General features: G+C 59.1%; 4 protein-coding genes across 6 annotated transcripts; 2 read left to right on the top strand and 2 right to left on the bottom strand.

Annotated features, from left to right (window-relative positions):
- Nucleotides 1-8,954: 8,954 nt before the first annotated feature.
- TMEM8B (transmembrane protein 8B) lies at nt 8,955-18,776 on the bottom strand. Of its 2 annotated transcripts, none has more exons than XM_071580421.1 (13): nt 18,609-18,776; nt 15,336-15,525; nt 13,927-14,134; nt 13,639-13,772; nt 13,247-13,506; nt 12,658-13,013; nt 12,241-12,337; nt 11,893-12,016; nt 10,446-10,588; nt 10,069-10,247; nt 9,835-9,981; nt 9,644-9,760; nt 8,955-9,452 (listed from the first exon to the last, which is right to left on the bottom strand). In XM_071580421.1, exons 1-13 carry the CDS (start codon nt 18,709-18,711, stop codon nt 9,117-9,119), a joined length of 2,394 nt encoding a protein of 797 aa, XP_071436522.1. In that variant the 5' UTR covers nt 18,712-18,776; the 3' UTR covers nt 8,955-9,116. The 2 variants fall into 2 exon arrangements, with proteins under 2 accessions (XP_071436522.1, XP_071436523.1); XM_071580422.1 differs by lacking the exon at nt 18,609-18,776 and adding an exon at nt 17,671-17,911.
- Nucleotides 18,777-20,929: 2,153 nt separating this feature from the next.
- TAF1C (TATA-box binding protein associated factor, RNA polymerase I subunit C) lies at nt 20,930-25,853 on the top strand. 2 transcript variants are annotated; one of them, XM_071581166.1, is made up of 14 exons: nt 20,930-21,151; nt 21,252-21,345; nt 21,475-21,581; nt 21,673-21,768; nt 21,849-21,919; nt 22,003-22,250; nt 22,328-22,438; nt 22,551-22,674; nt 23,217-23,288; nt 23,408-23,543; nt 23,639-23,767; nt 23,916-24,090; nt 24,250-24,387; nt 24,665-25,853. In XM_071581166.1, exons 1-14 carry the CDS (start codon nt 21,014-21,016, stop codon nt 25,834-25,836), a joined length of 2,811 nt encoding a protein of 936 aa, XP_071437267.1. In that variant the 5' UTR covers nt 20,930-21,013; the 3' UTR covers nt 25,837-25,853. The 2 variants fall into 2 exon arrangements, with proteins under 2 accessions (XP_071437267.1, XP_071437266.1); XM_071581165.1 differs by having other exon boundaries at nt 23,916-24,387.
- A 211-nt stretch (nt 25,854-26,064) lies between these two features.
- Nucleotides 26,065-27,672, top strand: HINT2 (histidine triad nucleotide binding protein 2). The gene is made up of 5 exons (XM_071581167.1): nt 26,065-26,155; nt 26,932-27,084; nt 27,171-27,275; nt 27,354-27,426; nt 27,532-27,672. Exons 1-5 carry the CDS (start codon nt 26,102-26,104, stop codon nt 27,621-27,623), a joined length of 477 nt encoding a protein of 158 aa, XP_071437268.1. The 5' UTR covers nt 26,065-26,101; the 3' UTR covers nt 27,624-27,672.
- A 6,376-nt stretch (nt 27,673-34,048) lies between these two features.
- NPR2 (natriuretic peptide receptor 2) lies at nt 34,049-45,687 on the bottom strand. The gene is made up of 22 exons (XM_071580087.1): nt 44,930-45,687; nt 39,741-39,940; nt 39,543-39,656; nt 39,136-39,271; nt 38,950-39,044; nt 38,731-38,863; nt 38,530-38,614; nt 38,299-38,419; nt 37,791-37,865; nt 37,550-37,627; nt 37,307-37,411; nt 36,982-37,053; nt 36,746-36,905; nt 36,517-36,672; nt 36,267-36,435; nt 36,007-36,153; nt 35,703-35,826; nt 35,504-35,572; nt 35,243-35,417; nt 35,061-35,159; nt 34,877-34,968; nt 34,049-34,722 (listed from the first exon to the last, which is right to left on the bottom strand). Exons 1-22 carry the CDS (start codon nt 45,657-45,659, stop codon nt 34,660-34,662), a joined length of 3,198 nt encoding a protein of 1,065 aa, XP_071436188.1. The 5' UTR covers nt 45,660-45,687; the 3' UTR covers nt 34,049-34,659.
- Nucleotides 45,688-52,545: the final 6,858 nt, after the last annotated feature.

Raw genomic sequence — 52,545 nt, forward strand, 5'->3', positions numbered from 1 at the left:
GGCAGGGGGCGGGACTAGGTCATGTCACGTTAACCAATCGCAGGGGTCTCGATGGATCAGACCCGTGCGCGGCCAATCAGGCACCAGCGCGAGGTGGGGCGCGAGGGACGAGGAGGTTGCCCCGTGACGTCAGGGGCGGGGGATCCCCCTGCGGGGCGGCCCCCAGGACCCCGGCAGGAGGGTTCGATGTCGGCCCCTGTCCATCCTGCTGGGGGTGGGGGAGCGCCACCCTCCGGACTGTGCCCCAGAACGGAGGAGTTGCGCCTTGGTGCCCAGCGGATGAACCCCTCCTCCGCACTCCCCTTTCGGGTCTGTCTCACTTTTCCCTCCTGGGGTGTCCTAACGCGGGCACGCTGTGGCACTCGCACTGCGCCCTCCGCTTAGTTCTGTGCCCATAAAACCCCCCATGTCCTATGGTTTGGGGTGTTCCCTGCTCCCTGCCTCAGCTTGGGCTCAGGGGTACACCAGAGAGAGTGTGGGACCGGGCTGGATCTCAGCCTCTTTCCAGCGACCCCCGATTCCTGGGATGCAGCGCAGGTTCGGTTTCAGCATGGATAACCAGGGCTGGCACAAGGGGATGCAGGTGTGAAAGAGTTTTAGGGAGACACAGCCTTTCCTGGGGGAGTCCGTCTGAAACAAGCCCTGTGCCTCGTGAGACCCTCCTGCTCCAGACATATGCAATGTGTCTTGCCACTTACAGGACTGGGATGAGAGCTAGGAGAATGGGGAAAGCCTGGAGAGAGGAAGGTGGACTGCCCTTAGGGCATGCAAGGTCTTCTCCAGACTGGAAACGGAGGTGAAAGCTGCAGCAGGTCTCAGCAGGATTTCCATGTTTCCATCTGGTGGCCTAGAAACCATGAAGGTTCTGCTTTGCGCAGCCTGGCATACAGCTCCTTTCCCATCCATCCCACGCATCAGTTTGCAACAGGACAGCTGCACCTCAATAGCCATGAGGCTCCCAGGACAGCTAGAGAAGAACCCTGGGATAATGGAGGCTTGGGGAGAGGATTTTTCCCCGGTTTTATGTCTCTCTGCAAGAAGACAAAGCTGCACCACTCGTGATCCTCTCCTTCCTGTATGGCCTGCCCCAGCTCTATGTATAATAGTTGGAAGAATTGAAATAATAAAGTTGTTACCTAATAGTGCCAGCAACCCCTTTATCCCTGTACCTTGCTCCCAGCCAATACCAGCACACCATGACCTGGAGGTGAAGCTGTATGCCCACTGGAGCACAGTCCTGTCCTGCAAACCTGGGGTACATAGGAGTGTGATCCAAATGATTGCCCTGAGAGCAGCTTTGGGCTGTGTCTGTAGAGAGTGTGTAGTGCGTCTGTAGCTGCCTGCTAGTAACTGAATACTCAGCCCTGCAGCTTTCTGACTGCATCGGTTCCATCTCTTGTTTTCCCTGCCCCAAAGAGTGCCTCAAGTCCTGGAGTGACCTGGTGACGGATACACAGACCCTCCAACCATGGCTCACCTTGCAGCTCAGCTCCAATGGCCATCCTGCTAAAGCCCCTGACCACAGCAAAAGCATGGGGTGTTGGCATTAGGAACACTCTGCACTGTTGTTACACGGCCAGCCCCCTGGCTCTTGAGCCTTGCAAAATCCTTCTCATGATCTGCAAATAATGAAGGAGAGGTTTACCATGAGGTGATTCCCACTGTCATCCTGTGCACACACCACTCCTGCCTCCTCAAACCTCTCCCTGTCGGTCAGTGTTTGCAACCCAGTGCTTTCTCCCAGGCTGCTGAATGCCCAACCTGATGCCAGAAATGGGTCTGCAGCCTCTGCTCACAGGGTGCCTGGAGGGATGGAGACCTCTGGGCACTCAGACAATTCAGTACATCCTTGGGCACTTCTCCATTGCACTTTCTTTTAAAACCATTATGTTTTTCAATAGAAACTGAATCATTTTCACCAGTAACTCTTAATTCTTTATCAAGGTGGAACAGAAGCTAATGATAGAGTATTCAGGCTCGTGGTCATGACCTGAACATCTCACATGCCACAAAGCAGCAACCAGCACCTCCCCTACCAAACGGCCATCCAGATGGAATAAAGCACAGGATGGGTTAGGCAGAAGTATAATTCCAAAATCCAGAACTTAACTGGAGCAGGAGAGGATGTCTAAGGACAAGGAGGGGAAGCTTCTTTGAAGTGTATCAGAATGTTTATCTTGATATCAAAAGCCCTAGTTCACATTTCTAATGAACTGGCTCCCTGCTTTGAAGTGGATCCTTCTGCGCAGCACATGATTGTGGCTCAGGAAGATCCTGCACAGATTTCACCCTCCTCAAACGTTAATTTTTCTCTTGTGATTTGCCTGGAAATGATGAGACCAAAGTGAAAACTCAGGGATAAGAGCAGACAAGCTGCCTGATACAGGATGAGGTCAGAGAGGGTTTTTTGAAAGCAGAGTGAAGGCAGGATGCAGGCAAATGCTCTGTGTCTGGAAGCACATGCCACCTCCCTGCATCAGGAACTGCACCCCAATCCTTGGGTGTACGAACACTTATGAGGTCCCTCGAGGGTATGGCTGAGTGTTGCTCCAGGTTCTCCCTCCCAAAAGAGAGGAAGCCTCCAGTTCAGATTATCCATCTTCCCAACAGGAGACGACTTCATTAGTTAATTAGAACAACAATCCTCATGGGCTCATCTGGGATTTGTAGCTGTGCTGGCAGGAGATTTGCTGACTGCAGGCAAGCTCTGGGGCAAAGCTTCTCGGGAGGACTTGGCACACGGAGCCCCTCAGGGACTTACCTCCCCTCCTGCTGAGCCTGGAGCCTCTGGATTGCACTTGCTCCAAGTCCATTTAATTTTAGCCAAAAATATTCCTCTTCAAAATGCAGTCTTGTGTTTTAGCTCTGGAGGTGGTGAAGCATCTTGGTATGAAGTAAGAATAAACTGTAATATTCTCCTCATTGTAGGCACAACACACACTCCAGTGAGAGGATTCAGTGTGATTTCTTTAATGCAGCTTCCCTTGAGAGCACTGTTCATATATAACGACATATTGCTTAGCACTTGGGACTCAAGGGAAATTTTAGTGGTAGTATTTGAGCAGGGGGAAATGTTTTTTAAGAGAAAACTTCAATCTGCAAGCCATAAAGGGAACAGTGGCTTTGCATCCAATGGACAATGTTCTCAGCCTCTGCTTACATGGTTTTATCCTCCTCTGCAGCCTTGCTTCTTAAGATAAATTTATCCAGGATTGCATTTGGTGTAACAGCTTGATTTCTGTTGGTGCAAGGCTGATTTCTCACGAGTAACTGCCTTAATTTCCTACCATTTGACAGCAAGTGCAGCTGCATTTTGTACTTGGAGACTTTGTTCTTGCAATCGCAGCCCATGGGAAATCCCAGCTCACCATCCAGGATGCATCTCTTTCAGCATCTCTCTGTGTGGATACATGACCCCTTAGATGTCTCCTCTAGGGAAAGAAACACTTGCCTTTCTTGTACTAACACTAAAGGCTTACAGGACTCACAAGTCCTACCTAAGATTCATCTGAATAGGTATGTCTCTGTTGCAACACTCTGATGCATCCCTGGACATCCCCGAAGCCTCATTGCTGTGGCAGCAACTCAAATTTAGCACTGCAAAATCATTTACAATTTTAGGCTGTTGCCAAGATCTTCCTCAGAGTATTTCTGGGCCTTATTTTGCTCTGGTTTTCTGTGTAACCTTCATCCCCTTCCACATGCTCTTCATTTTGGCACAGCTCCCCTTCTTGAGGAATGACCTTTCCCACTCATTTGCCCACTCTGCTCTTTGGCCATGCTGGCCTTGCAAATCTTGTTAAAGGACATGTTCATTTACTGGAAGTCTCCAGCATGCAGCTCTGAGCAGTTCTCCTGCTGCCTGCAGGCAGTCTGCTCCCCTGGCTGCCCTATTAATTTCTCTTAACAAGCTCCCTGATTTCTATGCAGTTTCCTTGATGAAGTTAAGCATGTCTCAAGTGTTTTTTCCACTTGACAGAGCAGCTCTTCAGCAGTCCTCTTATAAATTGCCAGGGATAAAGTCCTGAGTCCAGCCCCCCTGTGGGTTCCCCGACCAACCTTCCAAGAAGCTCAGTTAACAGCAGCTGAAAATCATGGTGCTTTGCATCACCACCACATTTTCTTGATTTCCCATGTGTCAGTGTCCCTGCTTCCTGTTTGCTGCTCTCCTCCAGCCATGCGACCATGGCAGCTGCTGCTTATCCTCAGACACAGTCCCTCTTTGGGCCCTGTGGGCAGAGGTAAGACACTTGTTTCTCATCTCCATGGCCCCTGAATCCACACCCTCATGCCTAAACAGGCCTGCCCTGCCACCCTGCTGTTTCTTCACACATCCAGTTGTGGCATGAGGTGCTACTGAGACAATGCTGGTTCCTGATGCACTGGGTCCATCTTGAAACCCCTTGTTCCTTCTCTGGGATAGCTTGGTCATGCTCAGCTATCTCTCAGTTCCATGAGGCAGATACCTACAACAAGATGTTTCTGGGAACAGGGACCTTGAGAGAAGCCTCACAGCAGGAGGAAAGCAGGAACATGCACTGGAGCTGGGCTCACTCCGCTTGTAGCTGTGTCTCCCATTTGAGGGTACCTGGCCCCCACCTGGCCCTCTCCCAGCACCCTACAGACTGGGGCTGAAGCTTTGAGGGGTCCCTGGCATGAGATGAAGGCTGGGGATGACAGCATGGAGGATGAGACATGGGACTAGGGAATGGGGTAGAAAGAGGGGTGGCAAGCAGTCTCTGTGTTGCTCCAGGGGAAACAGGGCCTGTTCCCATGCCTAGAGCTGCTTCCCCAGGCTGGCCACGGCACAGCCACTGTCTGCAAGGCTGAGGGACAGCCAGGGATAAGCAGGGCAGGCAGCTCCAGCAACTGTGAGCTGTGTGGTGGTGCCAGCCATGGGTGATGGATGGTTCCGCGTGGGGAAGGCGGTCAAGACCTGCTACTCTGATGAGAAAATCATCGAGTGGCTGCAGAGTGCACTGGGCAAATTGCAAAATAAAAGAGCAGCTGGGGCATTCTCTCAGCCCTTCATCATCCTCAGAGAGGCACAGTGACAGCCATGCTTGGCCAGGCAGCAAGCTCTGGCTGCACCCATCAGGGATTCACACTGACTGAGGTGAAAAGGCTTCATCTCTGTGGGATCTGGCAGCGCAGCAAGCAGGAGGGATGAAGACCTCCTGGGGTAAGGACCTCCAGAGCAGCCGTAGGGGATCTGTTGCCTCTGGACGTGGGGTTTCATGAGGATACAGGGAGAAAATGCTGATGCGGGTTGCACATCCTTCCCTACATGCCTGTTCCCGCACCCCACTGAGATAACACCATGCTTGGGGATGCATCAACTCCCAGGTGACCAAGCTGATGACACCAACAGTCACCCTGCCACTCACACCTCCCAGACCCAGTTGTTAGCAAGGGGGCACAGCATCTTCATGCACCCAGAGAGACCCCAAAAGCTGGGACCTCCTACCAGCCCCCGCTTGCTGCTGCCTGCTTGGGTGTGCATGGGCTGGGAGGAGAGGAGGGATGATGGGTCCTGCCTGCGTGCGTGCAGCCTGCTGCAGGTCTCAATAATTCAGGCCTGACACATTAAAGTTGCATGACATGCAATTGCCATCTGCAACGACAAACTGCGACAGGAATGCTGGATGGTGAGTTCGGTCGGCAGGCTCAGGCGGGCTGTGGTGGGAGAGCCCAGTAGCACCCCCAGGAGGGCCGGATGTGGGCAACAGGCAGAGCATCCCTGCAGTGGGGATCAAGGGGTGGGAGGAGGCTGTGGAAAGAAGCATAGTCCCAGCTTTTGGGATACACATTTCCAATGAACTTGCATTCAAACAAGGAATGCTGGCCCAATAGCACTGACAGCCGTGCAGGAAAGATGGGGCTGGGATGCAGGAGGCTGAGTCAGGATGATACTGTTCCCATGCATTGCCTGTGTCCCCTGCAGCCTCCTTGTCAGAACAGAGACCATGAAGTCCTGTGCTGCTCCAGGCTTTGGGTCAAAAGCTCTTCTCAGCCATGTCTGTCCCCAGGTCCCTGCCGCCATCTGCCCTGGTGTGATTTGAACCCCCACATCCCTGCCCAGCACTAAGGAAGCAATGCTCTTCGCCGGCTGTTCCGGGAGGCAGTTGCCATGGGGATGTCAGATGTACCTGGCTGTTAAAGGGATACTGTTGCTATGGTTATGCGGTTGCTGTGCCTGGCCAAGAAAGGGATGGAGCATCAAGGGTAGCTGTATACACTGTGGGGATGGGAGCCACAGACACCCCAACTGTCTCAGCGGGAGGATAAGACAGAGTCCAGCCTTCACTCCCAGTACATCCCTGTGGGGCAAGTGCTGGAGGCCATTTGTAGCACATGAGCAAAGCTCACCCTGACTGGTAGGGATGGACAGTTTGGTGCTCCTGATCCTGCAGTGAAGGGGAGCTGACTGAGAGGATGTGGAATCTCCTGTGGTGTGTCCCATTATTTTCCCAGTTGGGCTTGTGGGAGAAACACTTACACACACCCTGTGCTGGGTGTCTCACAGGAGATGGCAGCTTCTTCATGCTTGGTGCCAGAAGCACTGAACAAAAACCTTTCTGACCTGCAGGATTGCATGTTCTGTACTTGCAACACACCTCCATACCTCCCGAGCTGTGCCAGCCTCCTGAGCAGAAATAATGGGTTTCTGCCCCACTGAGACTCGGAAGTGAAGTGGGGATGAGGATTCCCAGCTCTCAGTGGGCCATCTATGGCCCCTGGGGATGAGCTGGGTTGGCAGAGAGTGCCTGGATCCACTCCAGTGCTGCTTGGCTAAGCTCCCCCCCAGGCAGCGCGGTCAGATGCTTGGCCTGTCCTTGAGACAAAAAATGCAGTAGCAGGTTTAATTAAAATGAGAGGGAGCTCTGAGCCACACCGACAGCCTGGAAAAGCAGAGTCCAGCAAAGCTGCTGTGTGGCTCCTAGGGCTTCCCTGGGCATATCTGCCAGCTAAAAACTTCCACGAAAACTACTGAAAAGCCCTGCTAAAAACTGTGCCAGGACCCCTCAGGGGTCCAGACCTGAATGTGTCACTTCACAGTGTCTGTTGTGGGGCAAGCCAGGAGCTGCACAGCTACTTGCAAGAGGAAAGCTCATCCCACCACAGGTTCTGGTATTGTAGGGTCTACATTAACTTGAAAGCAGTGGGTTTGACTTCAATCCTACAGCAGTGAGCCAAGGGATGAGGGACAGGTAAGGATGGTGCATGGAGCACTAACATCTCCATGAAACTGGGGTGCATCAGGGCAGGACCACCCTGTGCACAGTGTGGAAGGTACTCCAGCATGGTACTAGTGTGAAGCTAGGGGGCTGCTACTGATGGGGTGGGAAGGGGAAAATCAGACTTGGTGAAGTGACTAATGTTTTTAATTAAAAAAATTAATCCTTAATCAGCTGCCTGGCCAGACCAGACAGGGTATTTTTTGTGGCAGCGATATGGCTGGAGAATGAGGTCCTGGAGGAAGGAGAGTGGCAGATGAAGGTGTCCCAGTCTTTGCAAAGTGATTGGGGCTTCTGCTTAGACTGCCCAGCACACCTCCATGCCAGGCTGGCTCCCCATGGCCATATTCCCCATCAAAGCCCAGAGACAGAGGCCACAAAGTCCTGAATCCACCAGCAGTGCCATGGCCCTTGCCAGCTAGCCCCTCCTCCTGCTCTGTCCACCCCAACCCCACCATTCTCTCCAGGCCGCCCCTCCCCCCCCCACCCCGGACTTCCCAAGCCCACCTTGCTCTGGCCAGCTGGGGCCCAGCTCCCAAGTAGCAGTTTTAATTAGATTGCAATCCTATTACATAGCTGCCTGCCTGCCTGTAGTTGCTAATCCTGTTAAGCATCCAGTAAATCTCTCTCTGCCGGGCTCTGTCCCCGGGGTACAGGGAGGGAGACTCCTGATGGGTAGGCTCTGCTGAGCCAGAATGTGACTGCTAGGATGCAGAGCTCTGCCTTGTAATTCACTCCTGAAGATCCTTGCAGGACTGAGAGGAGCTCAGGGGATTAGGGCAGTCCCCAGAGTGATGAGAATGATCAGTGGGGCTTCCCCTCTCTTCCTTGGTCCACCTTGACCTCTCTGAGCTGCGGAAGCAGAGTGGAAACATTCTGTCCTTGAGACACACACACAGCCTGTGTGTCTCACCATACCACAGCCACCACTGGCTGTAGTGGGTGCTGAGCCCACAGTTCTGACCATGAGGCTGGACAAGGAGATGAGGCTGAGTGTCATGCCTATCATGTTAGGGGTGGTAAAGTCCACACAGTGCGTCCTCCCACTGGCACTTAGTGCCCTGGAGAAGACAGGGCTGATGGCAACAACAGAGCCACAGGGTCCTCTGTGCACTGCTCCTGCGCAGATGTAGTCACATGTGGGGCACTGAGGCAGGCTGCCCCAGGCAGTGGGGTGTCACCAACAGGCTATAGGCTCCTGGGGATGTGGTCCTTGCAGGCAGTGCATTCTCAGACCCTTGCATCACCAGGCAGACAGCACCAGCATCACTCCCAAGTGGCAACTGCCCCCAGGGCTGCAGGCTCCTTATAGTCCTGCTGGCTTGGAGGGGACCCCAGCTGCCCTAGCACAGCACAGCTGCCCACAGGTCAGGCATTACAGCCATCCTGTGAGAGCACAGTGCTCCAACAAAGTCATCCCAACTCTGCAGCCTGTCCTGTCAGGAGCCAGAAGACTGCACTCCCTGGTCCCCATCTCTTGCCAGCCACTTTGCTTTTTGTCAGAGCTATGTCAGCCTCAGTGCATTCACTGCAGAGCAGCAGCTCATGCTACAGACCACTGAGCAAGAGCCAGAGACTGTTACCACCCCCATCTTCCACACCCAACCGCATCCCCTCAGCACCTCCATGACCTGGCAAAGAGGTGCTGAGTGTGGCCCAGCTCAGCCTTGGCCCCCAACACCTCTGCCCCAGACTGAGCCACAGCAAGACCTGGAAACAAGTTCAATCAGGCTGTAATTGGAAGAACAGGGTGGCACAGGTAGCTGTGTGCCCGCCCAGAGGAGTCCTGACGCTCCCGGGGATGGGTGGCAATGAGTGTACGTGCCAGGCCCCGTGGAGCTGCTGTCCATGTTGGAGGAATCTGAGCTGCCATCCCCATCAGCTGGTACAAATACTGTTGATGGAGGCCACAGCAGGGTCAACAAGCCCCAGCTCCTCCTGTTCATTGACACAAAGCTGATACCCACATCCCTTGCGCCGGGGCAGTGGCCCCAGATGCCTGCTGGTCTTGGCACGAGGGGGCAGCAGGAAGCCAACGCTGCCAGCGATGAGCAGGTGCCAGATGCTGTGGATGTAAAAGTAGTTCTCCTCTGTCTCCACAAAGGTGTAGAGCAGCACGGCGGCCGCCGCAATCAGCGCTCCCGGGCACAGGTAGAATGCCCAGCGCTTCCATGTCGGCGGGTAGCAGTGGCGGCGCCGAATGGTGCGAGCCGTCTGTGATGGGGAAAGGGCAGGCTAGGAGAGGGAGTCACAGGAGGGACAGGTACATCCCCCAGGAGCCTGAGAGAGGGGTTCATGGGGAAGGGTGAAGGCAGCAGAGGGATGATGCTGGAGGAAGAGTGAGGCTGGATGGCTGGGCAGGATGCTGTACAGCCAGGAAGGGCACAAAAGGGACAATATCTTACCCAGGCGACGGCCATTATCCCCAAAGCAAAAAGGCTGGGCCCCAGAAGATTCCAGAGCCCATGACGGTCCATTTGCAGAGCCATGGAGAGCAGCATGGCCCCCAGCAGGTACAGCACCTGCGGGGCAGTTGGGCACATGTCAGGACAAAGCCCTTCCATGCCTGCCCTGCATGCCCCCTCCCCGCACTTGCCTGCTTGACCACAGGCTGGAGCCGGGCCATGGCAATGACAGTGACCCAGACGGACATGAGGGAGCCCAGGAAGTCACAGAACTGCAGCACATCATAGTCCATGATGCAAAACACCACAATGCCCGGCTGGTCACAAGCATGGTAAAACTAAGGTAGTAGGGAAAGAGTGTGAGAGCTGCCCTGCACAGCCCCAGCCCCTTGCCTGAGTCTCAGCTGCTCCCACCCAACACTCACAGTGGAGAAGAACATGGTGAAGATGTAGACAGCAGCTTCCATGAGGTAGTGGCTGCGGACAGCAATGGCCACAGGAGGCACAAACATGACATTGCTGAGGCACAGCAGCAGTGTGGAGAGGAGCTGGAAGCCATAGGAGAAAGCCTCAGCGTTGTCTGTGCAGCCCCAGCCGTTCCAGCCTGTAACCAGGGAGAGCCACCATCACCCCTGCAGCACTGCCAGGAGCTGGCAAGGGAGAAGGGAGCTGCCTTTCCAGCACTCTTCAAAGACCTGGCATGAAGGGACTTAATGGGATGCACAACCCGCAGGGAGAAGGGGAGGATGTTGAGTGGTCCTTGGGTGCAGTGGGCACCATGGGTGCCTGGGGCAGCTCTCACCAGCTTTGCACTCGCAGGCAGCGTACAGGTAGTTGTTGGTGCGCAGCAGCTTGCACTGGCCGTAGATGCCACAGTCATTGATGCAGGGTGAGAGGTAGGCACGCAGGTACACCTCGGCCGTCACGTTGGTGCAGGGCTCAAACCTGTGGGGCAGGAGAAGGGAGGTCAGCCCTTGCTTTTGCCCCATACCCTTGAGCAGCTCCTGCCTCTACCACAGCCACAGGTTGCACCCAGACTTGGCAGGTGATGGGAGACCCAGTGACTGGGTGATTGTCAAAATCAGCTGCTTTGGTGCTAAATATGGCAGCTGAGAGCTGGTCCCCAAGGCTACTGTATACTGCAATTGTCTATGCCAGCCTGGATGAGCAGGAGGAATGTGGCCACACTTAGACCCACTCTGTCTGTAGCAACACACTCAGATGACTCCTATTCCATTTGGATTTTGCTATGCAAACACAGCGCCCTGCAATGCCTGTGTGTGACCCTGCCAGAAAGAACTGACTGCAACTGGCAACTCAGCATGAACTACAAACGCAGTGGAGGAGTCAGAGCAGGCACAGCATCCCCCCTGCCCCACACCGCCCATGCACAGGGCTCTGGGCACAGCCACACCTCCTTAACTCCAGCACACCAGTAGCAAAGACAGCCCCACAAGCCAACAACATGCACCAACTGCTGCCTGTGCATATGCAGGCACCCTCACATGCACAAACACACACGCAGTGCTGGCTACATGTGTGTCCATGTGTGTGCTCACACAGCCAAATCTGCACGCCCAGGCACACAGAACCCACACAGCCTTGACTGACTAAACAAATCCAAACAAGCACACAGAGCTGCCTGCATGTGTGCACTCAAATACACATGCAGTGCCATGCATGTATGTGCACTAAACGTGCATGCACCACCATTTGCACTCATGCATCCTTGCATGTACAGACATACACATGCACACACCAGCCACTCTTCTCACGGCCCCAGGCACACACAGATACCAGAAGCAGAGCTTCAGGCACAGGACCAGTCCCTGGAGATGCTGAGCAGAGCCACAGCCTGATCGGAGCTGCCCCCTCACACTCATAGCCCTGTCCTCTCAGAGACAGCCCAGTCCCCACCCTGGCGCGGGTACAGATGGGAGCTGCCGGGGAGACAGGCAGGCACTGACAGATGCCCGGCATTCGCGAGCTGACAGGCACTTCCTAACCGCGAGACAGAGGGAAGAGCCGCGGGGACCCACAGATGGTCAGGCAGACGCAAGGTGGAGCCATCCGTGCCCACGCAGCACTCACACAGTGACACACAGCCCGCAAAGCCATGTGCACACATATGAGCAAGACACACAGCACAGGGGACAGGTACATCCATGGACACAGTGCACACAGACAGAGGCTATGGCGGGCGACAACCCCTCGGGGGGCACACAAAGGTGACATGCCGAGGCTCTTACCCATGCTCTGTGGCACAGAGTGAGCGCAGGCTCAGGTACCAGCTGCCTGTCTGTGGGTAAGGGATCCGCAGGCGGCTGACGCTGGCTGTGGCATTGACGGAGAGCAGGAACCCTGCCAGGGATTCTGTGGGCCAGGAGAGCTCTGGGTGAGCAGGGCAGGGTGCAGTCTCCTGCCCCAGGCAAAGCTGGGAGAGGGACAGAGACAGAGTACTCTGTGCCAGGATCCAGAGCCACATGCCCCCACATGCCCCCACGGTCTCTTCAGCCTCCCACCCAGCCTTTTCCCAGACTCGAGGAACATGCAACCCCGACAGCCGTGGCAGGATTGACATGCACAGCCCAGCCTACCCGTCTCACAGGTGACTGAGGTGTTGTCACTGGACATCAGAGGGACTTCATGGTTCAGACATCCAAACACTGTCACATTCTCACCACACAAAGAGCTCTGACAGCAGAGGAGATGGCCTTAAATCAGTGTCAGGGATGCCTCCTGCTCCAACAGCACTTTTAACAGGGCACACCAACTAGCAGTGCCCTAACCCACTGTATATCACCCAAGAACACCCCAAATCCAGGCCATCATCATGCTCTTGGAGCACCCTAGTCTACCCTCCATAACCCAAGAGCTCCCCAACTATGGCCCATGATCAAAAGCGGCCCAAATCCTGTTCCTTGCCCTGCTGCAATCTTGGCATCACTCATTTCTCAGCCTGCCCCCCACTCCAGGCTGCCCAGCTCCATCCAGGGCACACATGGCCACCTCACCACGTTGAGCCGCAGCTCCAGGTTGAGCACTCCTCCACTGTCCAGCACTGGCAGGAGGTTGATGACGAAGACAGCAGGGCGGTCAGGTGGCACTGACACATTGGGCCCGAAGAAGATGTAGAAGTGGACAGAGAAGGTGTCCAGCTCATTGCGCAGTGTGGGACGGACAGGCCAGCACCGCTCTCCAATGGGTGAGGCGACAGGGATGGGGACTGGATGCTTCGTGCCATTGGGACCAGTGGGTGGAGGACTGTCTCCCAGTGCCAGCCCACCCGCAGAGCCGAAGGAGTGGGGCATGTTCATGGAGGCGCTGGAGGGCAGGAAGGGTGGCCGGGCCAGGCTCGGTCGGGAACAGTCTGGAGGGGCAGAGCCATCAGCCTGGGCATCACACAGCTCCAAACCCATTCTTAGCTCCCACCTCCCCTTCTTGCCCACCACTCATGTCCACCTGCACCCCAGCCCCAGCAGCTTTTAGTGTCCCCATCCCAGCAGAGATGGCACCAAATCCTGTGGCCACCCTTTGCCCCCACACCAGTCACCAAAGCAGTCAAGACCATGTCCCCACCCACACCTCCATGCACACCCTCACCTGTGAGCTGCACGGTGACCTGGAAGGAGACAGTCCCTGGCACACCAGGGTGTTTCTCCACCAGCACATAGTACCAGTGCTGCCAAAAGGGCAGGTCCTGTGCCAGTTGGCAGGGAGTGTGTTCCCGGCAGTCCAGCACTGTGGAGTTGTGCAGAGGAGGAGCCTTGGCTCGCACACGCAGCCAGAGTGGGCAGCCCTCTGCCCCATGGCACCGCAGCACCTCCACCAGCACTCGTGATGTGTAGCTGGGCACAAACACCCTGTGGGACAGCAGTGTCAGGTCATGCCCATTGCTATGGACCAGCTGGGCTGGGCAAGGAAACCAGAGGGATGGGAAACTCAGCTCCTCACCCTGAGGATGCCCCCTCCTTAGGAGACCCTCTCGCACTCACTTGTAGAGGCAGGAGCGATTGTGGGGGGCCATGGTCTGCTCGGTGACATGGCCAGGGTACAGCACAGCAATGTTGACCAGGCGCTGCACAATGAGCTGTGGCTGGAAGAGATACTGGCACTCCTCATAGAGCCCCTGCACCAGCAGGACAGTCAGCATGAGGCAAAGAGCATGGGGCATTGTCCCTGCTTGGGACACCTGCCCCAGGCACTGAGAGCCCAAAGCAGTCAGAGCCCAGCAGAGCCCTGCAGTGAGCCCTGTTACCCCACAGTCCCTCCAAGCCCTTCACCTTGACAGAGATCTTGCCGTCATCTTTGGGTAGGTGGGCAGCCAGGAACCAGTCTCCAGGCAGCGGGCTGGTGACATTGAACACTCCTGTGGTGCGGTTGGGCAAGGTCCAGGTGAGGGTCAGTGCGAAGGAGCCAGGGACAGCCGTGTCCCTGGGAAAGTGTGTGTGCAGTGGGTTAATGACAGAGGGAGCCCCTGAGCGGAAATACCTGCAGGAGAGACAGCAGTTCAGCAGGGTGCAGGCTAGGCATCATGGTAGGGCCAGCATGTCCTATGCGTGGGTGTCTTTCCTCTGTGCTATTAGAAAACTTAAAGACATCATGGAAGCCATCTGTAAGCTGGGACCTTGCTGGAGACTGTGAGCTTCCCTGAGTGGGTGTTCAAGCAAAACAGTTCATGTATGAGATGCGCAAAAGAGTGGAGCCTGCAATGGTCCTAGGAAGATGACTCACGGAGAGTGAGCGTGTATGTTGTCTGGGTTTTGGCTGGAATAGGGTTCATTTTCTTCCTAGTAGCTGGTACAGCACTGTGTTTTGGATTTAGTATGAAAATAATGTTGGTAACACACTGATGTTTTAGTTGTTGCTCGGCAAGATGCATCCTAAGGACTTTTAAGTGTTCCATATTCTCCAGTGAGCAGATGTACCAAAAACTGGGAGGAAGCATGGTCAGGAGAGCTGACCCAAACTGGCCAAAGAGATATTCCATGCCATAGAACATCATGCCCAGCATATAAATTGGGTAGAGTTGGTAGGGAGTCACTAACAACTGCTGGGGGACAGGTTGGGCTCCAGTCAGCATATGGTGAGCAATTTCATTGTGAATCATTTGTCTTTCTTGGGTTTTATTTCTCCCTCTCATTTTTGTTACTATTATTATTATTGCTGTTGTTGTTTTATCATTAGTGTTACTGGCATTTTTTAAATTAGTAATTTTTTAAATCAGTAATTTTTATCTCAACTCTTGCATTTGGGTTTTTTTTCACAATTCTCCTCCCCACCGGGGGAACCGGGGAGTGAGTGAGCATCTTCATGGTACTCAGCTAGCAGTGAGTAAACCAGAACGTGTGTGTATGTGTGTGCATATATGTGCATATATGCACTTGTGTGCATGCAGCTGTGTACACATGTATATCTGCACATGCATGTGTGTGCATGAAGGCCAGGTTGGATGCAGCTCTGAGCTACCTGGTCTAGTGGAAGGTGTCCCTGCCCATGGCAGAGTGTTGGACTGAGATGATCTTTAATGCCTCTTTCAACTCAAAACCATTCTATGATACTAGGTGATATGACTCTACCTGCACATGTGCTTGTGCAAGTTAGAAGCTGGTAAAAGTAGACAGGGTCTGGGGAAAGCCCAGGCAGGTGCAGCAGAAGCAGGAAGAGCAGACACGGCAGACAGCTTACTCACACGGTGATGCTACGGTCTGGGCATTGATCCCCAAAGGTGCCACCTTGCTCCTTGAAAGTGATGAGGTTCCAGACAGCAATGACTGTGTCCTCAGGGATATGGAAGTGGAAGAGCTCTATGCTGGCAAAGGAGCGGAAGGGGCTGAGCTTGCGTGGTGTGCGGGTGAAGTAGTCGGTCACAAAGAGCCCATCTGCAAAGGAGACCCGAGATACTCTCAGTACAGTGAAGGATTGGGGAGGGGATTGAGCTGCACCCTTCCCAGACCAGGCCCACTCACCCAGGCTCTGAATATGTCCCAGTTCCAGCAGCCTGTAGGCAGGAGGAGCTGGGACTTCACCATTTCAGTGAGTCCCCAGGGCTGATGTCAGATGTGCCCAGATGTGTCTCCCAGCTCTGGCACAATCTGCATCATGCCTGGTTCAGCATTGCCGCGAGCCCTGTTCACTCAGCTGCAGGCACTGATTCTCTGGAGCCTAAGCAGCCCTTGGCCCCAGCTGCTCATGCTCTTGGCCCTCCATTTTACCTCTAATAAAGGAATATTACTCATGGCTTCAGCCATGCCCTAACAGGTCATTTACCACAAAAACATAGATTCCCCCTTCTCTACATGCCAGGGAGGCTCAGCACAGAGCACATCAAAAAGTGCAGAGTCCCACCTCAGAGCCATGAGAAGGAATGAGCAGAGTGTCTCCTACACAGCCTCACAGTTCTCCCATGTTTTGCAGAGGAGGAATGGCGCACATAAGTCTGCACATATGCACACGTGGGTGCTGTCGGCATGCACAGTGAAGTGGAGATGTGCACACCCACATCCACAGGTGTGCGTGGCTGTGCACAGCCCCATATCTGAAAGACACTTCCTGTAAGCCCACACCACACACTGGGGCCACCTCCCCCTGCCCAACTGCCTGACAGTTTGATTTCCAAAGACTTCCAGGAGCCCCAGCAGCAGAGGGGCAGCCACTTCCTTAGCACAGTAGAGACAAGGGAGAGCAGGTCTCTGGACAGCAGCTGTAACTTCACCGTACCATTACCACACTGCCTCAGTGCCAACGTGGGAGACCCATCTATTATTCCCCAGAAATGCAGCAAGAATGAGATGCACCTCCTCACAAGCTGCTGCAAAGGGGGAGGTCAGCAGAGGATGGGTTGCGAGCAGGGCTATGCCCTGGGGGACTCGTGCAGTGGGGAGTGAAATAGAAGAGACCAGAGTCTGCTTTTGCACCGCATGTTCCTGGCTAGGAGTGTGCGCATGTGCTTGCGTGCACATGTGTTTGTGCTGCATGTGTGCAGCCCCAGCCGGCTGTACACTGACACGCATCTGCTCTCTTGCCTGGAACAAAGGCAGCTCCCCCTCCCCTTCACTCCCAAACGACACAAGCCAGGCACAACACACCTGTCTCGACAATGCAAGAGCACCCGATCCCAATTTCCCTATCGTGAACCACCAAGTCATTCCACAGCCCCGTGTGGGGAGAGTGACCTGGGAGGGGACCACAGAGAAGGTGTTGAACACAACTCCAGGAGCGGGAATGGAGCTCTCGGAGCTATCCAGTCCCAGCGCAGTCCCGCCATGCTCAGTCTCCCGGGACTTGGTGGGGGGAGCAGGCTGCCGGCAGAGGGTCAGTCTGGAGCGCTGTGGCGGTGCGGCCAGAGCACGGGTGGGTTGCTCAGGGATGGGGCGGGATTCCTATCTATGGAAGCGGAGTGAGGTGAAGGAGGAAAGCAAAAGCCCCTCTGATTCATGTCAACGGACGGAGCAGCGGGACCCTCACCCGAGGACCACAGCCTGAGGTCGCGGCCGGTGGTCAGCACCGCGGACAGCTCCGCGGGCTGTGGTCAGCACCGCGCACAGCTCCCGTAGCCGCCCCACCGCTCCCCCCCGGCACCGGCAGCGCCCGGCCAGCTGCCTCCTTCCCCAGGGGATGCCCCCTCCAAGCCCCCGGGTACCCTTCCATATCCCGGTCACCAAACCAGCTCCCGGTGCCCCATAGCCCACTCCTCGTCTCACATACTCCCGTCGATGTTTCCCCCCGCACATCCTGACGCTTGACTGGGCGTACACGCCCCTCTCTGTACGTTGTCCAGCCCCGCTGCCCGCTGCACGCACACAGACCTCTGCCCTGTATCTGCAGCCCCCCCGGGCGCACTCACTGCCCATGCACATGCCTCCCTCCGTGCTGTTCCTCTGTCTGTGCACTGCACGCGTTCCCCTGGCACGCACACCCCCTTCTGTGCCCCACTGCACATCTGTCCCCATGCCTCGCCGTATGGGTACCCTGTGCCCCACGGTATGCTTATCGTCGCGTCCCATGGCACGCACATCCACTCACACCATTCCATCGGCATCCGGCACCCCCTGCACAGGCGTCTCTATATCCCGTTATGCAAATACCCCGATGCATGCACATCTCTGTGCCCATCACACCCACTTCGTGCCCTACTGCACCTGCACCCTCTGCCCCCACACCCGTCTGGGCACACCTCTGTCCCTTGTTGCATATGTGCCCCAAAGCCCGCTGCGCTCTCGCCCCACTTACTGTGTCCCACCGAACATGCACCCCGCATCCCGGGATGTCATCGCCCCATAGTTGCATCCCCGTGATTCATTCCCACCTGCCCCCTGCCCCACTACACGCACACCGCACACCCCACTGCTCGTGTTGCTCACATCCATCCCAAGCTCATCCCTTGTGCTCCGCCGCATGGAATCCCGCGTCCCGCATCTCCAGCCCTCCCTTCCACCACATCTCACCGCCCCCCGCCCCACTTTGTGCACACCCCACACCCCGTTGCTCGCACCCGCCCCAAGCCCATCCCCCTGCCCCACGGCACCGCACAGACCCCCGCTCCCCACACCTTCCGCCCACGGCACACTCCCCCACGCTCCGTTCCTGTCTGCCCCCCGCCCCACCGCGCACACACTCCTAATCCCGCCGCTCGCTACCTCACGCCCACCGCACACACCCGCCCCGTCCCGCGGCGCCCTGTCCCGCGCTCCGCCGCACGGACTCCCGCGCCCCACGCCCGCAGCGCCTCTGCCTCCGCACACGCCCCCGCACTCCGTTTTCACCCCCGCTCACCCCGCCGACACCCCACATCCACTGCCCGCGTACCCCATACCCACCCCAAGATCTCCCCCTGTGACCCCAGCACCTGCAGCCCCCCGGAACACCGCACGCGCACCCGCTCGGCATTCTCTCCCGCGTCCCGTCCTCTGCCCCTACCCCCTCCCTCCCCCCGCCCCATCCCGGGAATCGCTGCGGCGCTCACCGGCGGCGGGCGGCGGCAGAAGCAGGAGCGGCAGGAGCAGCAGCAGCAGCGGGAGCGGCAGCGGGGGGCGCTGCCCGCCGCCCCCGCCGCCCGGCGGGGCCATCGCCGCCGCCGCCGCCGCCGCCGCCGCCGCGGCTGCCGAGGGGCTCGCGCCACCGGCCGCCCCGCCGCGCACCGGCGGCCGTGACGTCATCCGCACCGCCCCCCCACGCCACCATTGGCCCCCACGCACGTCAATCACCGCCGGCGGCGGCCACACGCCCCGCGCACCCCGACGACCCCCACTCCCCCCACCCCGGTTCGTCCCCAAGCCCGCCATGGACCCGGCGGTGACCGGGGCACCGGAGGGCAGCGGCACGGGCGGGGATGGAGATGGGAGGCTGCGAGAGGGCAGGGACAGGGACTTGGGAACAGCGACGTGAGGCTGCAAGGGAGATATGGGTCTGGAATGGGGGCGCAGGACACGGGATGGGAACGGGGACACGGGGCTAGGAACAAGTGTGGGGGGCAGAGGACGGGGACAAGGACTCGGGTAAGAGCATTCGGGCTGCAGGCTGGGATAGGCTGGGGGAGAGGAACGCGGGGCGGGAACTGAGAAATGGGCCAGGAACGAGCTCATAAGTCTGGGGACGGGGACACAGGCTGGGGACAGGGACATAGCCCTGGAACTGAGATACGGGCCTGGAACAGCTGAACAGGGCTGGCGACTGGCACATGGGGCTGGAGACAAGGATATAAGTTGGGAACGGATACATGGGGCTGAGTGAGAGGGACTTGGGTTTAGTGGACAGAGATAATACAAGCTGAGAACTGCAGACAGGGATACAGGCTGAGGACAGGGACAATGACTGGTGTCAGGGATGTGGGGCTGCAGGCAGGGACATAGGCTGGGGGAGAGGGGCATGGGGCTGGAACCAAGAAATAGGCCAGGAACAGGGACCCAGACTGGCAACAGGAACGTGGGGCTGGAGACAAAGATATAGTCTGGGAACAGAGATACAGGGATGAGGGACAGGGATGTGGGGTTGCAGACAGGAATATAGGCTGGTGGAGAGGGACATGGGGCTAGGGACAAGGACAATGACTTGGAACAGTCATATGGCTCTGGAGGCCAGGGACACAGGCTGGGGACAGGTGACTGGGTCTGGGGAAAGGAATATGTCCTGGGGACAGAGATATAGAACTGGTGGAAAGGGATGTGGGGCTGAGGGCATGAACTGGGGCTGGGGGTGACAGGGCTGCCTATGGGGGCTGTTTAAGGGGTCCAGTGTTTTTCTGACAGTGGTTACCATCTTCTTATAGCAAATTTTAATATTTATCTTACAGAGAAGGTGTCCCAGAGGTAGAGTCTGGGCACCACGTGCAGGGATGAGGGCATCCTGACTGGAAACGGTCTCATCACACTTCCCCAAACTCCCCTGACATCATCCTCAGCCTCCTCTGACATCACCACCCTCCCTGGCCTTGATGTAGGCAGCAGGTTCCTCATGGGAATGCTCCTTTCCCATCCCATACTGCCCACGGAACATGCTCCAGGAGCTGCCCTTTAACTCCACATCCCTCAAGTATTCGGAGCTGTCCCGTGGCCCCACATCCCAGTGGTACGTGGGGACCCCCATGGGCACGCAGCAGCACGGTCGGGGCGGTCACGGAGAGCTGGGTGTGCCCACGGCAGGACTTGCTGCTGTCCTTGGCGGCACAACGCCCTGTCCGTCTCCTGCCCGTCTCCTGGCAGTTCCGCTTCCAATGGCTCCTCAGTGCTCGTCCTAGTCCAGCCCTGATCCACTGTTTCCCCCGCCAGCTCCCATTTACCGTCCCGTCCCATTTCCATCCCGGTCCCACTGTTTCCCGCGTCCCGTTCCAGTCCCGGTCCCGACCCATTCCCATCTCGGTCCCACCACTCCGCCCGTCCCGTTCCAGTCCCGGTCCCGACCCATTCCCATCTCGGTCCCACCGCTTCCCCCGTCCCGTTCCAGTCCCGGTCCCGATCCATTCCCGTCCCGGTCCCACCGCTCCCCCCGTCCTGTTTCAGTCCCGGTCCCACCGCTCCCCCCGTCCTGTTTCAGTCCCGGTCCCACCGCTCTCCACGCCCATTCCCTCCCCGGTCCTGTCCCATTCCCGCCCCTCTCCCTCCGCCCCGTCCCGATCCCACCGCTCCCCCTCGTTTCATTCTCATCCCGGTTCTGTCTCATTCCCTTCCCGGTCTCATCCCATTCCCATCGTGCTCCCGTTTCCTTCCTCCGGCCGCCAGGGGGCGGTGCAGCGGGCGGCGCTCTGGCCGCGCTCCATTCCCGCGCGCTGATTGGTGCGCGCAGGCGGCGCGAGGGTGGCGCAATTCCCGGTGGCCGCGCCATCTCCGCTGGAGCGCTGAGGCCGCTCCGCACATTGTGCCCGGTTCCGTGGTCATGGAGTTCCCGACCACCCTCTTCTCCTCCTACTTTGGCGTCGGCCCGCCGCGGGAGGAGTACGGCTCTGGGCCGGCCGCTGGCTGGGGCGAGCACGGGCAGGTGCTGGAGGACGACCGCGGCCCCGGCCGCCGCCAGGTGAGGCGCTGCCCGAACCGCGGGGCTCCGGGACGCCCGAGAGAGCCCGAGAGGGACACACAGAGGCCGTTCTGTTTCCCCCCTTTCTCCACTTCCGCAGAAGCAGCCGGTGTTCGTGCCCCGCCGCGGCGGGACGGACGAGATCTGGGACCCCGCCGAGGCCGCGGCTGTGCCGTTGCTACCGCCCAGTGCTGGTGAGGGCCGCGGGAGGAGCGGGGGATGCTGCACGTGGGGGATGCTGGTACATCCCGTTCCGCGTCCACCCCTGCACTGCCCCGGTGCTCGTGTCTGGGTGCCAAGCAGCCTCTGCCTTTTCCCCACAGGCTGCTGGATCCCTTCACCCGCGCCTCAGGACATCCTGAACCGCAACAATCTGTACGGGAAGTTCCGGGCGGGAAGGTCTGAAGCCACCCTGGACTTTGCTAAGCAGGTGGGAGTCGGGGCACTATGTCCTACCAAGGACCTGGGGGACAGCACGGGATCTCTGCATGTCCCAACCCTTCCCTGTCCTTCCCACACAGCTGGGCCATTTCTTTGTGGATCATCCGGAAGATGCATTTGGCTCCATGGGGCAGCTGCTGCATAAGAACTTCTACCTGGGCAACTCCAAGCTGAAAGTTAGTGCCAGTCGGGGGGTAACAGACCGGCCCCCAGATCCCCCCTGCAGACCCAACCTCTGCCCCCCTCCTCCCCACAGAGTTCTGCCCGAAGCAGCACCATCCGGATGACAACCCTGATGGAGGACATTGACCGCCTGGAGGCCCGGCGGTGAGTGTCCCCATGTCCCCTGCCCTGCAGAGGTCTGGGGGAACTCCTCTTTCCTCTGGTCTGACGCTGCCTGTGCCCTGCAGTGGCTGCCACCGGCAGCACTTGGCCTCCCGCCTGCGCTGGTTCTCCCACCTGTGCCGTGACTGGCTCTTCGAGGTGCCACTGGGGCTGCTGGCAGACTGCCTGCACGAGGAGCTGATGCTGGAGTGGTCCAACCTGCTCTTCGATGACAGCCTCACAGGAGGAGCGCTGGCCTGGCTGCCCCCCGAGGACACACAGTCATGCACAGGCTGCCTTGTGCACCCCGGAGGGCAGGCCATGAACCACCTTTGTATCCTTTCCCACAAGGTGTCCCTGGGGAGGGGAGGAGGAGAATTGATGTTGCACTGCCCTTAGCTGGCATCTCAGTTTTCCAGGACGTGGTGCTGGAGGAGCTGCCTCGTGCCCAAGGCTCCCCGGCACAATTTGAGCTCAGTGGGCGCATCCGGCAAGTGTCTGCAGCCCGTGTGGATGGAAAAGGTGAGCCAGCCCTGGGATCCACAACTTGATACAGGCAGGACTTGGGGTGCAGGGCTGGCAGGGAGCCCACAGGATGCTGCCAGCTGACGTGCCATCTCCTTCCCCCTGACAGATTTTGTTGGGGTCCGCTCAGACTATCACTGCGGTGTTTGGAGGGTGCCAGGCAGAACACAGACAGCTCCCACCCCGCTGCAGGTCATCCGCACTGACGTGCCTGCGTCCTGCCTCACTGTCAGGTAGGTGCTGGAGGTGGAGGGCTCTGCTGGTGCAGCCCTGCTCCCTGTGGTCAATGCCCCTGTGGTGGTGCCATGCCAAGCCATTAGAGAGTGCCCAAAGCAGTGCAACAAAGATGGTGAAGGGCCTTGAGGGAAAGCCATATGAGGAGCAGACGAGGGCACTTCAGCCTGGAGAAGAGGAGACCGAGGGGAGATTTCATTGCAGTCTACAATTTCTTGTGAGGGGGAGAGGAGGAGCAAATGCTGATCTGATCTCGGTGGTGACCAGTGACATGACCTGATGGAATGGCCTGAAGTTGAGTCAAAGAAGGGTTAGGTTAGATACTAAAAGGAGGTTCTTCACCCAGAGGGTAATTGGGCATGGAACAGGCTCCCCAGAGCAGTGGTCGCAGCACCAAACCTGACAGAGTTGGAGAATTGTTTGGACAACACTCTTAGGCATATGGTGTTATTCCTGGGGATGCTTCTGTGCAGAGCCAGAAGTTGGACTCAGATGATCCCTGTGGGTCCTTTCTAACTCGGTGTATTCTGTGATCCTGCAGCCCTCACCTCCCTGGGGAGCTGGCAGTCTGCACTCACAGCGGGACCATCTACCTCTGGAGCATTGAGACAGGGTGAGATGAGGCACGTGGGGCAGGGTGGGGTCTTATGCAGGCAACAGAGTCTCGGAGGGCGGGGGGCCCAAGTGAGAGGCGCAGCCCTTCCTTTTGTTGACACTGGCATGTCCCTGCAGGCTGCAGCAGCTCCGCAGTGACCCCCAGACAATGTTTTTTCGGGACCATTCACCCTGGCGCTGGAGCGACTTCACTGCTCACCCACGAGTGCTCAGCTGCGCCGACCGTACTGGTCTGCAGTGCCTGGATGCCCGGGTGAGCTTGGGAGAGTGGGCATGAGGCTGAGGGGCATGCAAGGGAGACGGTTCCCTAGCTCAGAGTGCTGACTGTGCCCCACTCTGCTGCTGCAGGCCCCCAGGAAATGCCACTTTGACTTGTTCAAGGTGGGTGAGGAAGCTGGCTGCCAGCAGGGTGAGCGTGTGGTGCTGCCCATGTACCTGGGCAGGGCTCACCCGTCACAGTACCTTGTCACTACACAGGTGAGTCCCACAACAGCTGGCAGCTGGGAGAGGCACCCAGCACAGCTGGCTTTCCCAGTGCCTGTGGGGCATGGGGATTACCCAGCTGAGGTGGGGCTGCCACTCCATGTTCGGGTGTGACCCTGCTGAGCCATGCCCTGTGTCCCAGTTCTCCGTGTACGTGCTGGATGAGCGGTTGCCACTGGTGCCCATGCTGAAGTGGTCACACATGATGAAGGCCCCCCCAGTCTTTGCCCACCTGATGCCAGGGGATCCTGGGAGGAGCCATAAGGTGGTGCTCGGTGCATCCCACACCCAGGAACTGTTGTTAATGCAATATTGGGGTAAGAGATGGAGCCTGGAGGGTGCTGCAGGGCTGGGGCTCCTCTGTACCCATGTCCCAGGCTCCTCTGTGCCCATATCCCAGCCTTCTTACTGCTGGGACCAGCTGCTGCACTGGCATTGGGTGCTCACTGGCCAGTTTTTGGGGTGTGTTTCCTCAGGGGGCAGCCAATCGGCCTGCCAGCTGGCAGGGACTCCGCAGAAGCTTCACAGCATCGCTGGGTGCCTGCAACACTTGCCCACCCAGCTCCCGCACCGCCACCACCTGCTCCAGCAGCGCCTTGGAGCCCCAGCAGCAGGTGGGTGTCCTGCATCACCCTGAGGTGTGAGTCCTGGCAGGGGAGAAGTTGGAATGGAGGGGAGAGTAGCCCCTGTCATGGCCTGGGCAAAGGGTGGCTGAAAAATCAAAAGGAAATCCCCAAACAATCCTGTGCAAGTGATTAATGACCTAGAAAATTATGTGGGGGGCAAATGGATTGCCCACTGAGTAGTGGAGGCAGTCCCCACTGCTGGCCAGGCCCCTGGAAGGTCCCCAAGACTGGAACCCTGGTGAAAGTGTTGCTCCTGTCTCTGCAGGGCTGGCTGCCACACTGCAGACGGATGGGACACGCAACTCCATGCTGGTTTTCCAGCTCTCCGAGGCTGGGGATGTCTTCTGCCAAAGGCTGATCCATGAGGCAGTGTGTCCCCCTGCACCCACCTCAAAGGATGAGGCCATAACAGCCCCTGGGTCTTCTCCTCTCTTCGAGGCTCCAGCCAGCAGCCCACTGGGCTTGGCCAGTGAGGAAGAAGAGGAGGGGGAAGAGCAAACATTCTACTTGCCCAACCTGGAAGTGATTATCAATGATGATGAGGAGAAGTATGCGAGCACACCAGCACCCCTAGAGGAAGCTGAACTCCCTCAGGAGTCCTGTGCAGGCTCCCAGCCCACCCCAGCGGTGCCCAGCCCAGCTGCAGCCCTGCGCTACCGCCGCTGGCTGAGGGCTCTTTCTAGAGGCTGCAGGGAGCTCCCCCAGCACACCTGGACGCCCAGCCTTAGCCAGAGACGCCTCTTCACCCGCAAAGAGCTGGAGGAGCCGACGGGTCCCAGTGCCCTACAGAGGCAGGTGCGCCAGTGGCTGCGCCAGGTCATGCAGGAAGGGGGCCGCATCCAGCACTGGAAGCCCCTGGCCTTCCAGCCCCCTGCCCTGCCACAGCCTCTGGAGCCATCAGGGGGTCAGGACCCCCTGAGCACCCGTCTGACAGCAGCCTGGTCCGGGGACTGGGAGCAATGGTGGGAGGACAGAACGAGCTTCGGCATGGCGCAGAGGCAGCGGGCTCTGCGGGAGCGGCGGCGGCGGCAGAAGCGAGCCCGAGGCCGGCGCAGCCTCTCAGCCAGCTTCACCTCCTCCCTTACCTACCAGTCGGAGTTGTCCGAGCTGAGCGATTCCGGCCCCTCGTTGCTGTCCCCCGGCGGCCCACCCCTTCCCTCCCAGAAGGGCTCCTCACCAGCGCGCAGCCCCCCAGGTGGCAGCCGTGCGGCCTCACCGGCAACAGACGAAGCCCTGCTGTCCTCGCAGAGCCTGCGGAACCGCGGCATCCCCAAGGAGCGGCGGAAGACGCTGCGGGACTACCTGTCGGTGTGGGCCGAGGGGCCCCCTGATACCCCAGACCTCCCTGCCAGCCAGGCCAGCTGCATCCCCTCCTCCCAGAGTCAGCTCTCTTCTGCCTCGCAGACCCGCCGCAAGCGCCCACGCATGGGCTTCTGAGCACCAATAAACCCGCCTGGCACAGCCTCTCGCCCGGGCTCCTCCATTGCACGCACCCGTAGGGCGGGGAGAGATCGTCCGGGACCGCGGAGTCGGGATTCGCCCCGGGGAGGGAGGGACCCTGTCCCCGGTCGGAGATTCCCCGCCGGGAGTCTCCGGCGCGGGGGCCGCCTGCGTGTCACGCGTGGGCGCGGCGGATGCGGGCGCTTTAAGGGAGGCGTGGGGCGGGACCGGCGTGTGAGTGACGGGGGCAGGACCGGCGGCCATGGCGGCGGTGCTGGCGCGGGGTTTGGTGCGGGGCGCGCTCCGAGCGGGGCAGGTGGGCGCGGGGATGGAGGGGCACACCGGGGTGGGAGAGACAGACCGAGGACGTGGGGGTGAGGGGGGAACAGGGGCGCCGGGCCGGGCGCACCCGCTGCGCCACGTTTGATGCTGCTGCTGCTCCCACCCTCGGGCAAGGTCCGCGCGGGCGTGAGCGCCGACCTGCGCACCCCCAGACCACCGCACAGGGCCCTGGATCACCCCTGTGCGTCCACCCCCGCTCTCGGCCTGTACACGCGTGGGCACAACCCCCCCATCACCCCGTGGACAAAGCACCCCCCTCATCCCCATGTGCGTTACCCCCGTGTGCTCCCCGCTATTAAGACAGGGGCATCCCACTGTCGTGCCCAAGCAGCACCCCCTGTGCAGTCCCCCATCACCCCTGTGTGCATCCCCCGACCCCTGTATGTATCCATCACTCCCCACGTTCACCTCCCGTCATCCCCCGCCATTGCTCCCCACGTGCACCCCTCATCACACCGCCCGTCACCCGCCATGCATCACTCCAGTCACCCCCACCTGCACCCCTCAGCACTCACCCCACCACCCCCACATGCTTCCCCCCTATATCCCAGCATACCCTCCATGTCACCCCCAAGTACACCCCCCGTGTGTTCTTCTGTCACCGCCAGCCGTGCCCCTGTCACCCCACGTGGACCCCTTCATCCCTCTTGCACACATGTAGTTCCCTCCCCGTGCCCCCGCTGCCCCTGACCGCAGTGTCCCGGTCCCTGTGGGGGCAGGCCCTAAGCCCTGTGTGCCCTCTCGGCCCAGCGGTGCATGTCGGCGCCCGGCAGGCGGGACGGGGAGGTGAGCAAGGCACAGCGGGCAGCGGCCGCCAGCGAGGAGGTGAGTGGGCAACCTACCATCTTCAGCAAGATCATAGACCGCACCATCCCTGCCACCATCCTCTATGAAGATGACAAGGTAGCTGGTAGGGCAGGGGGTATGGCCCCATGGGGGCAGGGGAGCAGCACCAACAGGTGTGGGGCTCACCCTGCTCCCCCCAACAGTGCCTGGTTTTCCGTGATGTGGCCCCCCAAGCCCCTGTCCATTTCCTGGTGATCCCCAAGCTCCCTATCCCCCGCATCAGCCGTGTGGGTCCCCAAGACACTGAGGTGAGTCCAGAGGGGACCCCCGGGACATTGACAGTGGGTGTCATGCAGTGCTGACGCTCCCACTCCTGTCTCCTGCAGCTCTTGGGGCACCTGTTGGTGGTGGCAGCACGCACAGCACAGGCAGAGGGGCTAGCTGATGGCTACCGCCTTGGTGAGTTGGTATCCCCTACTGTGTGGTGGGGCAGGACCTTTCCTGGTGGTTCTGAGGGGCTGCCTGTGCAAGGGGGTGGCCTGACCCCTGTCCCTCTCCTTGCAGTGATCAACGACGGGAAACATGGTGCCCAGTCTGTCTACCACCTGCATCTCCATGTGCTGGGGGGGCGGCAGATGAGCTGGCCCCCTGGCTGACTCCCCAGTCTCCACCACCCCCCAATAAAGCATCTCCTTGGTGGTGGCTTCAGTGGATCCGTGTGTGGGTGGCTTTCCTGGGGGTAGAGGTGGCTAGCCTGGACAGTGCTGGCCTCTGGTGTCACAACAGTGGGGAGTTGGTACCCTGTTTTTTGCATAGGGTCTGGGCTCCCCACATCCTAACATGTCCATGCTAGAGATGCTCTGCAGCCCCATGGTTGAAGCAAAAGGGATTTCAGGCAATGCCCACACGCCACCAGCAAAAGGTGGCTGAGGAGAACAGGCTACATGCCACAAGAGTGGCCCCAAACTGGGGAACATCCAAAAAATGTCAGCAGCGTACCTTGCCTGGGGCTGCCCACCCAGCCCTACTGCCACCGCACTGCCCCAGCACCCTTGAATGCTCCTGCCCTGTCTCAGTCTGACCCCAAGCACCACCCTGTTACTGGGCACTGATGCTTCCCTGCTTTGCAAAAGCAGCCAAGTGCACTAAATTGATCTAAAAGTGGTGACTGCACATGTAATCCTCTCTATCTTGCTGGGAGCTCCCAGGGGGTTCATAGCCCTGAGCAGAGCACAGTGAGGAACAAGGCTGCGTGGTGGCTCCATGTACAAATACCCCTGTACACCCATGACACCACTGACGTGTGCACTGCAGTGCAAAATTCACTGCAAAACTGCACACCCCAAACTCCCCTGCATGAAAAAACACCATCACTACTGTAAATGCACATGTGTTTTACATGCCTTGGCCACAGTCTTGTGCCTGCACGTGTCCACACCAGCCCACCGAGGGGAGCACACACAGGGGCTCTGCGCATGCGGCCAGCCACTCCCTGCCGCGTGCCTCCTGCTCCTGCTGGTCTGTGGCCGGGAGCCGTGGCTATATTTAGTGGTGGAGGCCAGTGCTGGCGCGGTGCACGGCCCACCTGGCACCACCGTCAGGGCTGCCTGGGCCCTGGCCAGCCACCGCACAGGGGACCGCAGCCCGCCGGGGAGAATGGCAGCTCTGTTCATCCCCCGGCTCGGTGGCGCTGGCAGCAGGGGCCCCCTGGGAGCTGGGTGGGGCTGTGGCAGGGCCTAGTCGCTTCCCACACATACACAACCCAGAATAGTACAGGGAATGTTTTCGGGGTGTAAATGAGCCCTAAAAATGTTGATGTTGATGCTTCCTGCCTCTGAGGCTCCCAGCACGGGCTGGGGCTGCTCTTGAACACAGGTTAACCCTTGCCTTAAAGATGGGTACCCCAAAGAGGGGCTGGGTATCCCCGGGGAGATGGAGACTCCAAAGAGAGGCCAGCGATCCCCTGTGCATCATCTCCCAGGGCTCACCTGGAACAGCCCCCCAGGGAATGCTGTGCTGTGCTGAGGGCATGTGCTGGCACGTGAGGTCAGGGGCTGGACGCCTGTCATCGTGTTTCTTCCTGTGCCAGGTTTATTTAGTCAGTCCCTGAGCAGCCGTGGGGCAGGACAGTGGTCACAGCCCCGTGGGACTGAGGGGGGAGAAGGGGACGAGGGCCAACGGCTGTTTTGGTTCCTCATTTGAGGAGGATCACAAATGACGCAAGTTCCCGAAAGAGCTGGTCAGGGGGGCTGCGGGGGACGTGTCAGCTGGCAAGAGGCAGCCAGATGTGCTCCAGCAGCTTCAGGGCTGCACCCCTACGGTGATGCTGCCAGGGCGGAGGCCCACCGTGATGTTCGGTAGGCCACCCCAAGGTGGTTCACCCTATGGTGAGTGCAGCCCCTGGGTCTGGCATCACCAGACTTCCTGTCCTACACAGTACTGTAGTGCTGTTAGGATCCCTTCAGTGTCCCCCAGGCACCCTCACTGCCTGGCCAGGCTTTCAGCAAGCCCCCGTATGCCTGGTGGGGAATCCAGGGATGATCCTGGAAATAGCATCTTGGGTGCAAGCTGGCACAGGGTGCCCAAGCTGCCACCCTTTCAGCATGAGCTGGGGTAGGGGTGCACCTCACGGGTATGGCCGACTGTGGGGACAGGGCCAGCAGCAGGGTTAGGGTCAGGGTTAGGGCACCCAGCACCCCCACAGTGAGCCCCTGTCTCGCGGAGCACCCTGTCACCCCCTTCCAGGGGCAGCAGGGCTGATGGTGGCCCCAGCATGGGGGAGCCACGAGAGGAGGTCTGGGCATGCCTCGCGTCTCCCTCACCACTGCAGCTGCACAGCAGATGGTCTCGGAGGAGCCCCTGCTTGGCGCAGGGTCGAGAGCCCGCAGGGAGGAGCGGTCCCCAGTGGGGCCCTCCCCCCGGCCGGCCGAGACTAGAGGGCCAGGCACATTCCCAGCCAGGAAAAACAGCGGCCCCAGCGTTGAGCTCGCGCTGCCCCGTCGGCGCGCACCGCAGAGCGCTGGAATAACAGCCCTCGCGCCCGAGCCCGCCGCCTGCTATCAAAGGGCCCTTCTTCTGCTCGGTCCCCGCAGGGATGGGGCCGGGGCCCAGCGAGGGCTGGCGGCGAGAGGAGGCAGCTGCTCCAAGCCGGCGGGGTACCGGCTGCACCCCACCAGGCGCCGGGCACGTCTGGCCCCGTCACCCTGGGCCAGCCGGGGGTCCCTGGGCTGGGCGGGCGTGTGTGGGTGGTGTGGGTTACTTGGGTCAAGCCGTGGGGAGCGGCGTGTCCCCAGGAGCCCTGGGCACGTCCGCCACAGTGGGCTGAACCGGCCCCTGCCCCGGCACGGCGAAACCCCCGCCGAGAGCCCGCAGGACACGCCCAGCCCCTGTCCAGGGAAGGGAAAGGTTGGAACGGGGGACGTGGACCCCAGGGATGGGGACTGACTCAGCCCTGCAGCGCGGGCACAGCCGTGATCCTGCGCCCCCACTCCCTTGCACCTCCGTGCCCCATGCGCTTCCTGTACCCTCCCCCATCCCCGCCCCGCCATCCCCCTGCACCCGCAAAACCCCGCGCCCTTGCACCCCTGTGCCCCCGCAGCCGCGCCCACCTACCCCGCTGCATCGCATCCCCCCTCACTCCTGCGCCCCTGCGCCCCCGCGACCCTACACTCCCGTCTGCCAGCACCCCTGCACCCCCAAACCCTTGCACCCCCATGCCCCTATACCCCCATCCCCCTGCACCATCATCCCTCTGCATCGCCACTGCCCTCGCACTCTCCCGATTCCCCGCACTCCCACTCCCAGCCAGGCCACGCCCACATTCCAGTAATCACGCCCATATTCCCCAATAACCACGCCCATATTCTCCATAACTGCGCCCCTCCCATCCGACCCGTCCTCTTGGCCGCGCCCACAGGGTGGTCGGGGCCACGCCCCCTCTGTGCTCTCCACCAATGGGAGGCGCGCACGCGGCCGCCGCGCACCGTCTCCATGGAGAGGCGCGCGCTACAGCCCCGCGCACGCGCCATGGAGCCGGGAGTGGGCCGCCCTCAGGGGTGCGGCCGGGATCGGGGGGCACAGAGAGCCTTGAGGGTGACCCCTGAGGGGGCGAGCGAGGGGGCAGGGCCTGTGGAGCGCCAGAGGACGGGAGGGTGGATAAGAAAATGGGGGGGGTTACAGCTTGGAGCGGGGAGGGGAGAGCCCAGGCAGGTAGTGTGTGCGCGTGCAGAGCCCCGGGCGGAGAGGGTGGTGGATATGGGGGGCAGAGCCCGGGCTGGAGACAGTGGGAGGGATGTTACTGCAGGAGGTCAAGGGGGTAGAAGGGAGTTGGGAGGGGAAGACCCTTCCCGAACGCAGTCCCAGCAGCAGGCAGTGCTGGCCCCCAACCGGCGAGAAGTCCCTTGTCCCTTCCCCCTGTGGGTGGGGGAGACTCTGCAGGGGACCTGGGGTCCCTTGCCTCAGAGCCTTGCTGGTGGGGGCTGGGGATGTGGCAGGCAATGGGGACCTGAAAGATGTGCCCCGTTGCCTTTCCTCAGGCTCTGTTCCCACCTGCAGGGTAGCTCTGGAGGGCCACGTGGTTCCTACATGCTCTGGGGAGAGGCCACCATGCATGGGCAAGGTCCAGGGTGATGTACTCCTGCCTAAGGTGCCCATGGAGAAGCTCCCATGTCACAGGGAGCCACTGACAGCCACTGCCAAGATGCTCCAGGAGATGTCAGACATAGCCGAAATGCCGCAAGAGATGACCACTGAGCTGTCCGCCGAGGCCCTTCCACCCGTGCCCAGCCCTGTTCCAGCTCCAGAGATGAGGCAGGATCCCAGTGAGATCAAGCTGCCTCCCTGGCTTGGGAAGTGGGGGACTTGCCCTGACAAGGTGCTGGTGGAGCCCCCCTCCATGCCGATGCCAGCAGAGCAGCCCAGCCAGCCAGTGCCCCGACAGAGCCGCAGGATCCGCAGCTGGCTGGGGGAGGTAACTGTGAGGGAAAATACCCCTGAAAACTGTCCCCGCCATGTCACACATGCTGATTCCATGAAGCTCCCTGCTCCTGGGTAGACCCTTCTTTTTAAATAGCCACCCTTGGCTGAGCCAGGACTTCCCAGCTGGGATCTTGCCACTGGGGAGCAGGAGCTGTATGTCACAGTCCATCGTAGGGATGTGGGGTGAGCCAGGCTGATGGGCCAAGCTGTGCCACAGCATGGGGACCCCATGGTTTGTTCAAGTGCCATAAGAGCCCTTGCCCAGCATAGGGGCAATCTGGGCACCCAGGGGCTTGGGGCAGCCAGACCTCCATCAGGCAGGAGAGGTCAGCCCTGCCCAAGCTGCAGGTGTCCCTGCTCCAGCATTCCCAGGGAGTTTACTGGAAGGACTGTAGCCCCTTTTTGGCAACTCATGCCTCTGAGGCTCTCAAAGGCCTAAAAGCCAGGAGCAGGCAAGAGGCACTGCAGGGTGGGCTCCTGCCACCTTTCACAGCCCCTACTGTCCATCTCCAGAAAGTCGTGGACCCCCTGAACTCTGGGCTGGGGCAGGAGCTAAGCAGTGAGGACTCCACCCATCATCATGGCTACCGTGGATTGCCACTCCACCAGTTCCTCTCCTCGATCACCGACAGCCCCACCACAGACACCTGCCGCCTGTCACACAGGGCCCTGCTGCTGGGGCAAGGTGAGGCTGAACTCCCCTGAGCCGTATGCCCCCAAAAAGACTGCAGGGGAATCCTAGCTGAGGGGCTGATGGCACCTTCCCCTCTGCAGGGCAGCGGAAGAACGCACTGGCATCCATGCTCTATGAGAAATACAGGCAAGCATGCAGCCCTGCATAACACCCACCCTTGGGGCTATGCCCCGTTAAAGGGGACTCATGGTGGGGGTACCTCACAGCTGAGGGGTGTGGTATCTGCTCTGACTGCAGTAAAGAGACAGAGGAGGAAATCCGTCCCCGCACAATGCCCAGGGAGTCTGTCTCCACCACGCACCAGGACTACTCTGCCAGTGGGTTCCAGCCCACACCCCTGCCCATCACCCAGGTACAGGCAGGAGACAGCCCCCCCAGCTTGTGGCAGCTCCCAGGCAAGCTGCAAGTCTCCTGAGTCCCCCTGAGCATCCTGTCCCCCCTGCTGTCACTTTGCTTCTACCTGCAGCCCCACAACTACTTGACGGAGCAGCCAACCAGCTTCTGGCTGGAACAAGCCCGTGGACTACCAGTAAGTCCATCAGCACCCTGCCCTGCCAGCACCCCACCCTGCCAGCACCCCAGGGGTCTCGGCTGCTGACAGGGATCCCTCCACTTCTCTCATCTCCAGGGTGTCACGGCCATCTTCAGCAGACACATTCCCTTCAAGAGGAATGCAGCCTTCTCTACTCCCATCACCATGTACCTAGGGCAGCCCCAGCCCCTCGATACCCTCAGCAATGAGCTCCATCCCTACAAGCAATAAAAAGCAAGGGAACACAGGTGGTCCTGGCATCCTGAAGGACAGCCCAAGCCTGTCCTCATGTGGGATCTTTGGAGGGGGAGCACTGTATCCCTGGTATCTCAAATCCTGCAGGGCCATGCAGCAAAGTGGGAAATGCTCCAGCCTCACTGCAAGTCACTGTTGACCCAAAATATGCTATGGACCCAAGCCTCCCTCCTTGGGCATGAAGGGAGAGCCCCTGGCACAGCCTCGTCCCCTGGGACGTCCCCTGTCGACACACACAGAGGGCGACACGAAGCCGTCGTTCCGGTCCCCAGGCACAGGTGTGTTCCAGTAAGAGGCGGCAGCGGGGCGGCCAGAGCATGAGCTCAGAGGAACGCACTGCAGCCCTCACGCCAAAGCAAACCCCGCCGCGACAGCCCTGCCTCCCCAGCACCGCCCGAGCCCTCAACAGCCGCCGCTGAGGCTGCCCGGGCCCGGCTCCCCATGCCCAGACCCCTGCCCTATGCTGCAGACAGAGCTGTGGGATACAATTCTCTGGGATGCTCAAAGGAAGCTGATCCCAGCCCAGGCTGTGTTCGATATTGGGGTTTCCCCCAGCCCCTCTCCCTGCTCGGCACTCCAGGGCAGAGAGAAGCAGAGGTTAGGGAACACATAGATTTGGGGAAGTTTGTATTTCCACAAAATAATTGCAGCAAGTCCTATATTTACACCTGGGGCGGGGCGGGGGATATATTTACATGACCCGGTGGGGGTATATACAGGGGAAGAGGCGACTGGGGAGGGGGGGAGCTGCGGCATTGAAGCCTGACCTGGCCAAGGAGTCAGTCTTGGCAGGAATCCCCATTTCCCCCCACCCCAGGGACATGGGCACATGGGCACAAGTTCTGCTGGGGGTCAGGTACTGAAAAGAGATGGCAAAGTGCCCTACGGGGCATCCAGGCCCCGGAGCAGCTCAGAGCCAGCTGAGCCACAGGGGAAAGGGCAGGGGTGGCAGGACCCAAGGGGTTGGGGGGTGGATAAGAGGGCTGGATTGGGGCCAGTTCCCCCCCTCCAGCAGGGGCTGTGGGGGAAGGTGGGCTTTGCTGGTGCTGATGGAGGGGGGCAGACAGTGACATGGCTGCTGCCCCACCTTGCCCCAGGCCCTGCTAAAGCAGGGGGGCTGTAGAGGTGGTGGTGGATGCAGTGAGGGATGAGTGCCGGTACATTCTGGAGGTCCAGGCACCGGGAGGCATTGGTGGCCCAATTAAGGCTGGGGGCTTTGCCACTGCCGCTGGGATCAGATGACTTTGGGGTCTTTTCTCTCACCCAGCAGCCAGTACGTCCGCATCTTTCCCTTGCCCTACGAGGCAGAGGGCAGTGAGAATCTCTCCACCCCTGGCATTGCTCCTTGGGTGTCATCCCCAGCATTGAGGGGAACAAGGGGGCCTAGTCCCAACCCACATGCCCCTGTGGCAAGAAGGGCTGGCCCCCCACTGGCAACCCTGTGCCCTCACCTTCATCTCCACATCCCCACGCAGCTCCAGCTCAAAGCAGCCAAACTCATCCAGGACTTCCTTGGTGGTGGATGAGACATGGATCTTCAAGGCTAAAGAAAAAGCAGGGAAAAGAGACTTGGCTGGGTGCAGGAGCTGGACACAACCCTTAGTGTGGACGCCAGCTGCCAGCCCCATGGCTCACCCTGGCCATTGGATTCCATGCGGGATGCAGTGTTCACCGTGTCCCCAAAGAGGCAGTACCGTGGCATCTTCAGACCCACCACTCCGGCGCACACAGGACCTGCCAGCACAGGGACACTCAAGGATGCTGCAGGGCAGGTGGGTGGGCCAGCACCCCGAGCTGTGGTGCCAGCAGGTGCTCACCGGTGTGAATGCCAATGCGCAGGTGGAGCTGGTCGTTGGGACGGTGCCGGATCTTGAAGGTTTTGACTGCCTCAAGCAGGGCCAGGGCCATGCGAACAATCTCACGGGCGTGCAGCTTCCCGTTGCGCACTGGCAGCCCTGAGACCACCATGTAGGCATCCCCAATGGTCTCCACCTGTGGAGTTGGAGGGAGCAGGTACAGCCTGGGCTCCTTGCTGCCTGTATCACTCTGGGGGACTGCTTGCTCACGCACACCCTCACCTTGTAGACATCAAAGTTATCAATGATGGCATCAAAGCAAGTGTAGAGATCATTCAGCAGCATCACAACCTGCATGGAGCAAGGGGGTGTGTGGGGCTGGGAGTGGGCATGTCCCTCCAAGCCCAGTGATAGAGCAATGCCAGGGTGCAAGACCTCCACCAGCTCCCCAGAGGGTCCTCCCCCCAAGCCCTGCTCTCACCTGCATGGGAGTACTCTCTGCTGAGAGAGCAGTAAAGCCCACAATGTCACTGAAGTAGATGGTGACACTGTCAAATGCCTCAGCCCGTACTGTCTCCCCACGTTTCAGCTGCTCTGCCACAGAGCTGGCGGAAACAGAGGGGATAGTGGTCAGCTCCCACTTCAAACCCTCTGTGCCCCCCACATTCCTTGCTCTACACCAGCATGGAGAGCTGGCAAGGGACCACATGCTCACACAGCAGTGGGAATATGCTGATCCCATGCCAAACCTCAGACCCATAAACTCCCTTCTCTCCCTTTCTCACTGGGGTAGAATCTGGTAGAGGAGGTTCTCCGCCTTGCGCTTTTCCTCCAGGTAGGCCTGGGTCCGTTCTTCCACGAGCTTTTCTAGGTTGTTGGCGTACTGTTCCATGCGTGAAAGCAAGTTGTCCAGGATGCTGGTGCTTCCTTCCCTGTTGGGATGCAGGCATCTGGCACTGTGGGAAGAGGTACCCCCCAACCACCACCCCCATGGCTGTCCCCACTCCCACCCCAGGGCCACCTTTCCCACTTGCCAATCACCCACTTGTTGAATCTACGGATGAATATCTTGATTTGGCTGAAGTCAGGGCGCTCGGCCGGCTCCTGTGCCCAGCAGCGCTCCATCAGCACGGCCAGCTCCTCGCTGTGCACCCCGATGTCAATTGAGGGGCGGAAGAAGGGCTTCTGGCTGTTACACACCTTCTGCACAATCTCTGCCAGGGGGTGGACAATGGTGAGCACCAGATCCTCCACAGCTGAGACAGAACCTCCCCACACCCACTCCCCACACTCACCTTTGGGGCTCAAGTCCATGCCCTCAATGTAGAAGGGGCCATTCCTCAGAGCAACCTCCTGCACGATGATCCCAAAACTGTAGACATCAGCTTTCTGCATGCCCGGTGTGGGCAGGTGCCCCTTCTGCAGCAGCTCTGGGGCTGTCCACAGCTTCTCTGGTGGGACACAGCCATGGAGCAGTGAGGCAGAGCCACCCCATCCCTCTGGTCCCCAGAAGCAGGCACTCACTAGCATAGAGCGCGTGCGTGTCCTCATTGTCACTGGGTGAGCGGAAGCTGGCCAATCCATAGTCAGTGATCTTCAGCACAAATCGGCTGTCCACTACACAGTTGGATGACTTGAGGCTGCCATGGTGGCCAATGATGCTGTTGTGCAGGAAGGCCATTCCCTGGGACAGATGGACACAGTGAAGCTGTTATCCCTCAGACACCTCCTCCATCCCCTTGTGACCCTCCCTTGGGTACCTTGACAATGTCATTGATGAGGGAGTAGCGAAACATCCAGTCCAGGTTGATGCTCTCATTCTCCAGGACGTCCTGGGGTAACACATTGAGTAGATCCCACCAAGCACTCAGGGCATGGTGGCACCAGCCTCACCAAGCACCCAGCTGGGGGGTCTGCAGAACCCACCCCCTCCCCTCCACCAGCCTCTGATGCCTGCTTGGGCAGCTCAGCTGCAAGCCTTGTAGGGCTTGGATGGCCACCAGTATCCACAGCCCTGTCCTCAGTGCCCAGGCAGGTCACTAGGAGTGTCCAAGTGTCACCCCTGGTGTTCCTAAGTCCCACTACCTGCAGACTGCCCCGTGGGCAGTATTCGGTGATAATGCAGATGTTGGGAGGGTCAATGCACGCCCCAATGAAGCGGGTCAGGTGGTTGAACTGGATGTCACGCATCTGCAGGTGGAAGTGGAGACAAGTCGGTTGTGTGGTTAGAGGGCATTGGCTTTAGCTTGCACCAGCCTCCCCCACTCCCAGGATCAGTCTCTGCACCCATGAGCAGGCTGCCCACCCCAGCCAAGATCCCAAACTTACATGTTTCAGCTCGAAGAGCACTTGCCGTGTCAGCTCAATGCGCTTCTTATTGATGTGTTTAATGGCCACCACATTGCCCTAGGGTGATTGGGAAGGGAAAGAGGTCAGTGCCTGCTAGGGATTTGCAGAGATGAGGAAGGTGCCAGCACCCTGCAGAGTGGGCATGCAACCAAGGGAAAGCACACAAGCAGAGCTGGGCCATTTTAGGTGGAGAGCTCAGCTCCCCACCTGCTACACTCACCTTGAAGTGGCCCGTGTTGGCGAAGATCTGGTACTTGCCATGGGTGGTCATCAAGGAGCCATAGCTGGAGCCACGCTGTGGAAAGGAAGGGATTAAGGAGAGGAACCCTGGGGTAGTGGAGTGACAGACACTGATGGAGCAGGGCAGGAACATCCTAGGGTGTGCAGGGCTTGGTGCAGAACAGACCCTAAAGGGTCAGGGCAAGCTCTGTGTGCTCTGTAGGGAGGGTGAGGTATGGTGCACTGAAGGGATTCAGGGCTGTGTAAGGGATGGATCTACTGTGACTCTGCAGGGGATGGAGGGTCATGCCACAGATGGATGGATTGCATTGGTGCAGGAGATAGAGAGCTATGTAATGATTGTAAGGGCTGTGCAGAGGACAGATGCAGTGAGGCTTTGGCTCTGTAGGGAACAGAAGACCATGTAGGGGATCAACAGGGAGAGAGGTTATGCAGGGAGGAAGGGCAGTGCAGGGGCAAGGTTGTGCCCCAAAGCTGGCACCTCTCACCAGGGACAGGGTGAGCCGGCTGCCCGCTGCCTTGTGGTACCGCTCGGGACTTCCAAACTGCAGCTCATCCCAGCGGATCCTCCAGAGCATGCTGGCAAGCTCCTTCTCCAGCATCAGCTTCCTGGGGGACACATGGGTGTGAGATCCTCATACCCACCTGCCCTTCCCGCCTTCTCAGCAGGCTGAGAAGTGCCTGGTGCCCAGGAAGAGGCTTTTCCAGCCCCAACTGACCTGAAGATGAGGAAGCTGGAGATGCCAAACATAACAAAGGTGAGGCCAGTGCCCAAAGCCACGATGGCCAGCATTGAGAGGGGGGCTGCAAACAGGAGGGGATGTCAGGGTGGCCTGGCTAGCCATGATGGCCAGACTGACATGCAGCCCATAAGGAAGGGCGCTTGGGGTCCAAGGGATATGGGGACAGAGCAAACCCACTTTTGTCACAGGAGGGGTCATCCACATCAAAGACGCAGGGAGGGTTGTCCAAGGGGGGAGCCCCCTTCACCCAGGGGATTGGTCGTCCCAACCAGTGAATTTGCTTCTCCACACCCGAGTAGTGTCCCACCACCTAAGGCAGAGAGAGATCAGGCCTCCCTAGATGTCAGCATCCCATGCCCCCACCCCAGCCAAGGAGAAACCGGTGCTGGTTCCCACCTCATACTTCCCAGTCTTGGGGTCACTCATGGCCCACAGGTTGAAGTCAGTGTCCCGGTCATTGTTGCTGTCCATGCTCACAAGCCCCGTCACTCCTGTGGGAGAAGCAAAACCCAGGTGGGACAGGGACTGGGTTCCACTGCCCCCACAGCACTTGCAGCTGAGCTGCCCCTGTCCCAGTGTTACCCTGGAACTTGCGGTCCCGCATCTTCTCAATTATGTGGGTGGCGTTTTTCTTGGAGCCTCCCTCACGCAGGGTCTCGTTCAGGACCATGGCATACAGCAGCATCCCATCATAGAAACAGCCCGCCACCAGGTTCATCTGCAGGGGGGAACCTGAGCACTGCACAGCCACGCATACAGGAGCACCCTGGCCCTGGGACCTCCACACCGGGACCATGCACCCACCCATGGCTCCATAATCTCACACTGGGGCCAACATGCACCTTGCAGGGATGGCAGTGCCCATGGCCATTCCCACCAGGAATGCCCCCCGCAGCACTACCTGTGACTCACCCTCTGCATCCTGGTAAGGTACCTCAGACCCATGTGGTTTGTCCCCAGCACCCCACCATGCAGAGGGATTCACTCACCAGGGAGTAGTTGAGCTGCACCCCAAATTTCTGCTTAGCTCGCAGGATGAGCTGGGTTTGGAAATGCTGGTACTCAGGATTTTGAGGCTCGTAGTAGGTAATCACCAGCACCATCTGCAACCAAGCACAATTACCCTGGTTCACACACTGGGGCCAGGGTGGGGAGATCCCTGTCTCCAGGAAGTGAGTGCAGCTCACCTGGAAAGCCTCACGCAGCCCTGAGTCCTGGCCTGGGCTCTGCTGCCAGGGCTTGAAGGGGTCACGGGCAGAGTCGCCACGCAAGCTCTCCCCAAAGACATCCAAGTAGAAGAAGACGTAGTCACCATTGGTGAGGTTTTCCTGCTGTGCCAGCTGCATGATCTGCCGCAGCATCTCCGGTGGCCCGCAGAGATACACCACTGCCAGCAAGAGGAGGGGGGGGATCAGGGAGGCATAACCCCTCACTGCACCCTGGGGCACACAGCCAGCTAGGGGGTGGGATGCTTTCCTCTGGGGACATGGGGTGGAGCAGCCCTGGGGACACTTGGTGGCTGCCTGGGGGATGGGGAGGATGGAGCAGGCAGATGGGACAGTACTTGGCTCACCACCTTCCCATGCCCCATGGCCAGCCCCACTGCTTTTGCTGCCATTGGCCCACTCTTTTCCCATAGATCACCCTGGGCTGAGAGAAAATGGGAGAATGGGAGAAAACTTGCTCCAAAACATGAAGTAGATGCTCCAGGCTCAGAGCTCACACACTCAGCTTCAGCAAAAGCCAGCCAGGATATGTCTTCCCTCCCCCAGCAGCAGTGTCCCAGCTGCTCCATGCCAGCCCCAGTCAGGAGACCAGGGGGGCAGGGAGAGGCGGTGGGGCCGTGTGCCTGGAGGCCCCTGGGGAACTCGGCTGCGGAATGGGACAAACCCATGTTTGGGTTCGTGGCTGGCCTGCCGTGTGGCAGGAATGCGCAGGTTCCCAGATTCCAGTACCTTCAGCGGCCACAGGCGTTAATTGGAAACAGAGCATCTCATCTCGCTGGTGTGACCCACACAGCAAGGGGGTGCCCGGGCCCCGCTGGGAAGCCCTGTGTGCCCCCAACCCTCTGCAGGGAGCTCGGCCAGTCCCCATGGGATGCCCACCCAGGTGCCATGTGGGGGCAGCATGGGGCTGGCACAGGGCACCAAGGGCAGTGAGGACGGGCGCCTGAGAGTGTCCAAAACCCCCCCAAGCAGGGGCCCTCCATGCCCTTGCTGAAGATCCTGACACTGCCTCCTCCCTCCCCCCGGAAAACCAGGGCCCTGCTCCAGCCAGCCTGGCTGGGAACCCGGGATTGAGCAACAGAGGAGGCGTCGGCGGGTGCTGGAGGAATGTCACGCTTGGGCACTGGCCCCAGCACACAGCCCTCCTGCATGGGGCCCAGTGCCCCGGCTGGACTTGGGGAACAGGGGGATGGGGACAGCAAGGGAGCCCTTCTCCTCTGGGATGGGGTCTCTGCTGCCGGACGGCACCCAGCTATGTGGGCACCCAGACATGTGGGCAGCAGAGCTGACATGGCCTGATGGGGTCACCCACGGGGGGCAGTGAGGCAGCCCACAGGTGGGAGAAGAAACCCAGCACAGCCACCTTGGACACAGAGAATCCACAGCAATGTGGGGAACTGCTCTTGGACACAGAGGAGAGGAAAATCACAGCAGCATGAGCTGTGTGTGAGCAAAAGCCTGTTCCAGGGTCTGAAATGGTTCTCTCTAAATGCTGCAATACTTCAAATAAACAGTCTTGGCTTCCCCGCTTCGCTAATCCTGCACCCAGAAATGAGCTGGCCCCAAATTTCTCATCCAGGATGGGCAGCTCAGCACCATCCTGGCATGCAGATCCTGAGGGTCTCCCCCAAGGACACAGCATGGGACCCTCCCCATCCCATTGTAGGCGCCAGGAAAAGGCAGCCACACAGGCTGGGAAGTCACAACAGCTGGTGGCAGATGGTGGGACACTGCAGGCAGCCAGCCCCCGCGGCGGCAGCAAAAGCCTGCCTGGTCAAAGGCCACCAAGCAAGGGGATGAATGGCGCCTGAACAGCTCCCTGGGGTGCAGGTTGCAGGAGCTGTGTAGAAGGAAAGGGTCAATGCCTGGGGCTATCTCTGACCTAGGCAGCTGCCTCCAGCTGGCAGCCTCCTGCATGGCCAGCAGCACTTCAGTGGGCTCACGCAGCCCCCCAGAAGTTGGCAAATGGCCAAAGGCAGCCTCAGCATTGCTAAGAAAAAGGTGAAAGGGGTCCTGCAAGACTGGGGTGCATCCAGCCCCCTGGCAATTATTTAAGGGGTGTCTGTGGTGTGGGAGGCAGAGTGCTGAGCCCCAGAAGAGGAGCAGCACCACGAGTTTGCAGATGAGGTGGCAGGACACTGCTTTACCCCTGCACGATGGAAGAAAACTCTAAAGTGAGGGTTAATTCCAGTTTCAGGCAGCAAATCCCAGCTGCAAGCAGCCCCACAAGCACAGGGCACTGCAGTGCAGAGACCCTTGACCTGGCCAAGAGGCTGTCACATGCCCAGGGGTATTGTGGGGGTCGAGGACCAAATGCACTCCCCTCTGGTGGCAGCACCCAGTCATCTCCCCAGGCAAGGGACTTGGGCTTTTTGCAGGCAGATGCTCCGCTAATTCCCTAAACCACAGCTCTAATTATATCAGCACTTTTGCAAATGGCACAAGAGATGTGGGCCCCTGCACGTCGCCCAGGCACCGGTAAGACAGGCGGTGCAATGCACCCACACCCCCTCATGCTCGTTCCTTAGACCTGTGAATGTCAAGGATCAGCAACACTGGGGACGCAGAGTGGGGCAAATAAACAACTCTTCTCAGGAAAGTTTAGCAAACTCCTGCCCATCACGTGAGAGAAGGAAGGTGACGCCAAAAGGGATGACATGTGGTGTCACTGCACTGGCACAGATACGGATGTGGCTGCAACTGAAGACCCTGCTTTCCCTCTCCATGTCACACCACGAAGATGTTAGGATACCCAGGATAGCCTTGTAGGTCCCCACTCCCTGCCCCATGCACCTGAATTAGGAAAGCACCTAGCATGAGCTTCACAGCCCTGAACACCCATCTCTGATGGGCAAAGCACTCAGCCCCACACTCTGGCCCCATCTCTGGGCTGTGGCCAGAGGCACCCAGACCCTCTCCACATCCCTGCTCATGGCAGGCAAGTTGGAAATAAATGATCTTGAAGGCCCCTTCCAAACCAAGCCTTCCTATGACTCTGTGATAACATGGTGCCAGTTCAGAGGGCCTTCAGGCCTCTGCCCATGCCTGGTGTCCTCCTCCAACAGCCACGACCCGCTGCCTCCACCAGGAGAGATTGATTCCCGATGGGGTGATTCACAAGACCAAGCCAGAAACCTTGACAGGAATTGCTGATTTCAGCCTTTTTCCCTGTTGAGTCCTTTATCACCATCCCAAGAGAAGCTCCACATCCCATGGCTGATGCTGGCGCACGCAGGGAGCTTCCATCCCAGAGGAGTAGACACAGGCTGCACAGCTCCTGCAGCCCACCATGGGCTGCTGACTCCATGGACTCAGCCTCGCCAGCCTCAGTCCTGAGGGGAAGCCAATCCAGCACCCCAAAGTGTCACACATCCCCCCAGCCTGGTCCTGCACAGCCTCAGACATGGCTCCCACTGGCCCATCTGGCTCCACTCATCCTGGCTGGATGTCTTTCTTAATGACACAGCATCACAGAATCCATTAAGAAGCATTGCAGAGTGGCTGACTCCCCAGGATCGATACACCCCTCTCATCAATAATGAAAGAGCATCAGGCCGCCCTTGCTCTCCAGCTGCCTCTGCAAGCCCCTCCATTTCCTCCCATTCCCAATATAGCTGCTCTCCTGGGGCACTCAAAAGGCATCAAATTGATTTATCCCTCCATCAGCAGGGTGGGGCCATCCCAGCCTCATGTAGGGGCACAGTGGGGACAGGTTCAGCCCATGGCACCCAGTCTGGGGGCCTCTGTCCAAGCATGGGACCGCCGCCTTGATATGTTGGCACCAAGCTTCTCTGGGCACATAATGGGCACACAGCCAATGTAGTCCTTCAGATGGCCACATCCACTCCGTCACCTTCAGCCTTCAAGGAGGTGCCTGAGGCCCACCTGCCCCCAGGGATGCCCCGATCCTGCTAACACAGAGGGTAGAGTGGCCCCACAGTGTGCCTCTCATAGTGTGTGTCCCACCAATATGGGGGGCCTCCCTGGTTGACCAAGCTGGGGGGCAGGGAGGAAGACACTGTGCCCTCTCTCCACACCACATCCTGGGCTTTCCACTGGCACAGGGTTTGGTCCTGGGAAGGGCCCAAGTACTGCCTTGTTCTCCATGAAGTCACTTCCCTGTGCAGGTTCTGCAGCTTCTCTAACCCCACTACAACAAAAATGTGCTCACTTCTTGCTGTGCCCTACACCCAGCCCACTCAGCCTACCCCTTCCTGTGCCCTACACAGGTCCCACTATGCCCTCAGCCCATCCTCATGACCCACATGGGTCCCACTGTGCTCCCAGACCCTCCGTGTTCTCCACAGGGATCTCACTGCCCCTTTGGCCCCTTGCCATGACTCACCCTGGGTCTCAGTCTGCCCATCCCTTCCTGACCTCACATGGGTCCCACCACATCATTGGCTCCTTGCTGTGCCCCACATGTGTCCCATTTTGTCCTTGCCCTCTAACTGCACACCTCACAGGTCCCACTGTCTCCTCAGAGTCTCATGGTGTCCCACAAAGGTGCCACTGTTCCCTTGGATTGTTGCTGAACCCCACACAATCCCACTGTGTTCCCATCCCTCCCTTGCTGTGCCCCAGACAGATCCCAATAGCCCCCTAATCCCTTTGGTGTGCCCTAGATGTGTCACATTGCTGCCCTGACCCTTTGTTGTGCCCATAATGGGTCCTGCTGTGTTCCCAGTCCTTTGCTGTGTCCTACAGCAGTCCCACTGCATTTCCATCCCCCCTCTGTGCCCCAGATGGGTCCTGCTGCTCCTTTAACCCTTTACTGTACCCTACATGTTGTCCACAGCACCCTAGTCCCCTCACTGAACCCCAGATAGGTACCATGGCACTGTCACCCCCTTGCTGTACTGTATGTTTGTCACACAGCCTATCCTCCCCCTCTAATGTGCCCAAGACAGGTCCAACCGCACCCCCCCCCCACCACACGGATTCCTCTGCACCCTCAGCCCCTCGCTGAGCCCCACAGAGGATTCTGCTCCACGAGCCCTGTACAGATCCCCCACAAGGAGCCCTCTCTCTGCTCTCCCGGCCCCATCGCACCCCTACACCCACCCTCGCCCCCGTCCGTGGGCGATCAGCCCTGTCCCGCGCGAGATCGTCGTGTCCCCCGTCCCCCCACGCCGCGCCGCCCCACGCACCGCGCCCGTTGGCTTTGATGAAGTGGACGGCGGTGTCGGGGCCGCCCTCGTCGGGGGAGTAGATGTGAACGGTGACGGTGAGGTTGTTGCCATCCTGCAGCTCCTGGTAGACGCCCTCGACGGTGAAGTAGTAGGGTCGGTCATCGGTCTTGCGGTCCACGTAGAGGAGCACGGCGCGGGCACTCCAGTTGAAGTGCGCGTGGAGGTGGGAGACGAAGGCGCCAAGTTTGGGGGCCGAGGGCCCGGTGCGCACCGTCGTACTGTAATGCTCCCGCTTGCGGCTGAAGCCCGCGGCCACCGCCCCGCCGGTGATGAGCGGCAGCCGCCAGTGCGAGGCGAACCGCCCCACGGACGCGGCAGGGTACACGCAGCCCGGCCCGAATAGCACGTCGGGGTCGTGGTAGAGCTTCAGGTCCACGGCGTTGAGCGGTGCCACGTACTCGGAGCAGGCGCCCTCCAGCTCCGAGCTCATGAACTCGACGCGCACGGAGAAGGGCCGCGGCAGCAGCGGCGGCTCGCCCCGCTCCAGCGCTTCTAGCGCCAGGCTCAGTGCGGGACCCACGCGCGGCCAAGCCCACGCGTAGCTCACGTTGCGCTCCGGCAGCACCACCGCCACTGTCAAGTTGGCGGACGCCCCGTCGGGGGTCGCCGGTCGCCGGCCCCCGCTTGCAGGTACCGGCGGCAGCAGCAGCAGCAGCGCCAGCAGCGGCAGCGGCAGCTGCGGAGCCATGGGCCGCGCTAGCTCCTCCGCCCCGGCCGCCGCCCGCCGCTCAGGCGCCCCCGCCGCACCCCCGCCCCGCCGACCGCCACCGACCGCCCTCCCCCGGGGGGGCGGTGCCGCCGGTCCCCGCCCGGCCGGACAGCACGGGGATGGGCGGCACCGCGGCGGGGCGGGAGGCGGTGTCCCCGGAGAGAGGGGGGGCCGGAGGAGGGGCGAGCGGAGATGGGGGAACGTGTTGGGGGTGGCGGGGGCTGAGGGGTGCTCACCGTCTGTCTTCCAGGTTCGGGAACAGCTATAGGGTCCCCAGCGTGGGGATTAGGGCGCGGGCTCCCCAGGTCCGGCGACCCCCAGTGGGCAGGGATTGAGGAGAGGGTGCGTGCCTTCTAGGAGGTCCGAGAGAGGGGCTGGGGAGGGGGCATCCGAGTTCGGCGTGTCCCCAGTCGGAGGGGAATGAGGGAGGTGTGCTTTGGTTCTGGTGAAGTGCCGTGAGGGGGTAATCGGAGGAGAGGACACCGGTTTGGGACAGGGGGCTTGGGGTGCTCCGCTTCTGGATGGAGGGGCTGGGGAGGTGCTCGGAGGTCCCCAGAGTGGGGCTGGGGAGGGGAGCCCCCAGATTCGGCCACTCCCAGTGGGCAGGGATTGAGGAGGGGGCACAGGGGATCTAGGGTTTCCAGAAAAGGGATTAGTGAGGGACCATTAGGGTTTGGAGTATCCCCAGTGGTTGGGAGATTGAGAGAGGCACCTGGGGTCGGGGAGCAGGTAATGTCCAGGTTCTAGGGGACCCAAGAGACTGGGGAGGGGATGTCCCATGCTAGGGGTTCCCAAGGGTTAGAGAAGGCAATGGGGTGCAAGGAATGTGGGTGATTGGGGCATTGGCAAAGTGGTACCCTGGGAAGGGGTGTCCCACTGCGGGGAGGTGAGAGAATACACGGCTGTGAGGTGCAGGCAGCTGAAAAGGGAGGGGATATCCTGGATGTGGTTGTCGTCATTATGGATTTTTGGGAGGTCTTAAGCTGTGGGGTACAGGGGGAGTCAGGCTCTCCAGATCTGGGGAGGGGCGGGGGGGTTGAAGACTTCCCAAGGGATTTAGGATGCAAGGGGGCAACTGGGGAGTTGGACCCTGAGTACCAGGATACCCTGAGAATCCAGACATCTCTGGCACCCAGGAGGTTCCTGTAGTAGTGAAAGGGGTAAGTGGGGCCCAGTGCCACAGTGACCTGGCCTGCCTGCTGCCTGTCAGCACAGGGCCTTGTGGGGCTGGAGGGGTGAGGCCAGGCGGTGGCAGGGGACTGAAGGCAGTGGGCATGTCACCATGAGGGTTTTAAGGCTCCAAGCCCTGTGCTATGGGACACAACACCTGTGGAGTGGGGTAGAAGAGTGGGCGTCTGTGAGAGGAGCACAGGGGAGCTGTCTGTGGGCAAGGGCTGGCTATGAGACAGAGAGCTCTCTGCGAGGCCCTAGGATGCCTTGGGGCTGGGTTAACACGGGCAGAGTGGGGCTAGTGGTCCTTCCGAGGATTTGGAAAGGACCTAAGGGGATGCTGTGGGCTGCCATTGGGCGCCACCCAGCCCCGACGGACACAGAGTTGCCGTGCGTTTGTTTGCAGGGACGCCTCGGTGGGGCAAGGGGGGCTCGGCGGGGCCAGCATGCCTGCGGTACATTCCTCGCATTCCCAGCCTGCTGCCTGCTCGCATTGGGCTGGGATGGGGGGCGATAGAGGCTGGAGGTGGGTGTGGGGATGTGTTGCCCCATGGCTCAGAGCTACGTGGGACATCATGCTTGTGTATGTGGAAGCGCAGTGGCTGTTCAGGGACTTCGCGGGTATTTGCAGGTATCACTGGCGCTGCAAGGTCCCGCCGGGCTCAGATGCGTGAGGGATGATGTGCTGAGCAGCGGACAGGGTGATCACTGTCTTCTGCTGGGATTTTAGGGCAGGCCACCGGAGCAAAGCAGTATCAAGGTATGGCACCTCATCATTGTGCCCCAGTACGGGACCCATCACCACTGGGGTTGCCGGGAATCACAGCCTCTCTCACAGTCCCTGCCTGTGACAGTGTGGGTGTCCCCACTGAGTGAGACGTCCCTCCATCGTGCGGTCATGGAACTCGGCTCACCCAGCCCTGCACAATCCGAGTCGGTGGGATTGGGTTGCCGGCTATAAATACCCCGGGCCAGCCTTGCACGGAGCCGGCAGCGGTGCCTGAGCCGGAAGAAGGTGAAATCCGACCGACAGTGAAGATAGCCTGAAAGGAGAAGCTGGAATGATCTGGAAGAGCTGCCCCGGGGAATGTGGAGCTGGGCATTATGGGGTGATGATGGAGTCCATAACCTCTGCGAAATCAGCCCTGCTCACGGCGTACTGATGGCGGCAGGTCCTGTACTCTCCACGTGCACCCAGCCCTGCGGCTCGTGTCGTGAGCCACGGTAGCATCTCCGAGCCCCCGGTGACACAGGCCGGGGGGCAAAAGGGGGACAGAGGGGCTGGCAGCAGCCTGGATGGGAAAAGCCTTCACCCCGTTCTCTCCCTGCCTGCAGCGGTCAGGGAGCAGGCAGGAGCCGCTCCTCTGCGAAGTGGTGGTGCTCCCGCAGGACTTGCCACGGGCAGAACGCAGCCAGCGGAGAAATGGCTCTAGGAAATTGAAACCAAACAGACATATGGGGAAGAAAAACAGAGGGGGTGGAGGGAGAGCGGGAGAAGCCGGGGGGGGGGGGGGGGCAGTCCCTGCGGGAAGGATGGGGTGCGTGGAATGCTCTTGACAGGGACTGTGGGTGCGGCGGCAGCCCCTGTGTGCGCGTGCGAGCCAGCAGAGGGGGCCCGGTCACCGCCCCGGTACCGCACGCATCGCGCACCGCACACACCGTACTTACACCATACAGTACACACACACTGTGCACACGCTGTACACCCGCCATACACACGCTGTACACTGTGTGCGCTGTACATCATACATACACTGCACACACACCATACACCATGCACATGCCACACACACACCGTTCATGCACCCTGCATACACCGCACACCCCATACATACCATATACATACACTGTGCACACACCACACACATCACACACACTATACAGAAACCACACACCTCATACAGACACCATGCACACACTGTGTACACAACATGCACTGCACACACAGTGCATATGCTGTGCATCTTAGACACACTGTACACACCCTGCATACACACTGCACACACACCATACACCCATCACACACAGTGCACACACTGTGCACCACACACACCTTACACACACTGTACACCCACTGCACATGAACTATACATCGTGCACACACTGCACTGCATGCACACTGCACCATGAACACACCCCACACCTTCCACACACTGCACATCCACTGCACATCCACTGTACACAGTGCACACACTGCGTGCTGTGCACACACCATGCACATCACACACAGAGTGCACACGACAAGCACCATACACACACCTTAGACACACCATACACCGACTTACACACACTGTATGTTGTGCACACAGTGTTCACTGTACAAACACTGCAGACACACAGTGCACGCCCTGTGCACCATACACACAACTCACACACACCATACACCCTGCACACACTGTGCACCATACATACACCACAAACACACCATATCCATGCTGTACACCATATACACACCATACACACACCTTCCACACACTGCACACCCACTGCATGCACACTGAACCATGTGCACACCCACTGTGCACTGTACACTCACCATACATGTGTCACACACATACAGTGCACACACCATGCACCATACACATACTTTACACACACCATACACCCTGAACTCACTGAGCACTGCATACACACCACACACATCACACACGTACAGCGCACACACCATGCACCATACACACAGCTTACAAACACCATACACCCACTGTACACTCACTGTATTCTGCAAACACAGTGTGCACTGTACACACACCACAAACATACCCTACACACACTGTTCACACAGCATACACTGTACACACACTGCACTCTGTCCCCTCAGCCTGCTCCCTGGGCTGGGGTTTACCATGCTTTAGGGTTTCTCTAACTGCATTGCCTCTTCCCTGTCCCACAGTTTCACTCTGAGTCTTATTGGCATCCCACACCTCAGAGCTGACAAGGCTTCCTTGCACAGGGCTGTTCTCAGTCGTGGTGATCTGTAGTGGTTCATGGCAGCCTGTGGTGGTCCATGGAAGCCCATGGTGATTTCTGGTGGTCTGGAACAGTCCACAGAGGTTCATGATGATCTATGATGGATTTCAGTTATTCATGCCAGCCCGTGGTGGTCCATGGCAGTTCACATCAGTCCATGGAGGTCTGTGATCATCTGTGATGTACTGCAGTGGTCTGTGGTGGTCCATGGTGGTCTGTGGTGGTCCAGAGTACTTTGAGGCCACCCATGGTGGTCCATGACGGTCCATAATGGTCCATAGTCCTCTATGGTGATCCATAACAGTCCATGGTAGTCCATGGAGGTGCATGATAGTCTGTGGTGAACTGAGTAGTCAGTGGTGGTGGCTGGTGTTATGTGGTGGTCCATGGCAGTCTATTGCCAGCTGTGGTGGTCCATGGTAATTCATTGTAGTCTGTGGCGGTCCACAGATTTCCATGTGGTCTACAATGGACTGCAGTGGTCCATGGTGGTCTGTTGCAGTCCATGTGACCACATCTGACCAGAGATTTCCATAGTGATTTATGGTGGACTGTGGTGGTACATGGCAATCCATGGTGACCCTTACTTGTCCTAGGACTGCCCCAGAGCACCAAGGGCACAGCCATATTCACCTGCCTTAGGCAGCTCAGTCCTTGGAGAGTTGAGATTCCATGTTCCCAGCAAGTGAAACAAAGCCCCAGGTTCCCAGAGCTTACACCTGTTTGTTGACTTCCAGGCTCCTTCACCTCAGCACCAAGACTGGGGCCAGGCACTTGCCAGGCTCGGGAGATGTCTGTGAAGAGCATGGCAGGCACCTCAAGTGGATGCCTGCATCCCAGTCAGCTCTGCCAGAGCCAGAGGAAGGAGTTGTGCAGACACTGCTGTGCCAGGGCACATACAGCACTGGGTCATGGGGAGGCCTGGGCATGGATGGGCAGCAGCCCTTTCTTGTTGAAGGCAGGAATCTCTAAACAATATTGCAAGGAGGGCACATAGAAAGAAGACAGGGATGGAGAAATCACCACTGAAGACCCCTGTTTTCATCCAAGTGGGAGTCAGGGTCCTGCTGAGTGCCCCATTACCCATGCTTGAAGAGCCGCACCATCCCAAATGGGAGAGGAACATTTCCAGAAGGTCAGAGGACATGAAGCTACGTGGACATGAAGCACAGAGGGAAGGGTGGAGGTACATGAGGTGATCTTTGCATATGTGGGCCTCCTGTGCTTCTCCTGTCCAGGGAATCTGAAGGGCTCCTTGTTTAGGATTGGAATTTGTGTGCCAATAGTGGAAAAAATAGAGCAGAGGTAAATATTTTAAAGGGAAAATGTGGAGATATATGGCAGCTGTGTCACCTTGCTGGTTCAGGGCAGTAGCTGTCCCACTGTGTCCTTGAGGACAACCCCCAGCACCCACATCTCTCTGTGCCCCAGGCCCGAGGTGGCACCAGGACAAGACATGTCACCTGTAACACCCTTCAGGCAGGTGCTGCCAGTGCCAAGTCAGGGACCCATGCTGCAGTGCTTTCTCTTCATCTGCTCTGGGACCCACAGACTGGGTATGTGGGGTCCTGGCCCTATGTGCAGATGATCTCGTCCACTATGAATCCACCGGTGGTCTCTTCCACCATGAAGCTGCCAGCCATCCATGGCATTTCCTGTAGGATGTCCCTAAAGCAGAGTAGCATCCCAGTGTGCCCCTGTGAGTGCCAGCCAACAGCCCGTAACGCAATGGGCCAATGCAATGTGCAGCAGGATATGTCTTTCTGATACCAGAGCCAGGCCAGAGATCTGCAGGATCCACCCAGGATCCAGAAATCCTCCAGAACTCCTGGGACTCTCCCTGTCCCTGCATTCCAAAGAAGCAAGGTACCCAGGACTGGTCTGGGAGTCCACCCAGGGATCCCCAGCATGTCCCAGAGCAGTTACCCACTGAGGTCAGTGCCAGTGGCACAGCACCACTATGGCAAAGTCCGCTCCATGGCGAGGTGCCTGGACACCTGACCTCCCCAGCAGGTCCCTGGGCCCAGCAAGTACCTGGCACTTTTTTTGCTGGTGTGGCTCCTTTGTGGCCTAGGAATGATCTCCTAGGGTTATTTCTGACTCACAGGACAGGAAACATTTCAAGGTTTAAGCCGAGCTGAATAATGTGCTCATTTCCTTGTGCCGACTACAAAGCACCTGCTTCAGGGGATTTATGGAGTGCTGGCCTCTCGCACTCACTGTGCGGCTGCCTGCCCGGATGTTTTTATTTTCCTAGGATGGCCAGCAAGTGCCAAGGCCTGTTTTCCTATACACCCCATGACCTCACGGCACGTTTCCCTGAGAGGAGCCTAGTCAGAGCCATGGGCTGCAGTACACCTAGGGCACTGGGATACCCAGGGTGCTGGGATATCCAGGGTGCTGGAGAGGCAGGGTGGGTGTCAGCACCTTGCCAGGGCTGAGGGTAGGGATGCATGGCTAACACACTGTAGCCAAAACCTGGCCTGGCACAGAGCAGACACAGTTAGGATAGACCTGGGAGAGTGCCAAAGGATAATGGAAAGGAATAGGGCATGAGGGCAAGCAAGGGAGAATAAGACCGTGTGAGAGAGGGCAAGAGCTTGGGTGAGCTACAGCATGGGATTGCCCAGAACATGGAGCCCATCCCACAGCTAGGGATGAACAGACACCACCCCACAGCAGACCCTGTCCCAAGGCAGGGGACCCACACATATCATCCCACAGA

This window comes from Pithys albifrons, chromosome Z (genome assembly GCF_047495875.1).
Source record: "Pithys albifrons albifrons isolate INPA30051 chromosome Z, PitAlb_v1, whole genome shotgun sequence".
Lineage (NCBI taxonomy): Eukaryota > Metazoa > Chordata > Aves > Passeriformes > Thamnophilidae > Pithys > Pithys albifrons.

Excerpts from the sequence above, each read along its gene's own strand:
- TMEM8B (XM_071580421.1), bottom strand. The coding sequence starts at position 18,711 with ATGGCCCCGCCGGGCGGCGGGGGCGGCGGGCAGCGCCCCCCGCTGCCG. Across the intron at positions 10,589-11,892 it reads CTCTGTGCCACAGAGCATGG|GTTTGAGCCCTGCACCAACG; the intron begins GTAAGAGCCTCG and ends CCTGCCCCACAG. Across the intron at positions 9,982-10,068 it reads TCACCATGTTCTTCTCCACT|TTTTACCATGCTTGTGACCA; the intron begins GTGAGTGTTGGG and ends CTACTACCTTAG.
- TAF1C (XM_071581165.1), top strand. The coding sequence starts at position 21,014 with ATGGAGTTCCCGACCACCCTCTTCTCCTCCTACTTTGGCGTCGGCCCG. Across the intron at positions 21,152-21,251 it reads GCGGCCCCGGCCGCCGCCAG|AAGCAGCCGGTGTTCGTGCC; the intron begins GTGAGGCGCTGC and ends CCACTTCCGCAG. Across the intron at positions 21,920-22,002 it reads GACCGCCTGGAGGCCCGGCG|TGGCTGCCACCGGCAGCACT; the intron begins GTGAGTGTCCCC and ends TGTGCCCTGCAG.
- HINT2 (XM_071581167.1), top strand. The coding sequence starts at position 26,102 with ATGGCGGCGGTGCTGGCGCGGGGTTTGGTGCGGGGCGCGCTCCGAGCG. Across the intron at positions 26,156-26,931 it reads GCGCGCTCCGAGCGGGGCAG|CGGTGCATGTCGGCGCCCGG; the intron begins GTGGGCGCGGGG and ends CTCTCGGCCCAG. Across the intron at positions 27,085-27,170 it reads TCCTCTATGAAGATGACAAG|TGCCTGGTTTTCCGTGATGT; the intron begins GTAGCTGGTAGG and ends TCCCCCCAACAG.
- NPR2 (XM_071580087.1), bottom strand. The coding sequence starts at position 45,659 with ATGGCTCCGCAGCTGCCGCTGCCGCTGCTGGCGCTGCTGCTGCTGCTG. Across the intron at positions 38,420-38,529 it reads TCCAGCTTCCTCATCTTCAG|GAAGCTGATGCTGGAGAAGG; the intron begins GTCAGTTGGGGC and ends TGTGTCCCCCAG. Across the intron at positions 37,054-37,306 it reads GCCCACGGGGCAGTCTGCAG|GACGTCCTGGAGAATGAGAG; the intron begins GTAGTGGGACTT and ends GTGTTACCCCAG.